The 71,347-nt window shown below is 41.7% G+C and overlaps 2 protein-coding genes and 1 long non-coding RNA gene across 16 annotated transcripts; 2 read left to right on the forward strand and 1 right to left on the reverse strand.

The window, feature by feature from the left end:
* The first annotated feature begins 5,707 nt into the window (after positions 1-5,707).
* Positions 5,708-32,333, forward strand: LOC125408266 (uncharacterized). 4 transcript variants are annotated; one of them, XM_085689872.2, is made up of 8 exons: positions 5,708-6,244; positions 6,478-6,577; positions 20,777-20,937; positions 23,004-23,092; positions 23,948-24,074; positions 25,409-25,492; positions 26,566-26,639; positions 27,055-32,333. In XM_085689872.2, the coding sequence occupies exons 5-8, from the start codon at positions 24,041-24,043 to the stop codon at positions 28,465-28,467; spliced, it is 1,605 nt and encodes a 534-aa protein (XP_085545998.1). In that variant the 5' UTR covers positions 5,708-6,244; positions 6,478-6,577; positions 20,777-20,937; positions 23,004-23,092; positions 23,948-24,040; the 3' UTR covers positions 28,468-32,333. The 4 variants fall into 4 exon arrangements, with proteins under 4 accessions (XP_085545998.1, XP_048302353.1, XP_048302352.1 ...); XM_048446396.3 differs by lacking the exon at positions 20,777-20,937 and having other exon boundaries at positions 5,708-6,286; XM_048446395.3 differs by lacking the exon at positions 20,777-20,937.
* LOC125408269 (uncharacterized) lies at positions 18,808-33,956 on the reverse strand. 2 transcript variants are annotated; one of them, XR_007234434.3, is made up of 4 exons: positions 33,653-33,956; positions 25,317-32,747; positions 24,956-25,164; positions 18,808-20,234 (listed from the first exon to the last, which is right to left on the reverse strand). It is a non-coding gene; the product is annotated as an uncharacterized LOC125408269 (long non-coding RNA). The 2 variants fall into 2 exon arrangements; XR_007234433.3 differs by lacking the exon at positions 18,808-20,234 and adding an exon at positions 22,320-22,443.
* A 65-nt stretch (positions 33,957-34,021) lies between these two features.
* LOC125408267 (zinc finger protein 426-like) lies at positions 34,022-58,186 on the forward strand. Of its 10 annotated transcripts, none has more exons than XM_087905832.1 (10): positions 34,022-34,107; positions 34,345-34,414; positions 38,946-39,026; positions 40,131-40,640; positions 49,529-49,652; positions 50,571-50,653; positions 52,289-52,415; positions 54,637-54,717; positions 56,153-56,235; positions 56,694-58,186. In XM_087905832.1, exons 5-10 carry the CDS (start codon positions 49,628-49,630, stop codon positions 57,927-57,929), a joined length of 1,635 nt encoding a protein of 544 aa, XP_087761958.1. In that variant the 5' UTR covers positions 34,022-34,107; positions 34,345-34,414; positions 38,946-39,026; positions 40,131-40,640; positions 49,529-49,627; the 3' UTR covers positions 57,930-58,186. The 10 variants fall into 10 exon arrangements, with proteins under 10 accessions (XP_087761958.1, XP_087761955.1, XP_087761956.1 ...); XM_087905829.1 differs by having other exon boundaries at positions 40,131-40,238; XM_087905830.1 differs by having other exon boundaries at positions 40,147-40,238.
* The last annotated feature ends 13,161 nt before the right edge of the window (positions 58,187-71,347 follow it).

The raw sequence follows: 71,347 nt of genomic DNA on the forward strand, positions 1-71,347 counted from the left end.
CTCTGAGATAAAAATGAGTTAATTGTGTGTAGTTTGTCTGAGACTGAGGAGAAATTTATTTGCTTGTGTTAGCCTGAGAAAAAGGAACAAAGCGGCTTTGAGTGTCTACAGTCCTCATGGGACAATGGAACTAGTTATAAATCATGTCCTAGCATATTTTCTGAATATTAAGGCTATAAACTTAATGAGAAGTCACCTTCCTAACCACTCATAGATATATGTGTGCCCAGTAGATGGAATATGTTCACAACATAAACACACAAGCAGTGGGAAAACACCCAAAGCTATCATTAGGGAACAAATGAAGTGACTCGAGAGAAATTCCAGACAGAGGCCAACAGTTGTCTACAGCCAGTGACTCCATGGCCATGCCACGTGGGCTCCCTATCAGAGAACCACTTATCTGGCAGATTGACCTGTTGAGCACTAGTTGTCACCTGCTGTATGCTCCCATGGCCTCCAACAGTTTTTGGTCATGTGTTTTATCAAAGCAACAAAAAAGTAACCAATCAACAACATTGATAGACTATAGTGATTCTTTGTTTGTAATCTAACAAATAAAGTTTGCCTGAAGATCAGAGTGCAGAGTTTAGCCAGTAGCTAACCATAGAGGCCAGGCAGTGGTGACTCACATTTTTAATCCCAGTGTTTGGGAGTCATACACCTTTAATCCCAGCACTAAGGAGGTGGAGACAGGAGTGACATGGCTGGGTGGAAAGAGGAATATAAGGTGGGAGGAGACAGACAGGAGCTCATTGCAGTATGAGCAGTCAGTCTGAGGATGCAGTCTAGGCAGCCAGTCTGAGGATGCAGTCTGAGAACAGGATTGCCCTTTGGGTCTGAGGATTTGGCAGAGGTAAAAGGTCTCTCTAGTGGTTGGCTGCACTGCTTCTCTGATCTCTCAGCTTTCACCCCATTACATCTGACTCCGAGTTTTTGTTAAGAACAATTAGAATTTGTGTTACAAGACGCCTTTATACACATGTATATTAATTTTTAAAATTATTTTATTATGTGTATGTGTGTTTTGCCTGCAGTTATAGCTGTGCAACTGTATCTTTCCTGGTGCCTGTGAAGGGTCCCCTGGAACTGGAGTATAGACAGCTGTGTTCAGTCATGTAGGTGCTGGAAATCAAACCTGGGTCCTCTGGAGGAGCAACCTGTGCTCTTAAACAATTGAGCCATCTCCCTAGCCAATATATAAATATCAAATATATAATATATTATGTAATATTAAATACATAATATACTATACAATTATCAAGTATATTATGTATAACAAATACATTATGTAGTATATTACATATACTATATAAGTATATAATATTAAGTAGATATTTAACAAAATTTTATTTTAAGTATATGGGTGTTTCATCTACATGTAAGTCTATGCACCATGTGTGTTCCCAGTGTCTGTGGAAATCAAAAGAGGGCTTTGGAGCCCTTGAATCTGTACTTCTAACAACTGTGAGCCACCATGTGAGTGCATTAGAAATTGAACCCTCTGTCCTCTGGAATAGCATTCAGTCCTTTTAAACTGCTGAGCCATCTCTCCAGTAGCCCTCATATATATATTTAGAGTTTATATGTGTGTGGGCATGGATGTACCATGATGGGTATGAGTGCATGTCAGAGAAAAATTTATGGGAGTTGATTTTCTCATTCTATTATTTGGGTTCTGGGAATTAAACTCAGGTTATCAGGCTTCAAGGCAAATTCCCTTACTCACAATAACATCCACACTTCACAAGTTCCATGGATTGCTTTCCAAATACACACACACACACACACACACACACACACACACACATATATATTTATTTATGAATCTACTGCTGGCTTATTTATGATCTTCTGAGACTTGTGTCTCTGCAGGAAAATCTGGTGGTTGTGGGAGCTGAAGCTCAGTGGTGAAATACTTGCCTCATATTTAATTTCCAACACTGGAAAAATGAATAAAAATAAGGGAAGTCTGATAACATGGCACACACGTGCCACTTAGCATATGTAGAATTTAAAGGGTAACCTCGTGAGGTGTCTTCTCTCTTCTACCTTTCTGGGGATCACTGGGGAGTGAGGTCAGCACAGGAAACATCCTTACCTGCTGAGCCACCTCACTGGACTTCCTTACTTCTCTCTTTCCTTGCTTATGAGTCCCTGCCCCACAAGTTCCCTTTTTCCATCAAGAAATGAAAAGTCAGTAACCCCAATATTTTGGAAGTGAAGAAGGAGGATCAGGAGTTCAAGGCCATCTGCCATCCTGGGTCACATGAGTCTCAGTCTAAAAAAACAAAGCGAAAATGGGGCTTAGGATGTAGCTCAGTGATAGAACCTTTGTGTAGCAAGCTTGAGAGTACTTGAAACATAGTATGTAAAGAACGTTTACAATTCAACATTTAACTGTCATCTATTGCAAAAAGAAGCTTCTCTGAAGAGAGTTGAGGGAGGTATAAATCTATGGTATAACAGCAAGTCATTAGGACTTGGTTTAACACTATGTCCACTTAGCAGAGTATTAGTAGTTCTCCCATAGGGCCTCTCCAGTCACAGGTGTGTTTGTGTCATTTGTAATGCCCGATGAGGTCAAACAATAAGTAAAGGGCTATAGAGGGAGGGGCTCAAGGGAAGGAGGACATAATGCATTTATATAAAGGGGAAAAGGAGAATAATGGAACAGAAAAGGTTTGAATAGGGTGGAATACGGGACGGCAAGGTAGAGAAGGGAATAAAAGAGAGATAACTAATGCTAAAGACCTTTTAAAAGAGTCTTATGAAAACATATATGTAAACAAAGTTTTAATGGAATTACCCTATGATGGGTTGACAATGCCCCTTCTAGATATTATAGGATAACAAAAAGTCCAATGTCAGGAATATACTGTACACTGCCACCAAAAAGTGATTTTTTTTTTTTTTTTTTGAGATAGGGTTTCTCTGTGTATCCCTGGCTGTCCTGAAACTAGCTCTGTAGACCAGGCTGTCCTCAAACTCACCCAAAAGATTTGTTTCTTATTTATGTGTATTCATATATTTGTGGGGTGGCTGCAGTTGCCAGACTGGCATCAGATCCCCTGGAGTTGCAGTTAGAGATGATTGGGAGCTGCCCAACATGGATCCTGGGTTCAAACTCATGTCCTTGGGAAGAACTGCAAATAATCTTAGCTGCAGAACCATCTCTGTAGCCCGTTTTATGCATTTTTTAGTCAGCAAAGTAAGGTTTCATTTTGGCATTTTTATACATACTTTGTTTCGGTTGACTGTCCGCCACTTATTTCTGCAATTCCCACCTCCCCAAAGTATATCCTACCACCCCCTTCTAATTTAATTCCTTTATTTCTACCTCTTAAGCTCTTTTTGGATAGATAGATAGATAGATAGATAGATAGATAGATGTTTTGTTCTGCATGCATGTCTGGGCATTAAATGCATGTCTGATGCCCTTGGAGGACAAAAGAGGATATCAGGTACCCCTGGAGCTAGCTGGAGTCACAGACAGTTGTGGGCCACCACGTGTGTACTAGGAATTAAATCAGGGTCCTTTGGAAGAGAAACAAGAGCTTTTCATCACTGGGCCATCTCTCCAGCTCAGCTCCTATTTCTTTAAAACCTTTCTTCTCCCCATTCATGATTCCCTTTCCATAACTTACACACACACACACACACACACACACACACACACACACACACACACACTAAAAGCTAGGATCCATATATGAAACAGTAGTTTTACTTTTTGTCTTGTTTTGAAATAGGATCTTATTCAGTATCCCTGGCTGGCCTTGAACTCAGAGATTCACCTGCCTTTGCCTCCTGAGTGATGGATTAAAGATGTGTATCACCATGTTTGGCCTAGTTTTACTTTGAACTACTCCAAAAATAGAAAATATACAAGTTGCTAAATTGCCTCTAAAAAAGTAAGCTATTTGGGCCAGCAAGCTGTCTCAGTGAGTGAAAGAGAAGCTGAAACCAATGGTAAGAGAATGGACTCCAGAAGTTGACCTCCATATGTTGCCAAGTACATGCTTGCTCTTCCTGTAACACACATGCACATGCACACCACCACCACCACTAAATATCAGAGAAAATATTAGGCCCTCATGTTATCTAAAATTTCAAGGAACCCAAATATTCTTTACAAATACAAATTTCCTCCTACAAACTGATCATTGTATACATAAAAGATGGGCGAGAACAGCAAAATAGTTACCAATTCAACATGTTTGTAAGTTGTATTTGGTAGCACATATATACAATTTTATTATTTATTTATATACAGGGATTCACTATGTAGCTTAGGCTGGCCTCCAAGAGCTCTGATTTAATACAACAGTTTCCAAGTACACAGCTTTCCTTGAGGCACTTCCTCAGAATTCGAGAGTAGTCCTTTTCTTTGTATTCTTTCATTTGTTTATTCATTCAAGGAATGAGGCGTTTATTGTGCTGAGTTGCTGGTGATACAAATTAGTGCAACCAGTTTGTATGTGTAGAAATACAATCCAGTAGTTCAGGCTGGTCTTGAACACACTATGAATCCCGGACTGGCCTACAACTCTTGATCCTCCTGCTTCAGCCTCTGGAGTGTGTTGGGATTGCAGAAATGTCTATGAAAAACTTTTTAAGATTTATTTTTTATTATTTGTGTGTATGTACATATGAGTGTGCGTATCTGCAGAGACCAGAAGATGATACCAAACCCCTGGAGTGCGAGTTACAGGCGATTTGAGGCATACCAAGTAGGTGCTAGGAACTGAACTCTGGTCCTCAGGAAGAGCAGCAAATGCTCTTAATGGGCCTCGTCAGCTCCCGAAAAACTTGAAAAAAAAAAAAGTGCAGTAGTGGAAAATGAACTTAAAGACTTGAGTGTTTTGGGCAAGTACTTGGCCACCAAACTGTATTCTCAGTCCTCATGAATAATTATTGAAAAAAAAACCATGCCAGTGAATCAGTGTTCATAACTTCCCAGAGGCCACCTCGTGAACACTCATTGTGATGCCGAGAGAAAAAAAGCCTTGCGGCACAACTTTAGAATGCATGTTACCAGCATTACTTTGTAAAGTAGGAAAGACTGGTTCATTTGATAAATTCCAAGAAATAAAAAAACTTTACACTTGGAGTGGCGGATGAATCTCTGTTGGCAGACTCCTTGAATACCATACACTAATACCCATATACCCTATAAATCCGGAGGCCGGAGACTTAGGGTTAGTCCTTGGCAGTCTACGTTTGAGGCTGGCCTGGGCTACAAAAGATCCTGCCTGAGCTACAAACTACCCTGACTCGATGGGGAACACTCACACACTCACACCGCCTACCCTCTCCCCCTCCCACCTCCCAGACGCGCGGCTACACCCCCCACGCCCCAGAGCCAAAATAAGCCACGTCGGATGGAAGGAAAAAAACAAAGGAAGTTCAAAAGACTCAGAATTTACAAAAAGATCACTTTTATTTATGATTTTGGAGACAAGGTTTTACGTCTTCTAGACTGACTTCGAATTTACTATGTAGCGAGGATTGCTTTGAATCTCTCGTCTCCGTCTTCCAAGTACTGGGATGACAGACGTGCACCATCTCACCGTGCTGGAGATGAATTTAAGGGCTTCCGGCACTTTAGGCAGGGGCTCCACAAATTGAGCCCGAGGTGGTGGTGGGGGTGGAGGTGGGGGAGGGCGTGTACTTTTATCCTGAAAACTCAACGGAAACAACGGCTGGGTGTAAGCACGGCGTCCAGAGGCACACAAAGACAGACCGACAGAAAGGTGTCTGGGAACAGCAGTGACTGAGTGGGCCAGACGGATCATTTTTCCTGGGTTGGCAGATTATGCAACATGGCTAAGGGCACCGCGAGCGTGAGGGAGAGGCCCGACAGAAAAGCTTTTGTCAGCAGCATCTCCATCGGGCGTCCCCACCCCCATCCTCGCCCCACCGGTCCGCCATCAACCGCGGCACACCCGGCCTGAGCCCGCCCCTCGGCACGCCCTCCGAGGCCTCGCTTCAGGCGGCTACTTCTCTGCTCTTTTTCAGTCGCTACTCCCCTTACGAGCCCACCCGAAAAAAGGTGCGACTGCCCAGACGTGAGAACAAACAAGCTTTTTTTTCCTCTGGCCTGAAGAGATCCAACGTGGCCGATAACTCCGAGCCGGAAGCGGAAGTGACGTCATGCCAACTGCCCCCCCCCTTTTCTCGGGGCTCCGAGACCTTCTCGGCGCTTGTCCGGGTGCTCTCCACTCTGCTCCGGGAGGATTCGGTGAGCGGGTGCGGGGTCCGGCACCGGGAGGGAGAAGACTAGGTAGGCCTCGGCGGGAAGGCGAGCCGAGCTGTGCTCGCGGGGCCGCGCGTCCTCCGGGTTCTGCAGCCCTTCCAGGTGCTGCGGCCCGAGTGCGCATCACGACTCAGCCCTGAGCTGTTTGCATCCACCTTTCTTCTAAAGCCTGTGTAAAGTAACCTTTGTGGAATTGCTTTCTCTCCCTCCCTCTCCAGAAAGAATAGACTTTCCGCCATTGGCATCACATTGAGACGCTGCATCTTCCGATCTCGGACGGGGCGATTCTGTCTGCTGCAGCCGAGCTCTGGCCAAAAGGTGGGTGAGGACAACCCTTTCCTCGGTTTTTTTTTTTTTTTTTCTTCTTTTTTTCTTTTGGTGTGTGTGCGTGTCTGTGGAAAGCAATGTTTTATCCAAAAATTTAGCTTTTGTGGAACATCTGTTTACCTGAAGCACATTGCATTCTGATTTTAAAAAAAGGTAACTTGCTGGATGCATTTATCAGTATGTAAATATAGACGTACATAGACCCTACACGGGTCTCTTTGTGTCGAAGAAAAGTAAGACTACCAAGTTACTCTGATTTGATGCTGGAGGTGGAACTCGGGACCTCATGATGCTAAGCTCTCTCCTGCTGAGCTACACCCCAGCCCAAATAGTTAGCTATTGTCTGACCGCTGTAGGCCTATGCCTCCTTGCAGACTTTAAAAAATGGAGGCTTTGTTAGGTTAGTACTGGTTGGCTTTTTCCAAGGAAAAAGAAAACGTTTTATGGTGAACTATTTGAAATAAGTTAAGAATTTCAGGCATGATACTTTGACAGAATGGTTAATGCATCTTCTAAAAAAAAAATGAAGCTATCTACCCAGTAAGACCTTAATAGTTAATGTTTCAACCAAGAGAATTAAAAACAATAATATCTTCTTTGTGTGAAATCAGAATTCTTTATTGTTATAAAATTGGGCGTCTTTGCATCTCAGATCTCTCCAAAGTTCTTTGTTTTTGTGATAGTGGCAATTGGATCTAGGACATTGTGTATGCTGGGTAAGCTCCCTAGCACCGAGCTATAAACCCAGGCATCTCTAAGGCATTTTTCTTGTTTATTTAGTATATTTAAGTTTTAGTTATTTTTTAAAAATTAGATATTTATATATGGGATGTGGGTTTATGCCTTCGAGTGCACTGTCTCCGTACGGCAGAAAAGGCATGGGTCCTTGGAGCTGGAGTTCCAGGAGGTTGTGAGACACCTGGTGTGGTGTTGGGAACCAGATCTCAGGTTCTGGAAGAACAGTGCTCTTAACCAATAAGCCATTTATCTCTTAAATTCCCCTCTTCAAGATTTTTACATTGAAAATTTCAAATGGCTTTTAGAATCTTTGAACCCAGAGCCAGTGATGTTGTTCACTATGCTAACTTTTCAGAAGGTGTGTATTCCCCCCATTTCTCTGTATATTTTGATGGTTTGTTTTTGTAGACATTTTTGTTCGTTTAAGAAATTTTCTAGCTGGCTGGTGGTGATGCACGCATGCCTTTAATCCCACCACTCGGGAGGCAGAGGAAGCCTGACCTCCAAGTTTGAGGCCAGCCTGGTCTACAGAGTGAGTTGCAGGACAGGCTCCAAAGCTACAGAGAAACCCTGTCTCGGGGAAACAACAACAACAACAAAAAACAAAAGACAAAAAGTTTTCTCCATTTAATTTTTTTTTATTTTTTGTAGACTAATTGATGCTTTGGCTGAGTGAGTGAAGTGGGAAAGCTCTTGCCTAGAATGTTTGAGGCCTTGGGCTTCGTCCTCAGCATTACGAAGGGGGAGGGGTAGTGAAAGAAATCCAGCCTAAGCTTGTTCTCAAAACCCAGAATAAATGGATTACAAATTGATCAGAGTTTTGAAAGTTAATATACTCTATTGAGTTAATACATCCTATTGGTATGTGAGAGTACATGAAAGAATTAAAAGTGAGTGAGTAAGTGAGTGTGTGTGTGTGTGTGTGTGTGTGTGTGTGCACGCCTTTGTGTGTGAGAGGAACAGACAAAAGCCTTGGGGTGGTGCTGAACCCTGAACCTTGGACTTGGTAAGTGCTCTATCACTGAACTGCACTCCCAGTCTTTTTAAGTTCTTAAACTACATTTCCTTTTGTCCACATAAGTGCATGTTTGTGCTGTGGTGTGTGTGAGGAGGTCAGAAGACAACCTACTGGTTGTCTTCCTTCCATTTTGTGGGTCTGGGAATTGAACTCAGGGAACTGTAGACCTTTGGGCTTGGTGGCAAATGCCTTCACACATTCAGCCATCTCTCTGGTCTCTGTGCTTCTCCTCTTACCCCCCCTCCTTCCCCGGGCAATGATAATGGTTCCATATACTTTTTTACTTGAATATATTCATTGAACAAAATAATGAGTTTTATTGTGACATTTTAATGCATTCATATAGCGTATTTGGATCATATTCATTCCCAAGACAAGTGAGTTTAAAGTTGAGACGAAATGATAGGGTGTAGGGCTCACTGTGTTGAAAGAGAAGGACGTAGGCGGTAGAGAGCATGGTAGGCAGTGACTAATTGTGTTTGTACACTGCAGGAGAAGAGCCTTAAGAGTTAGTCCCAGGCTTGACGATAATTCACTCGTTTTCTTTGGTGGTACACAAGTCTTATCCCAGCAGTTGAGTGGTAGAGACAGGCAGGAGGATTGCTGCAAGTCTGATGCCAGTCAAGGCTATATAGCAAGACCCTATCTAAGTGGACAAGGGGACTCTGGTTGAGAACCCTGGATGCTCTTGCAGAGGCCCCGGGTTCGATTTCTAGCACTCACATGCCAGCTCGCAACCATCTGTAACTCCAGTTCCAGGAGAATCTAGTGCCCTCTTCTGGCCTTAATGGGCACCAGGCATACAAGTGGTGCACAGATATGCATGCAGGCAAAACACTCATACCTACCTATAAAATAATCACAACAATGAAACAGAACAGGGTAGAAAGTTCACCTGTGTTAGTTAAAGGAAATGTTTTTGTTCCTAAACAGTCAAATCCTCTTTGAGAGGTTTTTAGGCTGTCTCAGATTTCTCCTATCCAAACTAGGACTCAATTTCCCTGGGGGAATGAATGTTCTAGTTCTACTTACAGGAGGAACCAGTCCTGTGTGACTGCTTACAGATACCGACGCGAGTTGGAACCCCTCCAGGGTAAATGACCAGAAGACTCCCCTGCCTGTGTGGTGTAGCTGGAAATATCAAGGGATATTTATACTTTGACTTGATAATATCCATGTTATTTTCTATATTTGCCATTTAAGGAACAGAATAAAAATTGATGGTGTCAACCGGGTGCTGGTGGCATACTCTTTTAATCCCAGTGCTTGGGAGGCAGAGGCAGGTGGATCTCTGTGAGCTTGAGGCCAGCCTGGACTACAGAGCGAGTTTCAGGATGAGCTTCAAAGCTATACACAGAAACCCTGTCTTGAAAAACAAGCAAAAAAAGTTCATAGTGTCAAAGGAGTCAAAAAAAAAAAAAAGAAAAGAAAAAACAAAGGGAAAACTAGGTATAGTAGTAAACACCTGTAATCAGAATATTTTGGAGGTGAAGCAGGAGGATCCCGAGTTCTAGGCCAGCCTGATTGACATCCTGAGTTCCAGGTAAACCTAGACTACATGAGCTCTTGTCTCTGAAAACCCAAACGAACAAATTAGTGACGAGTTACTACCATACAGCTGTAAGGTTGTATATATAATGCTGGGGACAGAATTTAGTGAAGTAATTCCAACTATTGGTAGTATCTGCTATATGTTTGAATATTCTGACCTTATAGTGTTAGTATAAAAGTAAAAACTATTATTTAAATATTACTTAAATGTGAATACTATTGAAAATATTCACAATTGTTATCTAAAATTGTATTCAGTTAGAAACAACTGTGGGGGCTGGGGATACGGTTCAGCTGACAGGTTGCTTGCCCTGGGTTCCATCTGTAGTTAGTTCTGTGTACACTTGACTATAGTATATATTCCTGAAATTCTGGGAGTCAGTAGGTGGAGACAGGAGACTCATCTTAAAATTAATTGGAGGAATAAATCAGTGGTAGATACCACACACAGATGAGTTTCTTTGACATCTCCTTTTCCTACCCTCGGAATTCAGAACCTTGTGAGTGCTAGTCAGGTACTGTATTACTAAGCTACATTTCTGTCTTCCACACAAGAACGCCTGCCTCTGTCAAGTCATGGACTTGACTTTATTAGAAAACACTTGTTTAAAAAATATAAAAAGAGGGTTGGAGAGATGGCTCAGTGGTTAAGAGCATTGCCTGCTCTTCCAAAGGTCCTGAGTTCAATTCCCAGCAACCACATGGTGGCTCACAACCATCTGTAATGGGATCTGGGGCCCTCTTCTGGCCTGCAGGCATACACACAGATAGAATACTGTATACATAATAAATAAGTAAATATTTAAAAAAAATAAAAAGAGAACATGTATACTTACTAATTAGTGTATTTAACACATTTACTGGCTTAAAATTTCATGTGTCTGAGTATGATGATGAACTCCTGTAATCATAACACCTGGAAGATAGGCAGGTACAACTCAGGGCCAGCCTGAGCTACATGGCAAGTAGCAAAGGTGGAAGGGGAGAGAACTAGTGTTGTATTAAAGCATGTGTTCAATGAAAACTTGAGGCATACTGCAACAGTCTGTAATGTTGTTCAGCTCTTTTGCATGTATTGGACATTTTTAATAGTAATCAAACAAGCTAATATTCTAGCTAAGAAAAAACAAAGGAAGTTGTAATTCTTCCCCAGAGTGAGGACATGTAGACATGATATCACTGTCACAAACTATATTCATTAATCCTCATGTTTAGACACATTCCGAGTGAGTAGTAGTAATATCCAGAGGTTAAATTAGAGCCAGGACTGGTGACTCAGTCCTGTAATCCCAGCTACTAGGAAGTAGGTTAAGAAGATTGAAACTTCAAGGCCATCAAGGGTTATAATGTGACTTCAATGCCAGCAGAGTCAACTTAGTGAGACTGTTTCAAAATAAGTAAAAAAGAGGGAGGCCTTAGGTTCCATCCCCAATATCAGAAACGGCAGTGAGAGCTGAATTAGGTGTACCTGGGAGTGGTAGGATTGTGAGCATAAGATCAATGCGGGCTATATAATGAGACTTTGTTTCAAAGGGAGAATAAAACATTTCATCTCCAGTGTTTGCAAAGAAAAATGGAAAAGAGATTGAATGTTTGGCCAGTTATTACAATCCAGTGGGAAAGGACTACAGCTCCTGTCATGTCGCTTAGGCTGGCCTTGAGTTCCTATCCTCCTGCCTCAGATTCCCAGTTGTTACGAGTACAGCTGTGTGCCACCCCATGGCTTTTATCCCCCTCCCCGCCGTGGTTGTTTTCAGTTGTTTCTATATTTCCTTTAACAAGAATATATTCATTCTCTTTCTCTTTTTATAGATTTTTAGGTGTGTGTGTGTGTGTCTCCAAAGGCCAGTGGAGTTGGGTCTCCCTGGAGTTGAAGTTATAGGCAATTGTGAGCTGCCAACACGGGTGCTGGAAATTGAACTCTGATTCTCTCTGAGAGCAGTGCACACTCCCTACCACTGAGCCATCTCTGCAGCCCCTTTCCTTTGTTTTATTTTTAGTTGTAATTTTCTGTTAACTTTATGTACTATGGGAGTATATTGAACTCCAGATTTCCTTTGTTAGTTGGTAACAATTGCTGTAGCCAGTGGGTTAGTGCCCCATTGCCTTTTGATTAGGTATTTGGTGCTAGACACAGCTCAAATGACCAGGTGACAGTCTTATTTCCAGTGTTATCTGAGGAATACCTTTCCTTGAATCTAAAAGGGAACTGAAGGCAAAAATTCTTTGCTTAAAGCCAATTTCATGTGTACTCATGTGTTCTCCCGCTCATTCTGTGGAGGAGATCATGCCATGTAAAGTCCTGATTCAGCCTTCGATGTCAGAAGAAAGTGTTACATTGTTTGATGTATGTGATGTAGGCATTTGTTGCATCTTTTTTTGAGAGGAAGCTCAGAATAGCCTCAAATTCACTGTCCTCTTCCTACATGCTGTCCTACATGCATACATCACCACATCTATTTGGTGTTTTTTGGGGTGGGGTGGGTGTGCAGGTATGTTGGGTGAAAATAGTCTCACCATGTAGCTGAGGCTGTCCTGGCACTCACCGTGTAGTCTAGGCTAGCCTTGAACTTGCACTCCTCCCTCCTCAGCCTCCTAAGTGCTGGTGTTATAGCTGCCTGCTATCTTTTCCTGACTCGGTGGTTGCATCAATATTGTATAAGTATAGACTTTTTATCACTATTTTCTTAATACAGCATAACAACCACATAGCATGTATATTATAGTAGGGCTTTTTATTTTGTTCTTTGAGTCAGGCTCTCATGTTGCTCAGGTTTGCCTTGAACTCCTGATCTTCTGTCTACACCTCCTAATGCTGAGATTACAGGCATATGCCAATACTGGCTATGCCTTGCTGTGCCAGTGATTGAACCAAAGGCTTCATGCATGGTAGGCAAGTACTTTGGCAATGGCGCTACATTCTAAAAGCTGTGTTAGATATTGTGAGTAATCTGGTGATGATATCATATCCAGAAGTACATAAGTAATACACAAATAACATTTTTTTTTTACATATCTTCTGCATATTTTGGGATCTGCAGCGTTCTTGGAGCCTATTGCCCAAGGACTCGAGGGACATCTACTGTATACTAGAACACGGAATCTTGGGCTGGGAAGCTGGGTCAGTAGTTCAAGCTCTTTCTGGGTTCTGGAGAATGGAGTTTGGATCTCTAGAGCCTACGTAAATGTTGGGTGGGTGTGGCAGCCAGTCTTTAATTTTAGTATTCAGGAGGCAGAGATAAAAGGATCTTTTGAGTAAGCTGGCTAGTTAGACTAGCTGAATCAGCAAGATGGAGAGCAACCGAGGAAGACTCTTTATAATCAAATTCAGGCCTCCTCATTAACATACACACTTGCACCTACATGCATGCCTGTGATGGCAGTTCTTGGTTATCAACTTAACTACATCTGGAATTCATGAAAACCCAAGCTGCTGGGTATACCTGTGAAGGAAGGATTCCTTCCTCCCTTCCTTCCTTCCTCCCTCTCTCCCTCCCTCCCTTCCTTCTTCCTCTCTTTCTCTCTCTCTCTTCCTTCCTTCCTTAAAAATATTTACTTAATTTTATTTTATGTACATTAGTGTTTTGCCTACGTGCATGTCTGTGTGAGGATTATCAGATCCCCTGGAACTGGAGTTATGGACAGTTGAGATCTGCCATGTGGTGCTGGGAATTGAATCCAGGTCCCCTAGAAGAGCAGTCAATGTTCTTAACGCTGAGCCATCTTTCCAGCCCCAAGGGATATGTTTCTTGTAGTAATGAGGAGTTTCTTGATTAAATCACTTGAAGTGTGAAGACCCACTTTTAATCTGGCTCTATTGAGGTGGGAAGAAACAGCTTTAATCCAGCTCTTGTGGGGAGGAAAGATCTCCCTTTAATCTGGGCCACACCTTCTCCTTATATTCATTCTGTAAGTTCTGTCCCTCCAGAGAACCCTGACTGATAACAGTGCCCCATGTGTGAACATAGCGACATGTATATGGAAAGCAAGAGACAAAAGTATGTGTGTCTGTCTGTTCATGTATATTCTTGTCCTATCTTTGACTGTTTCTGTTTACTGCGGAGAACCAGTGTTTTACCACAGAGCAGCAACTCATATTTGTTCGTTTTTTTCCGGTTTAGAACGTGGCAAGTTGTAGAGGTAGGAAAGGCATTTGCTTCCATTTTACGCACAGGAGCGTACCTTTTATAGTGTGGACACAGGAATCTCATGGATACTGCTGGGAGTTTTTGAAATTGTTTTTCCCATAACCTACTCAGTCAACAATATGTACATGCCTTGATTGACTTAGTATTAGGAACTCTTCAGTGTTTTAAAATTTGATTTTATTTTTGTATATCTAGAGGATGTGCCTCAGCTTACCTGCGGAGGTCAGAGGACAACTTTTAAGGAGTCATTTCTCCCTGTCCCAGAGAGGTCATTAGGCCTTGCACAAGCACCTTTGCCTGCTGATCTATCTTCCTGGCCCACAACTCTTTGAGCTTTGTCAGTATACCAGCTAGTTCCTTGGGATCCCCCCAAGTGAAATATGTGGAAGATGATAAGGACATTTTCAAGCTGCCTGGTCCTTTTAGGTTCATCTTGGCAGAGGAGATTTCTGGCTGTCACCCTTGGGTGTGTCAGTGTTCAAGAGTTCCAGGGGTTAAGTTACTCTGGATTCTCCTCCAGGGAGGTGAAGGGCTAGTTAGAGTAGGAGAAGGAATTCCAGGGTACATTGCAAACAACTCAGATAAGTCTGCTTTTCCCCTGTGCTGAGGCTGACCCAGGCCTTGAACTTGGGAGATGAGCACTCTGTGCCACTGAGTGCATTCCTGACCCAGTGATTGGGTTCTCTTAGATCATCTGTGATGGGTTTCAGGCAGGTCACAAGTATCTTGATACTTTGTATCCTTCCGGATAAGGCAGTCTGCTCTGTGTGTGTGTGTGTGTGTGTGTATGTATGAGAGAGAGAGAGACAGACAGACAGACAGACAGACAGACAGAGACAGTCTCACTGTGTTGCCCAGGCTGACCTGGAATTCCTTAGCTATCCAAGTCTTGTGGTTACAAGTGTGTGCCCCCATGCCTGTACAGATGTCCTTATCACCATTTTGGTCTTTGTACCCTTGATGAATGATTGGCAACTCCTCATGATGGGCCTTCTAATGTTCTTTACTGAGAGGATTTTTTAAAACTATATATTTTATCCATTCATTTAAAAAACTCTCCGGGTGTATATATCTATGTATATGGGTGTGTTGGTGCATGTGGGGTGTGAGTGTGTGTATATATATATCTATGTATATGGGTGAGTGCGTATATATGAATGTGTGATTGGCAAACTTAGCTGTTGGTCCTTGCCTTCTACCTTGTTTTGAGTCTGTTTTTCCACTATGTCCAGTGGGCTTTCTGGTGTTTCTGGGCTGCTTTTGTCTTTACTTTCCACCTTTCTGTAGGCACCCTGGATTACAGACATCCATGCTGCTGCTGCTTGTGGGTTTTGCATGATTTCTGGGGATTTGAACTGATGTTTTTGTGTTTGCATGGCACATGCTTTGCCTACTCCTCAGCCTTCAGCACTGGGATAATTTTCTGGTAATAGAGCTCTCCAGAGTTGGGACCATAGAACTTTATCTCTTTGCTCTCCTTCTAGGTGGTGCTGATATGTCATAGGTTCATTTGTGAAGTGGGTCTTGTCCGATGTTTGGGAACAATACGTCTGAAACAAGTATTAAGGTAGTCCATCACACAGTCTGCCACAAGGTCTCATAGTTTACTTGTGCTTTCTGGAGTTGACAGAATTGTGTAATTTTTCTTCCTTCCTTTTTGTGGGAGATTGGGTCTCATGTAGACCGGGCCAGCCTTGAACCCTAAGGATGACCTTTAGCCCCTGATCCTCCCGTCTCTACCTTCATAGTGTGGAGTCTATAGGCACATGTTTCTACCCCTGGTTTTATGTAATGCTAGGGAAGGGACACAAGGCTTCATGTATGCTAGGCAAGCATGCTGCCATTGAGTCACCACCAGCCCAGTTAGTGTCTTCTTTGTCTTGACGTAATCATCAGGCTGGCACCAATTCTTGTGCTTCAGCTTCCTGAGCGCTCGGATTATAGGTGTACACCACTACCACACTCAGCTTGTTTTCTGTACTGTTCCTGTTGATGACAGATTTTTATCACATGACCAAATATATGGCTTGGTGGGTCAGGTGCCTCAATAATTTTAGGAAATTTCAGCCATTTGGCATATTGATATCTTCTGGTTATTCAGCCTTTATCATATGATGTGGGTAAGATTTTCCTTTTGAGGATATCTTCATCTAGAAGGTGTCACAGATTGGGTCCGTGTTACCTGAAAACTGTCCATTGACTTTCCTCATGGTCCTTGTTACCAGTACCCTGTTTTCCTTGGTCTGCAAAGTCATCTAAGCTAAATGCCAGAGAAGCCTATAGTATAGCCTGAGCGCTTTCTTGCCTTGTTCTCATTTAAAGCTGGACCTCCCCACCCACATGGTTTTGTTGTGTAGTCCTGGCTCTCTCCTGGAACTCACTCTGAAGACCAGGCTGGCCTCAAACTCACTGAGATTCTCCTGCCTCTGCCTCCCAAATGCTAGGATTAAAGGCAAGTAGTCTTGAACTACGTAGCTGAGGATGACCTTGAATTTCTAATCTTCCTTCCTCTACTTTCTAAATACTGTGATTAGAGGTTTGTACGGCTATGCCTGGTTTATGTAGTGTTAGGAGTGTAATCCAGGCTTTTGTGATTCTCTGCAGGCACCACTGCTATATCCCTGGCCACTTAAAATTTTTTCTAAGACTTATTTTTAATTACATGTAGAGATGTACATGTCAGTGCAGATGTCTGCAGAGACCAGAAGAAAGTGTCGTGTTTCCTTTGATCTGCCTGATGTGGGTGCTGGGAATTGAACCTAGATCCTTAGGAAAAACAGCCAGTGCTCTTTACCACTGAGCCCTCTCTCCAGACCCCCCCCCCACACGTTGTACAATTTTGTTTTGTTTTATTTATTATTTTTTTTTCAAGGTAGATTTTCTCTGTAGCTTTGGAGCCTGGCCTGGAACTAGCTCTTATAAACCAGGCTGGCCTCAAACTCTCAGAGATCCACCTGCCTCTGCCTCTCAAGTGCTGGATTAAAGGCGTGCGCCCCCACTGCACAGCTTATACATTTGTTTTAAACCTTTATTTATTTTATGTGTACAAGTGTTTGCCCTCATATATGTCTGTACACTGCATACATGGTGCCCATGGAGACCAGAAGAGAACATTTCATCCCCTGGGACTAGAGTTACAGAGCTGGTAGTTAGCCACTGTGTGGGTGAGCATGCAGTGATGGAGGAGCAGCCAGTGCTTCTAACTGCTGAGCCATCTTTCCGAAGTTAAACCATCCTACTTTCTTGATGCCTCAGTATCCCTCAGCCAAGTCTCTCAGACGTACTAGTGTGATAAGGATGGTCTGTCCCTCAAGTTGTTTTCATTGCCACCACCAATAGGGACCTACTTACCAACTGAATCCCTCCACAACTTTTGTATATATGTTCTACCCAGACTCCCAGGAAAGACTCCTGTGTTTGTCAGTGACAGAAATGCTAGAGAAATGTGTAACATTGCTCTCATGGAAAGATGAATTTAGGCTCATTGTTTTAGACGTTTCAGTCCTTGATCTCGCTGCCCTGTGGATTTAGGCTTTAGGTGAGCATCAGGATGCAAGAACATGGTGAAGGAGGTTGTGTTTTACCTCTTGGCAGCCAGAACAGGAAAAACCACTGGATGGGGCCAAGGACAAGACACACCTGTCAAAGGGAGTCCCCAATGACCTACTTCCTCCAACTGGGTCTCCCGGAAATATCTACCATCTTTCAGTAAGGCTGCCTGTGATGGTTTCTACTGATTTTCTACCTGATAGTACCTAAAATTGTCCAGGAAATGAGCCTCTGGTTATACCTGGGAGAGATTGTCTAGATCAGGCAGATTTGGGCGGGGCCACCCTGAATAGACAGCATGGTTCTGTCTTGGACTGGGAGGAAAGAACTGAGCAACGGTATTCATCACCTGCTTCCTGACTGCAAACGCAGCGGGACCAGCTGCCTCATGCCTCAGGTCCTGCTGTTGTTCTCTAGAACTGTGAGCTGTCACACATTTTTCCTCAAGCTACTTCAGTGGGATGTTTCTTCACAGTGACAGAAACACTGAGCTCAGAGCCTTCTGGAGCCGTCAGTCTCAAACCTGCCTCTGAACATGCACTGTTGGACTCGTGCTTCTGACGTGAGCCTTTCTGTGCACTGTCTCTCAGCTGTCCACCAGTTTGCTACATGACAGAGTGATCCTCGAAGATCTCATGAAGACTTACTCTCCAGTTTACAATGTATTGATCAGTGCCCTAATTTTCTCTTGAGAAACATTTGATATTCAGCATGGTTGTCATTTGTCCTGTTAGATTTTGTGTTTGTACTAATAGCCTTGTAGTGTTTCCTCCTTCTAGATTTTTAAAAAATGCATTAATTTATTATTTATTTTGGGTCAGTCATGCTATGTAGCCAAGGCAGCCTGTGACTGTCCTGCCTCAGCCTCCTTTGTGCAGCAATTACAGGTGTTCATCATCCCACACGCCAGATCTTAGAGAGTGGATCTGAGTGTTATCTGAGGACTGGGGAGATAGCTTTGCAAGCAGGAAGTGTGGGTGGGTTTGAGTCCCTAGTACTCATGTTAAAAAAATAAGTTGGATGTGGTGATGTGGGCCTGTAACTCCAGTACTAGAGGGATGCAGAGACTGTTGGACTCCTGGAGCCCACTGCCCTGCCAGTCTAGAATACTGTCTGGTCCAAATTTAGTAAGAAATACTGTCTCAAAAAATAAGAGCCATAGAGGAAAATGCCAAATAGCAATCTCTGGCTTGCACATATGCCTGCGCAGGCAAGTACAGCCACATATATAAGTAAATAAAAGAGCTTTTTTAAAAAAAACTTTAAAGACTTACAAAATTAATTTTTCCATTTCTTTATTTTGTGGGTGTAGTGAGGTATGCTCATATTTGGACTATGGAATCAGATAATATCTCAACAAAATATACCGTCATGGTTGGGGATATTGTGGGAAAGTACTTAGCTACCACACATGAGCCCTTGCGTTCTATCCCAACAGTGACTGCTGGCAGCTAAAGCTTGTGTTCGGCCTCCCAAGACAGGAGCCATAGTTGACACTGCAGCTCAGTCACCCACACATGACATTGTGATTCATTTGATTTTTTCTGGGTGTCTTTCCCACTGTAAGGAGCGCTGCTGCTACTTTCTGTGTCTGAGAGGCCCCAGCATGTGTTAGCAAGGGACCAACAGTCAAGATTCTAGGGATAAATGTAGTGGGCTCTATTTGTCCTTGGAGTCTAAATGTGATTTTTTTTTTAGGACATTATTTAGTCCAGCATTTGGGATCATCAACTAGAGAGTAAGCTGCATAGAGGTTTTGTGAGGGTGAATTTTGTTGGTGGTTAATGGGCTATGGGACTTGTAGGGTTCATTGAAGCGCAGTGTACAGCACTAGGTAAGCATGTGTTCTGTTGGATGTATAACATCTATTTGTGGGGAGAGAACATATGCCAGTGTGCATGTGACGGTAAGGAGTCAGCTCCCTCAGTCTACCATGTGGGACACGGGGATGCATAGGACTCAAGGCATCAGATTCAGCAGTAAGAACCTTTGTCTGCCAAGCCATCTCATTGGCCCTTATTTATTTATGTGTGTGTGGGGTTGGATACTGGGAATTGAACCGAGGGTGCTGTGTCACTGAGCTACATCCTTAGCCCTCTTTTTCTTTTTGAGACAGGATCCCACTAACTTGCCAAGGCTGGCCTTGAACTCATTCTGTAGCCAAGCTAGCTTTGAGCTTTCTATCCTATCATTGATCCTGTCATTTTGCTTCAGCCGCCCTAGTAGCTGGGATTATAGGTCTGGGTTTGTTTTGTTTTACTATTGCTATTTAGCCCAGACTGGCTTTGAAGTCTTCTTACTTCTGTCTTGAAAGGTTTGCAAAGCCTCCCCCACCGTGCCTGATTTTCATGGGTTTTGTTTGTTTTTAAAGAGTTAATCTTTTAAAATACATATCGCAAGGTAACAATAAAAGAAAAAAACGAAGGAAATTGTTGAAGAATGGAAAAAAAACCCTTGAAAACAAAAACATCAACCTCTCTGGCTGGGGATTCAGCTTCATTGGTTTAGCATTTGCCTATTGTGCTCAAGGTTTTGGGTTCTCTCCCCAGCATCCTGAGAAGGACTTCGGTACGTGCCAGCACTTAGAAGGTAGAGGCAGGACTGTGAGTTCAAGGCCAACCACATCTTCCTGTTGGGCGGGAGTCTGGATAGAGAAGAAAAAGGCAAACTTAATACTTTAAATGGACTGCATACTAAAGAGCTGGGCGGAATCTGGCCAGCCCTTGACTCTGTGCCAGTATGAACAGGAAAGAGCATTTATGTATGATTCTAGTGTTTCCAACCAAGACCCTAGTGCTTGAAATGTGCTCTGAGTTTGTGTGTGTGTGTGTGTGTGTGTGTGTAGAGGTCAGAGGCAAATGTTGGGTGTGTTCTGCAGATAGTGTGGGCTGCCATGTGGGTGCTGGGAATTGAACCCAGGTCCTCTGGAAGAGCAGGCAATGCTCTTAACCACTGAACTATCTGTCTTGCCCTCAGTTCCTTTAAAAAACAAAATCTTGTCAATTCTTACTCTAATCTCTTGGTCAAAGGTGATGCAGCCAGTGTTAGTTTTCTTTTTGTGTTGCTATCTTGTCCCAAACCAGTTTGCAGTTTTGTGCTTCCTGTGTGTATATATATGCAGGACTTTCTCCTCCCCTGCTTGATTTTTCCCTGTAGCACTTATGTTATGATTATATTTCCCCATAGGACTTCTAGATCTTTACAGAACAGGATATTTTCTGTGTCCTTCCCTGCTCTGCTCATGCCTACCACAGGAATAGGACTTCCTAATAATTTGCTGAAAGAATTAAAGAATAAGCCAGACCTGAAATAAACTTCCAGTTCCTACAGTAAATGAAATAGAAGAGGTAAGATTATTTGTAATAATGTTTATTTTTAACCCATATATTGAAAATACCATTTTAGTACATAATAAAAAATTTAGATGCTTACTTTCTTTTCCAGACATTTGATTTATGTTTATGCTAAATGAGGTTAGTAGTTTTAAAAGATTTGGAACCTGGGGGTATAGATTAGTGGTAGAGTATGTGTTTAGGTTACATGAGGCCCTGGGTACAGTTTACAGTCACACACAAGACTGGGCATGTAGCCCCATGATAGAGTGTTTGACTAGCATACACAAGGCCCTGAGTTCCCTCCCAGTGCCACATAAACCAGACATGGTGAACACATCTGCAGTTCTAGGAGCTGTGAGTTAGAAGTAGAAGGATCAGAAGTTGTATGGTGAGTTCAAGGCCAGCCTTTATAGCATAGTATATGAGATACTTTCCTTAAAAAGAAAGAAAAGTAAGATAGATTCAAATAGACAAGGTTTTCCAAACTTCTTGTGTTTATTTTTTGAGACAGGGTTTCTCTGTGTAGTCCTTACTATCCAGGAAGGTCAGGCTGGCCTCAAATTCACAGAGAACTGCCTGCCTCTGCCTCTGCCTCCCAAGTGCATGCGCCACCCCCACTTCCCCCATTTTTTGTTTCTTAAGACTTGGTGTCTTTATGTGGTTGAGGCCCTAACTTACAGTCTTCCTGCCTTGGCCTCTTAAGTGCTAGTATCAAGCGTGTGGCATCGGGCCTTGCACCAGACATACTTAAGAGTTGTCAGATAGCAGTCATGTTAATTATTAAAAACATTTCAGTTTTTGTTTTTTAAAATTAAGTCATAATATGTAGCTATAAGTAGTCATTTACATATGGAATAGTGAGTCCTGAATAGTGCTATGGTGGGCCCATGTTTGGTCATGTTATGGATCAATAGTGGTCAGAGAAAATCAAACTTTCTGGACAAACTCAGCTTCATCAAGTCTCAGTTCATTTCCAAGCAGGGTACTACTGATTACTAGTGCTGCCTGGGTGTGGGTGTTTAGTGTGGGTAACATATCTACTGATCTACTGTGTAGGATGGTTATGATAACATGGGAGTTAGTAAAGGTGCTAGCACAACTTTTAACAAAGCTAATAAATGTAAATGAGTATGGCTTTTGTTAGTAAGTAGATGTTTGCCGGTGGGTTTCACATATATTATTTGCAGAGAGTGAGCACTATTGTGTGATGTTTGCTGACTGACGTTCGATGTTGTTGATTAATGATTGATGTGAACAGGACTCCATATAACCCTGTATTAAGAGGAATGGAGATTGCCTCTGTCCACTTAGATTCATAAGCTGTCCCGAAGTGATCTTGGCATCAGGGAAGGGAGTGTTCAGGCACATTTCACCATCAGCATCACGGGATGGCAGCCATTGATTTGTCCCATGGTAAGTCCTTGTTGAAGCTCTTTTTTAGACTGTTTTAGGTCTCTCCTGCACAGCAAAGTCCAGTGGGCAGGGCTTCAGTAGTCTTGTGTGTTCATTCACAAAGAGCTGAAATGGGTCACATAATAGTGCTCTGTGATTTAGGGTTCCGGTGTGTATGCTTTCCAAAGAAGTGCTATATAATTGTCATGAGTTCTGTCACCAGGGGCAATTTAGAGTCATGTTTTTCTTTTTACTTTTTGTTTTATTTAATTATTATTGTGTGTATGTATTTGTGTGAGTGAGGGAACATGTGGAAGTCAGAGGACTTTTTTGGGAGTTAATTTTCTCCTTCTGTTGTGGAATCCTGGATCAAACTCTGGGCATCAGGTCTGAGCACTCAGATTAACCTGATGGTGCCATCTCACCAGCCCCAGAGTCAGTGGGGTTTTTTTTTTTTGTTTCACACCTTAAGTTTCTCTATTAAGTGAGAACACTCCCTTCCTCAGCAGGCGGCACAGTTCCTAGCCTGCTTCCCTGACTGCAGAGGAGACGGAAGTGCTTTGGCATTTCTTGGTAGGAACATGTATTTATGTGATATGATGAGTGTGCAGATGGCAGGGGAATGTCATATTAGAGTGAAATAACTTCATGGCTCTGAATTTGATGCCGTCTTTCTTTCCTATCAGGCCTTCTTTCAAGAGAGCCTATCTACATCTATGAAGAAAACACAGAGGTAGAAGGGACAGTGACTGACAACCAGGCAAACTGTTACCAGGTAAAAAGAAAATATCTTTCTACCAAATAGAACTTTTCATCTGTGATCTAGATGCGCTTCTTTCTGGAGTCTAGAATCTAGACAGACTCAGCCTCCAGGACTTAAAGGAAATGCATTTTCTCTAGGGGGTGAAGAGTGTCTGGCAAATTTTCCTGGGGAGCAGAGCCTTAGATCGGTGATGTGTTACCTTGCAAACCATACTAGTATTTCTGTAATTGCTGCTCACTGTGTTTGCTTGGCTGGGGATTGAGCCAGGGCCTTTTTACCCATGTTAGGCACATGCTTTACCACTGAGCTATATCCCCAACTCCACCAGGTAATTTTTTTATTTCTTTGTTTTATTTAAGGTCTGGCTATATAGCCTAACCTTGAACTCAATAGTCCTGCTACTCTCAACCTTCCTCCCCCGTGTTGGGGGTTGCAGTCATAGACCTCTACTTACTAATCCTGAGCCTCATGTGATACCTGCATTTTTTTGTTTGTTTGTTTGTTTGTTTTCTTGAGTGCTCTGGCATATGATAAGACTGGCAAGAGCATCCTTTCCCAGATGATCTACTTATTAGATATCTACAGTTTGCTTAGGAATGTACTGCAATGAGACAATAGGACCAGAAGAGCATCTAGCTGGCTGTGCTGGTAGAAATCATGCTTATGAAATGCTGCTAAAATCATGTGACAGTAGAAGGTTAGCAGAGTGAGTTTAGAGGGAGGAGTTCCTGGGGCCATTGATTCCTGTAGCTGGATTGAGGCTGATCTGAGAACCATGGATAGGTATTAGGTCCACCTTCCTAATTTTCTATTGAGTACTAGCAAGACTGTTCATTGGCTCAAAGCAACATGTGTGTAATGGTTTAGGATTCAGTGACCTTCGATGATGTGGCTGTGGAATTTACCCAAGATGAGTGGACTTTACTGGACCTGACTCAGAGAAATCTATACAGAGAGGTGATGCTGGAGAACTACGAAAATTTGACCTCAGTAGGTAAGGCTGCCAGCATTCCTCGTTACCTTCTATGAAACAGATACATGCTACATGCTTCTTAATGTGTTGGAAATTGATCGTGTTAATTATGAGTATAGTGGAATGTCAGGTGCAATTTTTAGAATGAAACTGCTTCTGTGTGTTGGTGGTGTCGAGGGACTCACACCTTTAATTCCAGCACTTTGAGAGGAGGAGGCAGATGCAGGTAGATTTCTGAGTTCAAGATTTATATAACAAATTCCAGGCCAGGAACCAGGGCTATGTAATAAAAAGCCTGTACCAAAAAAAGAAAAAAGAAAAAAGAAAAAAGAAAGAAAGAACAAAGCAAAAACCAAACCCCAGACTGACTTTTTGTGAGTGTGCAGAAACCAGAGGGGGCATTTGTTGTATTCTTCTATCACTACCTTATTCTTTTGAGGCAGGCTTTCTCCCTGAACTTAAGAGTTCTTGTGTTTTCAGCTACTCAGCCCTAGCAATCCTGTCTACCCCGCACAGGGCTGTAGTTACAGGCATATTCAAGACCATGCTCTGCTTGTTATGTGGGTTTCTGAGATCAGAACTCAGGTCCCTGTAATTGTGCAGCAGACACTCTTAATCACGAGCCATGTTCTCAGCTCCAACAAATACAATTCTTACCCTAATACATAATAATCCACAGTGAAGTTCTTTTCTTTTCCCTTTCTTTCCTCTCTCCCTTTCCTCCATCCAGTAATATTCCCACTCTCTTCAAATTCACGGTCTCTTTTCATTAATTGTTGGTGTGTGTATGTGTATTCCTAAATATAAATTACAATCTATAAAGTCTTGATAGTTTTACTTGTATAGTTATCTTTTCAGGTTTACTGATTGCTGTGGTCTTTCTTCTTCCCCTCATAGCATACCTTAGTTGTCTGTAGTTCTTTATGTAGGGTTGAGCCCCTCCCACATGAGCGTGTCTGTTGCAGTTCTCTTTGTCCAGCTCATTTAGACAGCCATATTTTTGGTAATTTATGGGCGTAGCTTCTGACATTACATGCTAGTAAATGTGTTATCCTTGAGGTACGGCTTCTCTTGAAAGTGCACATTAACTTGCATTTGGCTTTCAGGGGTCCTTTTTGGGACACAGAAATAAGAACATTGTGTTTGCTTTTATGGTGCTAAAAATTGCTCTTAGAGCCTTAGGCATGTAAAGTAGGCATTTACCACTAAACTACATCCCACCCTCCCCTGCAATTGTATTTTTGCTCATTTTGAACGAATTACCTTGCTTTCATTTGAACTATGATTTCCTTAGCCATATGAAAGTTTGTCATCTTTTGTTTGAAGCTCTTCCATTCATGTTTCTGTATATACAGGATGTCAGTTCTTCATTCCTAGTCCGACCCCCTGGTTAAAACAAGAAGAAGAGTTGGAGACGGTGGAAATTACAGTTCCTCAACGTGAGTATGCATGTAAAAATCCATTTGAGTTCAGTATTGTTTTGCAACCATAGTCAAGTTTTCTTACAATGTATGCCTCAGAGATTAGAGCCATTTTTTTCAGAGTTTGAGATATCTTCCATTTTACACAATCTGTTGTTTCTATTCATGCGCATACCTGTGGTCTTACAACACTATGTGCTTCATTTCCTAAGTTTAGTCCTTCAATATTAACTGTTTTCCCAGACCTTTCTGACTTTCCTGTTGCTGTAATTGCTACAGGATCAGTTTGTAATAAATAAAATGTTGACTCTACTTTTTAAAAATTTTTTTTTTTTTTTATTGCAGCTTTTTTGTTGTTCTTATTTTGGAGGTGCTGGAAATTGAGCTCAGGATCCGGGCTTGTGAGGCAACCATTTACCCACTGAGCAGTTCTGTTGCTAAAGTTTTGTCATAACAAAATCCTTAAATCTGTGCCGTTATTTTCTTTCACATGTAGGGGAGGGAGAGAGAGCTAGAGAGAGAGAGTGTGTCTATGTGTGTGTCTGTCTGTCTGTCTGTCTGCCTGCGTGTCTCTGTGTGTGTGTGTGTGTCCACATCCCAGCACACCTATAGAGGTCATAGAATAACTTTGGAGTCAGTTTTCTCTGCTGTTCTAGTGCTGGGATTATTAGCATCTATCACTATTCCTGGTATTTCAAAGTGGGTTATATATAGGGTTCAAACTCGGGTCTTCTTGATTTAACGGCTAGTCATCCCCCCGACCCTCCCTTTTCCATGTTTTCTGTTACTAATTTTGAAACAGTGTCGTAATATAGCCCAGGCTGCTCTTGAACCTAAGATTCGCTGGCTTTTGCCTCTCAGACCGTAAGATCACAGTTGTGCACTATCTTGTCTGTCTCACTTTATTTTCTCATCTCTTTGGTTTTCAGCCTTAGCCATTAATGTCTGAGCCATCTTTCCAGCCTTCATTTTTATTTTTTTAATGTGCTTAATTTGAAAAGAAGGACAAACAACCCTTACCACTTTTGAATTTCTTGTACATACCTCTTGTTTTCTGAACTTTCTACATTTCTCTTTCTGTTTAACTTCAGAGTTGGAATTACAACCTGATGATTCAGAGCTTCCGAATTATTTTAAGATGCCAAGTTCCAGTGCAATAGAAATGGTGAGATCAGCAAAGGATTTTCTACTTCATATTCAAAAGAGGAGGGGGTTCCTTTGTAGAAAACTCTTTGAGATGAGAGATATTTGAGATGAATAGTCTATACCCAAGAGGAATTAATACTTCTGGAAAACTATTTGGAATATCATGAATTGGGAAATTCCCCAAATATACCATAAAGATTATGTCTCATTGTTTCCATTACTATGTATTTCTACATATATAATTAGACATGGAAGTTTTTAGCAATTTTATGAAAGTATATACCTTTTTAAGAAATGCATATAATTAGCCAGTCATCAAGATTTTGGCCAAGGGATTTTGTCATTCAGTTTGGAAAAAATAGAGGTCAGGAAATGAATGCATGGAGAAGAAACTGTAAAGCTCATAATGAACATAAAACTGTTTTTGTCTTCAGGTAGATGATTCATCCCTTCCTCAACAGTCAGGAAACCACAGTGAAGGGAACTTGTGTGACTCTAAGCCATGTGGAGAAGTGTTGGGTGAACAATTATGCCTTAACCCAGAGGTCAGCATGCAGAGCCAAGGATACAGTTCTGAGTGTAACTGGTATGGGAAAGACATTCTTTCTTTGCTCAAGGAAACCTCTACTGGACAGAACATTTCTGAGCTTAATCAGTGTGGAAAAATCTTCAGTCTGACGCCAAACATCATATACCCGAGCACTAGTACAAATGAGAAACCCTTTGAATGCGCAGACTATGAGACAGTCTTTTTTAATCAGTCATACTTTCAGGCAGATATGAGGCCTCAGAATGGAGGAGAACCATTTGACTGGAATAAATATGGGAATGGTTTTATTCATCCCACAAGCTTTGCTATGCATCTTCCAATTCTCAATGCAAGAACCCCCTACAAATTTGAGGAATGTGGAAAGGATTTTCAATATTTTGCATGCCTTAATAATCCCATGGGAATGTGCACTGGAGAAAAATTCTGTGACTGCAAGGAATGTTGGAAAGCCTTCACGGTTTCCTCACACCTAACTCAATATGTCTCAATACATACTGAAGAAAAATCCAAAGTGTGTAAGATATGTGGGAAGTCCTTTGCTAATTTTTCTCGACTTTCTGCACATGTAAAAACTCATAATGAAGAAAAGCCCTTTGTATGCAAGGAGTGTGGAAAGGCTTTTAAAAATATGTCATACCTTAATGATCACGTTAGAATTCACACTGGAATAAAATCATACAAATGTATGGAATGTGGGAAAGCCTTCCTTCGATGGTCAGGCCTTACTGAACACATAAGAGTTCACACTGGGGAAAAGCCTTACGAGTGTAAGGAGTGTGGAAAAACCTTTTCTAGATCTACTCAGCTTACTGAACATATACGAACACACACTGGAATCAAACCTTATGAATGTAAGGAGTGTGGGAAAGCCTTCACTCAGTACTCGGGCCTTGCCACACATGTACGAATTCATAGTGGAGAGAAGCCCTTTGAATGTAAGGAGTGTGGGAAGGCCTTTACCAGGACCTCTGGCCTGATTCATCATGTGAGAACTCACACAGGAGAGAAGCCTTTTGAATGTGTCCATTGTGGGAAAACCTTCATAACTTCCTCCCATCGCACAAAACATCTGAAAATTCACAGTGGCGAAAAGCCCTTTGTGTGTAATGTATGTGGGAAAGCGTTCATATATTCCACATCCCTTAACATTCACATGCGAACCCACACTGGAGAGAAGCCCTATATATGTAAGCAGTGTGGGAAAGCATTTGCTGTTTACTCACGTCTAAGGAAACATAGCAGAGTTCACACTGAAGAGAAGCCCTATCAGTGTGAGGGTGTGAGTGTTGCTATTTAGCCCATCTGTTGCCACCTTTAAATACTGACAGTGACACCAAAGATCATCAAGTTAGTCTTAGCTGCTTTGTGTGGGTTATAATGGCTCACACTGACCTTAGACACTATCCTATTTTTATGAAAATAGGATTATTTAGGTGCCCCCTCAAACTTTTCTTCTTTTGGGCAGTTTTGAGGATTGACCTAGAATATTACACATGCTAGGCAAGCACTCAATCACTGAGCTACATCCCTGGAACCTTTTCATGAATATCTGAATCTGAGTATTTGTGGGTCATAAATGAGGCCAGTATACAAGATGACCTCATTCTGATGCTTGACTCTTAGTGATTATAACATTTCTAAATGCTATGAAATAATGAAACAGATTTGATCCTTTTGTGGGTTAGTGGCTGTCAGTGTGTCTTTTTAATGTGAAAATTCACAAGCCAAGGTAATATTATAGGACAAGTGTGTAATGTGGAAAGACACAATCCAGGCAACTACCCTGACCCCACTGAGTCCAATAAGCATACCAAGAAATAGTCCTTATCCGTTCTTAGTAACCAGTCCATTTACAGATATTATTCCTGTGTTCCTTTATAAAATTCAGAAAGTACATTCTATCCCACCTTTTGGATCTATTTTTGATTGAAGTGGCAGTAACTTTGTTCTCAGTGTGGTTGTGATGATATGAGAGCTTTATGGATGCTAGGTAAGTACTCTGCTACTAAGCTGCATCCCTAGCTGGCTTTTAGTCTCTTTAGTACAGATTTCTCAGTTATTGTAATGTGGATTAGCTGAGAATGTTTCAAGGTACAGTTCTCTTTTAACAACTCCCTCTTAGCTTCCGTGTTCTCCCCTTTTACATTTTACCTAAAGTACTCAAGAGGAATTAAGTTCCTTTTGGATTACAGCTGTCACATAAATTTCCAATTTTATCACTCTCAATTTCTAACTTCACACAAATTGCAAGAATAACGGTTTTGCATTACATATGTAATGTTCATTCATTATCATTACACATCACTGATAAGTTTTTCTTCATGTTCCAGTAACATGGTCCTCCTTCCTAAGGGAGTCCTCCCCAGAATAGCCCGTACCTATCGCTCAGTTTTTAAGCTACTTGTATCTGTTTAAGTACGTTTTACTGCAATGCCTCAGTACCATAAGGCACCATAGCCAGCACTGGCAAAATGGCTCAGAAGGTAAATGTGTTTTACCTGGTTTAAATGAAATCAGGAACTGAGTTCAATCCCAGGACCCTATCTTGTGAAAGGAGAGAAAACTGCTACAAGTTATCCTGTACTTGTACATGCATGCCACAGCTTTCACACCACTTGATGTGTTGCCATAACATTACACAGAACAAAAGAAACCACGGTCTTTTCAAATTCACTTTAAAGGAAACAAAATTTTAGATTACCATAGTATTGGGTTCCGTATGACATTTCCATATATCTATGTATTACTGTATGTTCTCATTAGCTCACTACTTTTGGATAAAACTTTAGGACTGTGGATTTAGCTCAGTGGTAATAGTCCTTGCCTAGCATATGCAAAACTAGTTTTTATCTCCAGCCCTTGAAAGATAATGTACAGCAAATTATTTTCTCAGACAAGAAAAGAGCATGGGAGCTAGTGCAATGGTTCAGAGGGAGAAGCTCTTGCCATGCAAACACGAGGACCAGAATTTGGATCCTGTAATTCCAATGCTTGGAAACAAGATGGGAATCCTCAGGTGATTTAGGTAACTAGGTTACTTGAATCCATGAGCTTCAGTGCAGCAAGAGACCCTGCTTCAATAAATAAAATGGGAAGTGATTGGGGACACCTGATAGTATTTTTTGGCTTTCACATGCCACATGCTAATGTGTAAGCACACCAGCATGCACATACACACACATTAAAAAAATAACATGCTTGACTCTGGTGCAGACTCGTCCTAGCATGCGGTCACTTACACATGACAAAGCCTGAAATGAGGCTTTTTTCCTCTTCTGACAAGATTGCAGCCTTGTTGGGTGAGGTTTCCACTTATTATTCTCGACTATCAAATGAAATTCTAAAGACCCTACCTGGACAATCATGTGCGGTTTATATTTAACCAGAATTTGAGAGGGTCATCAGTACACATAGATTCTTTTGATTTACCAGATAGGTAGTCATATCTGTAGATAATAATGGTATTTTTTTTCTATTTTAGTTGTTTCTTTACAGAAATGAGTATGATGTCCAGGACACTAGTGAAAGTAGTAAAAGCATATTTTCCTTTAGAATTATAATGATATATGCTCTCCATCATACTGATTTTCTTATTAGATAGAAGGGTGTTTTTAATATCTTAATTTTGCATAATGATTTTATAGTATTTCTTTATTTGTGAAGTAAAATTCCTCTTGGATTCATGAATTGCTTTCCCCGTGTCCTCTGTGATGACCATACTCATTTGCTAAAGTACCTAGGATTTCCTTGGTTCATAATGCCTAATAAATCCTGGAATGAGTAGAAGGCCTCTAAAATAAAGGCAGTCATTTACTAATAGCGATGATATATTAGTTGTTTTATATTAACCTTAAATTCCTAGTTATATTCAACTTGGACATTAAGGATCATTTTTGTTTTGTTTGATTGCTGGGGACTCAAACCCAGGACTAGGCAAGCACTCTGCTACTGAGCTACAATTTAAGCCATTGTTTCACATAAAGATTATCATCGATATCCTTGAGTAACATTGTGTAGAAGTTCTCCTTGTGCAAGAAGAAATGGAGTAGGGAACAGGTAGAGCACAGTGTGCAAGACCCTCAGTCCTCAGCACCACCAAAACAAATTTTAAAATGAACTGACTGGTTTTTAGCTGTAGATCAGAACAGTGTCGTATACTACAGTGAGTGTGTTCTTCACTTTTCTAAATTCCTAATTTGTCGTTATCCTGAGCTAGAATAATCGATACTTTTGGGTACCTGTATTCTATCTTCTTCAATTGTTTGGAATCTTATGTTTATAGGACACCTAATATTTACAATATTATTTAAAATTTTTTGAGTATATTTTTCTTAGATATGCTTTCATTTTGACATATGAAACAAAAATTTATTTTTTCTTGTATTCCTAATATTTCCTGGTTGTATAACTAACTTTACTTTGAGTCTATCTTCATTCTACAGCGATTTCTTGTATTTACATTGAGTTAACCTTGAAAGTATCCAGTATTCTTTTGGAGTGTATCTGTCTCAAAAGCAGAGTGTGTTGCCACACACTGTAATCTTAGAGATTGGAAGCCAAGGCAGGAGGATCACAGATTTAAGGGTAACCTGAGCCTAGGCTACTTTGTGAAACACTGTTTTAAAAATACAAAAACCGAATTAAAACAGAAAAACAAAACCAAACCAAATGCACCCAGAGGTGGAGTTGGGGGCCTGATAAATAATTTGGGAGGGCAAAATTGTCTTGAAATATTAAAACTTTCTGATATAGTTTTTATTCCATTGACTCTGGTAGGTATTTACATGTCTATATATATAAGCTTTCTTTTTGTATCTTTAGTTAAGAAAATTTGGGGGGTGCTAAGATCAAACTTAGGGCTTTACACATGCTAACCACTGGCTTGTATCCCAGTTGTAGATGTCTTTTATACATACTTTAGTTGAAGTTTTAAAAATCTGAATACTTGAAAAATCCAGATTAACAATTCTTTTTAGACCATCATGTATAATGCAATTAGTAACAAATTGGATTTTTAGCAACTTGTTTTTTTCTGTATTTGTTGCATGTACCTTCTCTTTGTAATGATGCTTTTGTTGAAATTTTACCCAGTGCTTGAAATTTATGTACTCCATTTGCTTTTAGTTGCTATTCTAAAACATTAAATTCAGTTTTAAAATAAAATCTGTTAATATTGTTTCTTTCTAACTCAGTTTGCATACAGTCAACATTCTCTTCCTTAGCATCACAACCGCAGAGACCTAGAAGTGAATGTACCATTACACTGCCATAGAAGAAAAGTAACAGACTTGATGTGACATTACATTACACAAAGTGAATTTAGCTAAGGAAGTGCTGCTGCCCCCCTCCCTGAAATGCCCCAAGTATGTTACTCAAGCCTGCTAGATACATGCAAATCCACGTAATGCTTGGATGTAAATGTTTGTTCAGGACTGTCTGGGTCAGCCCTTAGTCCCATCCCCAAAGAACATACCTTTAACAGGCAGGTGCAGGGGGCAGCACAGGGTCACAACAGATAGTAGCTATAAGTTCTTTTCTTGAGAAAAGCATAATTCTGCCAGAAGGACAGGACATCATCTGAAAAGTACAATACTGGCATGCTTCAATAATTTTGGCAATATTTTTGCTGTGTGAGTCTTCCCACCTGCTCAGGTGACCAGACTTGCAGTCTCCGGTCTCTGTTTAAATGTTTGAAATGCAACCTGGGGCTGGGACCTAAAAGATTTAAGGATGACAGTGTATAAAATACCCTAAGGTGTACATAAATTAGTGAAATCGTCTACTTGATGCCAGCTCTTATTTGGGCGATAGCCCCATTTGGCAGTGTGATTTAGTAAAGAGCTTTTACTTCAGTTTTAAATGTGCGGTGGTTTCTTGTGAAATCATATTGGCATATTGTTTCTATGGCAACACAAGCCCCTGACTGAACAAATCCATGGCGGGAACGGGGGGGGGGGGTCACACAAAATGGGTCTCTTTACAAAAGGCCCATTACATTCTGTGAGAGATCACAACCATAAATCCTTTTAAGTTCATCAGAAGGTGGAATAATCTTTCTTTTTATGACTTACTTAAACCAATAGAAGTCAACAGAATTCGGTTCTAAGGGTTCCTCAATAGACTTCTAGTAACATTGCAGTTCTCAGCTACTGCACTGTGGGCTTGTAAAATAACCTGGCTCTTCATGTCTCAAGGGAGCGTCAGTATTCCACAGTGCAGAATCGCTTGGATGACTGGATATTCACTGAGATGACAAGGTTTGAGTTCATTTTAGGCACCCAGGGCATTTATCAGAACTGGGAATTAGGAAAACAGTTGCTGGGAAAGATACAGATAGGGTTAGGAGAATGCTAAAGACACCACCCAGGATTTCCACTCGAAAACCTCTAGCATTTCAAATTCCTCCCAGTGACTCCCGAGCCTGGTGGAATGGGATGAGGTTGGGTCAATTTGTTGAAGCAGCCTTTATGGTTGCAACCTACCAAAAGCAATTTCAACACATTGAGAGGTGCAGATAATGGCGGAAGCGACACTGTCTTCTGTTCCTACTCAAATGAGCTCTGGAAAGCAAGGGTTTTAACGCGAGGGAGGCAGGCAGAAAGTTACTGATGAGCTTTCTTTGGGTGGGGTCTCCACAGGAAACCCTACGGTGGTAGCGCTTACATAACAGGGCCCGGGTGCCACAGATGACTTCCGTTCACATCCTAGGTTCTAATTCTATCTCGTCCACGAGGCCACCGCTGGCCTCCAGCTCCCGCTGTGAAGCCACTACAGCACCTCCGCCCTAACTGCAAAGAAACCAGAATTCTTACAGCAAAGTAGGATCCGAGCTCCGCCTCTGCATCAAATGATGCGCGAGCGGAAGTGACGTAGGACCGTGACCGTCTCTTCCGGTGGCTCTCTGCCCTGAGTACTTCACTGGAGAACTGTGGCCTTTGTGAGTTTCGCGGGATAGGGACTCCCTGCAGGTTGATCGAGGGTGCTGAGCTCTGCTCTACGCGCCTCGGCGCCTCCGGACGTGGCCAAGTCTGGGTCTCTCAGGCTGTCAGTCACCGGGGTGGGAAAGACCGCAGAGGCGCGTCCTGGCTGTGTCCGCAGCTCCCGCTCTTCAAAAGCCGCCAGAGGAACTTTTATGGAAAAAAGCTGGTTGTTTGGTTTTTGTTTGTTTTTTCAGAAGGGAACGAATTTTCGCTGGAGTAGTTGGAGTGACGACCGTCATAAACCTTGTGATTTCAGCGCCTTTGGTGAGCACTTTAGTGACAGATGCCTTCTGGAAAAGGCCGTATTCCTTAAAAAAAAAAAAAATTAGAAACGAATGTCTCGGGTGAGAACTTGACTCCTATTGTTGAGCGCGCGCTCTCTCTCTCTCTCTCTCTCTCTTCTCTCTCTCTTCTCTCTCTCTTCTCTCTCTCTCTCTCTCTCTCTCTCTCTCTCTCTCTCTCTCTCTCCTGTGTGTGTGTGTGTGTTTGTGTGTTTTATTTTGCCCATTAGCTTCAGATACAAAGACATACTTTTTAGTTATTTAGAATGTATTTCTTTATTTTGCGAGTATAAACGTTGGTAGACCTCAAGTCCACTTAAGAAAACCCAGCCCGGTGTCTGTGCATGTCTTAAATCTAAGGATGCAAGAGGGGTTCTATGGATTCCACGCTAGCCTGTTGTATATAGAGTACAAGTCTAACTTGTGCTACATAGTGAAACATTGGTTTAAAACAAGCAAAAATCCAACAAGCAACAATAATGAGCTGTTCTGCACATCTAAAGTTCCTAGAACTGTGTTTGTTTCTCCATCCCTTTTACATCTTTGCGCTGGTGATCAGATCCAGGGCCTTGTGCATGCTACACATTTTTTTTTTCTTAGTTCTTAGGTCTGTTCAGCACCAAACTGCTTAAAAATGTGAACCTCACAGAAGAAAGCTTTATGAAAAGTTGTAGAATTAACTGTTAAGACTGATAAATTAGTGTTTTCTCTCCTACAACACGTCTCCCCCTCCCCCCCATTTCTCTTTTAAAGAAAAATCTTAAATGTACTTGCATGTTTGATGATCCAGATCTGTTGTGGTGCATCCACCTCTTTGCAGAAGTTTGTTTTCACTTTCTTCTAATAGATAAATATATTGTATGATGATTTGTTTGCTAAGATGTAAACTGAAAATAAAGGGGGATGTGGCAGGGTTGTGGAGACACACGCCTTTAATCCCAGCTCTTGGGAGGCAGAGGATCTCTGTGAGTTCCAGAACCGCTTGGGCTACACAGAGAAACCCTATCTTGTAAAACAAAACAAAATTACTAGATTTTGATCAAGAAAAGCTGAAGAACAGTTGGGTATGCAGCTCAGTTGATAGAGTGTTTGCTCATTATGCACAAATCCCTAGGTTGAATCTCTAATACCACACATAAACTGTGTGTAGTAGCCCACTTTCCTGTAATTCCAGCACTTAATCCATAGAAGCAGGAGGATTAGGAGTTCAAGGTCATTCTTGGTCATATTGTAAGTTGTAAGCCAACCCGAATCACGTAAAATCTTGTCTCTAAAAAAGAAAAGAAGAAAGTTAAAAACTGCTTGGGAATATAGCTCAGAGGTAGAACACTTGTCTAGCATGTGTAGCCCTAGGTTCAGTTCCCAGCACCGCAAAAAAAAATAACTGAAAATTAACAATGATGCCATGTGCTATCTGATCTATAAACATTCAAAATTCTCCACATTGTTTAAACAACAACAACAACAGCAAGAAGCTTCTGGGTGTTTGGAGGTGTATGATCTCTTCAAGATTTCTATGTTGTGCTGGACTTTGTGGCAGACACCTGCAGTCCCAACAATTGAGAGGTAGAGGCAAGAGTGTCACTGCGAGTTTGAGGTCCCACTGGGCTACATACCAAGACCTTGTGTCAAAAAATAAAACCAAAAGATGTCTATATTGTGCTTGTTTATAAGCCATAGCGATTTCCTACTACTGTCTACAGTAGTAGGCAAGCTGCCGTACTTGGTGAGCAGCTAGGCACTGCATTCTGCTTTTCTATTTATCATTTATTTATTTATTTATTTATTATGTATACAATATTCTGTCTGTGTGTGTCTGCAGGCCAGAAGAGGGCACCAGACCTCATTACAGATGGTTGTGAGCCACCATGTGGTTGCTGGGAATTGAACTCAGGACCTTTGGAAAAGCAGGCAATGCTCTTAACCTCTGAGCCATCTCTCCAGCCCTCTGCTTTTCTTTTTTGAGGCATGGAGTTCAGGCTAAGTCTCGAGCTTATTAATGGCTTTGGTTGGCTTTGAGTTTATACTCCTACCACTCACCGTCTCCCAAGCACTGGGTCAACAGTCACACCTTGCTTCCAATAAGTTCGGGTACCACAGCTTTCCATTGCCAACTCCAAGGTTTCAAAAGGTGTGTGGAAGATAATTTGTAGATGTTCCATACTTGGACTATATTTTATTAGGGAGGCATCCATTTCTTGTGGTCCTAGCTTTGGTGCTTGCTAAAGACACTGTCCGTCACAGCACTTTGCTTGTCGGCAGTGCTGGCAGTTGGAGCCAGGAGCTTGGGTTTGCTAGGCAAGCACTCTGCACCAAGCCACAGCCCCAACACTTGGTTTTACAGATGTTTTTCCTTATAAATAAACAACACAAAAATTGTAGGCTGACAGTTTAACAAGAAGAATGTCTTGTGTCCCAGCTCTCATCCCACTTAAGTTTTTTAACATCTTTGTTAACTGCAGTAAATACATGTACCTGCCCTTTTTCTTTTAATTTTAGAAACGTACTGTTTTATTAGTATGTGTGCATACTAATACCCCAATGATGGTGACATGGTTGTGGTCAGAGGACAACTTTGGAGTTGATTCTTTCATGTGGGTTCTGGTGACTCAATTCAGATAGACAGGCTTATGCTGAAAGTGCCTTTAGCCAGTTTGCCAGCCTTCTTATTCCCCCTTTCCTGTATTTATGGAGGTATATTGTCACAGTAAGCTTTCAAAAGGTTGTGTGTTCTAGGTCAGAAGACATGTACATTTTATTTTGACATACATTAATTTTTTTTTTCTTTTTTCCAGGTCTTTTACCTATATAGCAGTTTCTGAATCAATCTGTCTTAAACTTCATTTAAAACTTATTCTGGGAAAATAAGAAACAGAATTTTAGTTTAAGTACAAGGCATTTGTTTTGACAAGGGAAGTCCCTTGGCCTTTTCAAGTGATTAAGAGCACTGGGCTGTACTCTGAGAAGCTGCATTTGCATGGGTGGCCAGTTCTTCCAGTGCTTGGGGAACTGAGGCAAACAAACAAACAAAGCCATTGAGTGTTATATATCTGCACTACTAGGACTTGGGAAACTGAGGCATTACATAGTGAGAGTCTATGTTGAATCTCTGTTGTTTGTGTCATTTAATGTTTGCTTTGTAGTCTTGTTCTGGTGAATCATCTTTCTCTGCCCCCTTCTATCTCCTTCCCCAAGCAGCAGTTTTGCTGGCTAGGAACTCAAATGAATAAAATAAAGGGCTTTTTAAAAATCAAGTTTTAGTTGTTTTTTTTTTTAATTTTTCTTATTATTTGATCTTGCTGTGTTGTGTAGGCCAACCTTATACTCCTTCCTCCCACCTCAGGCTCCTGAGCATTGTAAGTATAGGTATGTCCACCTTGAGTTAATGATTTCAAAGTGAGTCCCATTCAAGAGTAATTTAGTAGATTATGTGACTACATCAGTCTTTACATTTTTATTTCTGGTCTTTGAGGTAGATTCCTGCTGTGTAGCCCTAGATGGCCTTGAACTCACTATGTAATCCATGTTTCCTTTTGTTCCTGCCTCATGACTACTGAGATTTATATAATCCTATATATTTTAATATGAGTAATATCAAGTGAATATGTGATAAATTTTATCATGTGTAAATAATAAAAGTTTCTATATTGTGATCTAATTTAAAATTCAAAATTTATATAATTTATTTTCATAAGTCAGATAGATATATAGATAGTACCTTGTAGTGGATTGCTGCAACCTCAGTTACGGTTCTATAATCAAAGGAATTGATATTGAATATTGCTCTAATTTTATCCGATCAACAACTTGTAAACATTTTTTACTTATATATTGGCTAATGTTTTCCTTTTAGTGACTATTTTTTAAAATTTATTTTTGTGTGTGACATGGGTGTGTGGACAGAGGTCAGAGGACAGCTGTGTAAGGTTGGTTCTCTCCCTGTCCTTCCCCTTGATGTGGTTCTGGGGATGGCATGGCAAGCCCTGTACTCACTGAACCATCCCACCAGCCCCTCTGTGTCTATTTCAAGAGCTTGTTAGCGGTAGTGTGCCTCACTCTTCCAGTGTGAACACAGTATACCTTGACGGCACCTTTGAGGCTCCGCAGCAACTTTGTCAGCACACATAGTCCATTCAGATAACATCTTAACTGCATACACTTTCCTAGGTCAGTATCTTTCAGGATTTCATTTGGCACGCTTGGCTTTTGCATTTGTTTTATTTGTGTGTGTGTGTGTGTGTGTGTGTATGTGTGTGTAGGGGCGCTTGTGCTCATACAGAAGTGCCACAGCATTTATGGAAATTGACTGTTAAAATCCTCTGGGTTACAGGGTTAGAACTCAGCTTTTCAGGCGTGGCAGCAAGCACCTTTCCTCACAGAGCCATTCACTGGCCCTGGCACACTGTTTATTAGTTACACACACACACACACACACACTGGCCCTGGCACACTGTTAGTTACACACACATACAATGCAGCGTCTTTTACTCATCCTCTTATTTCTTTAAATACAGTTATTGGAGGGGTGTGGATATCAGGGTGGCTTGTGACAGTTGGTTCTCTCCTTCACCCTGTGGGGCCTCTGAGGATTGACGGTGAGCACCCTTTTCTACTGATTCACCTTGCTGGCCATGCTGTTTTAGTTTTGGTGGGAATACATCCTTTATTTTAAAATTTTGTTGACAAATTGAAACCAACAGCAAATCCTGTTAGTACCCTCAGCACTCCTTCACTATAGAGGTTTTATCAGTATTTCTCCTGCCTTGTGGCTTATCTGTCCCAGATAATCTTTTGTTGCCTTTCTCTTCTGATAGAAGAAATTGCCTTTCTCAGCTTTGGGCCATACATTAAGACAACAAATGACATACCTACTAGGCTATCTGAGAACAGGTTATCACAAATGCTGAGTCTTTGACTTTCCATGCCCAGCTATCCAGGTTGTGGATATTAAGGCTCAAGCTTGTAAAAGGATTGGCGGTGTCCTGCCACCTGACTCCCGGCTAGCTTTATCTGAAATAATTACACGGAAACTGTATTCTTTTAAACACTGCTTGGCCCATTAGTTTCAGCCTCTTATTGGCTAACTCTCACATCTTTATTAACCTATTTCTAATGATCTGTGTAGCACCACAAGGTGGTGGCTTACCAGAAGGATTATAACCTGCGGCTGTCTCAGAGAGGCGAGTCATGGCGTCTGCCTCACTGCCTTCTTCCTCCCAGCATTCTGTTCTGTCTACTCCACCTACCTATGTTCTGACCTATCAGGCCAAGCAGTTTCTTTATTAATTGACCAATGAAAGCAACACATAGAAACAAGGCTCACCTACATCACAAGCTGGTGTTGAATCAGATCTGGGTTCTCTTGTAAATTGTAGCTGTAGGAACAATGGCTCCCTGTACCCAGGTGGAGGTCTCTCATACTCCAAGACTTTATAAGGAGCAGCTGGGGTGTGATGTGTGAATAGCAATGAGAGTTTGTGTGCTCTAAGGAGCATACTTGTGCATTATGATGTCATGCAGCTCAGTATGATGCTGTTGCTTAATGAAGGCCAAGTGCAGGAACTAGCCACCTGTTCAAACTGTAGATTGTTGACCTTAGCATTAAATGCTGTGGTCATCCAGCTATCCTATTCTCACATGTAAACTGTGGAGCAATTGTTAAGCATATTCCCCTTTGTTAACTATAATTTCATACTCAGTTTTGTTTTGAGACAGAACTCAGGCTGGCCTTGAACTCCCTGTGTAGCTGAAGATGACCCTATACTCATGGACTTCCTATTTCTACCTTCTGAGTGCTGGAGTTCCAGGTCTGTATCACTATACTTTACGCACATTACCACATCTTGTGAGTACATTTCCCCCTTTACAATAACATCTTTGGTCTCAACTGGGGCCCCCAGAAAGCAGCACATGTATTTCTCTTTGCTCATTTCCCCATGTTTTCCATAATGTAACCAAAACCCAGTGTATAGTAGTCTTGTGAGTTCTTTTCTCAATGGGTACCTCCCTCCGTCATCTGTAGGTTACTGAGTAAAATGAACAATACAGTGGTTCCCTTATCTATAGGAGAGACTTTCTTTTTCAATAAATGTGTTTTAAAATCATTTAATTATTTGTGTATTTTGTGAATATATACATGTATATTTTTATGTGTTTAGCTGCACACATGGAACTCAGAGGTCAACATTTGTGTCTTCTGCTTTCTTGAGGTAGGGCTTCTCATTAAAAGTGTCGCACATCATTTTGGCTAGACTATCTGACTAACAAGTCTCTGTTCCTATACGCCTCAGCACTGGGGTTGCAGACGTGTGCCAACCTCTTGGGTTTCACATGGGTGCCAGGGTTCACACTCAGTGTCCTCATGCTTACACAGCAAGTGTTTTGCTCACTGAGCCTTTCCCCAGGTCCCATGATTGATACTTCCTAAGAATGTCAGGAGCAACCTCAAACTGTAAAGGGTATAGAACTCTATAATATATGTATCTGTGATTAATTTATAAATTCAGTACAATAATAGATGAACAGAAATAACTAAGAAATCGAATAATTTCAACAATATACTATAATAAAAGTTAAATAAATATGGGTTTCTCAATATTTTATTGTCCCATGGTCATATTTTTTTTTCAGGCTGATTGATTATGAATAGCATACTGGCATGTAAATTTGGAAGCAATTAATATATTTAGTTCTGTGTTATAGAATGTGTCATAAATAAAAGCCTCAAGTATTTACACCAATTCAACATCTTTTGTCAAAATCAAGTCATAGATTCCAGCTAACACCTTATAATAATGCTTGGAAATCCCTCAATGGCAGCATGAAGTATGTCCTGTCGTACAATGTGCCTGTGCTGCTGCTTTAATTTCTTTCCTTTTGAGAGTTTAATATGGTGTCTGTTGATCTTATTTGCTCCTCCCCAGCTTCTCCAGGTCAGTTCCCATCTCCCTTCCCACCCAGCTTTTCTGTTTCTGCTTCTTCCTTCTCTTCATCTCTCGTCTTGTCCAATTTGTATAGCCCAAATACTCCATCCACTGAATTGTGCACAACCTACAAGAGGTCACACTTGTATACTCACAGCTAATTCCTCCTGTAAGTTGCCATTCATCCTCTGCTTTCCCCTCTGTACTGGGATTTTGTCTGGCTTGAGTTTGCAGAGGTCTTGTTCATGTTACACAACTACTGTGAGTTCATTTGTGCAAGTGCCCTGGTGTGTCTGGGAAACACTTTCATTATAGTCATTTGTGGCCTCTAGTCCTTTCTTCTCTCTCGATTCCTGAGCCTTGAGGGGAAGGGTGTGATAGAGATGTCTCACCAAGGGCTGAGCACTCCACAGCTTCTTATTCTCTGCAACATGACCAGTTGTAGACCTCTGTGCTGATTGCCACCTACTGCAAGAAGCTTCTCTGATGCAGATTTAGAGATCATTAGCCTGTGGGTATAGTGATAAGTCATGGTTTATTCCTTTATGTCTATTTAGTGCAATGATAGTGGTAGGTTTCCTCCTAGGGTCCGAGGCCTGTTAACCACAGGTTCTTGACTCTGATAAGGGGTATGGGTTCCATCTTGTGAAGATGGTCTTAAACCAATCAGAAAGTGTTTGGTTACTCCCATACATTTGTACCACTAGTGGCTGCATCAGTGGACATATCGTGCCAGGATGGTCATTATTGTAGCTTTGCAGATTTCACAGCTGGATAAGGTTGGTCATTCTGGGACTGGAGAGATGACTCAGCAGTTAAAAGCACTGGCTCCTCTTCCAGATCACCCAGGTTCAATTCCTAGCACCCACATGGCAGGTTACACCTATCCAGTTCCAGGCCTTTTGACATGATACCCTCACACACACAGACATACAGGCAAAACACTAATGAACATAATATAAAAATAAATTATATATTTTTTAAAAAAATTGGCAATTCCTCCTTTTCCCCAGTAGCAAACCTAGCACGCAGCAGTATAAAAACTAGTCAGTAGGGATGAAGTTTCCAGGTTAGTAGAATTTTGATTTCTTCATGTTCTGTGACTCAAGTATGTGGTGTTTTCTGCAATAGGGTCTTATTCTCAAGTTCTGAAGGGTAACCAAGAGCAGTGGCAAAAGTCTGTAATGTTTGGAGGTCTGTGCAGCATCATCCGAAGAGGTTATCCATTCTCGGAACTGAATTTTTTGTTAGGCTGTGATATATCCGATAGGGCCATTGTTGCCTGGTTACAGGGTAATTCTATTTAAACTCTTTTTATATAAGTATATATTTTAGGAAGGTAGGTGTCTATATAATGCTTTCAAAAGACTTTTAATGTCTTTCTCCTTACTCCCTTTTCTATTCTGCCATCCTGTCCCTACCTCATTTAACCCATCCTGTTGAATTATTCATTTTTCTCCTTTGTGATGTGACAGTTAACTTTTAATTGTAAACTTGTCCACCTGAAATCACTTGGAAAGAGAGTCTCAGTAAGAAACTGTGTAAATCAGATTGGTGTGGGGGCATTGTCTTGATTGTTAATTCCTGTAGGGAGTTCTAGCCTATTGAGGGTGCTGCCGGTCCCTGGTTTGGAGCTCTGAACTGAATAAGACAGAAGAGCAAGCCAACAAGGATTCATTCATTTTTCTGCTCTTGATTGTCAGTGTGAAGTGAATAGCTGCTTGAATGCATGCCTATATTCCCCCTTGGTGATAGACTATAGTCTCTGATTGTAAGCCAGATAAACCCATCATCCTAAACATTGCTTTTGATAAGATTGTTTAGTCCAGGACCTTTAAAATATTCGTTACTGTGTGTGCTTGTATAGGCATGCACATGTGGGGGTCAGAGGACAACTTTCAGGAGCGAGTTCTCTCCTCCCCACAGGCCCACTTCACACTGATGAATTTATATTGTGTTGAGAAAACACACACACACACACACACACACACACACACACACAAATTGAGTTACCAGGAGTAAAGGTGCATCTATAATCCTGGCACTTGGGATGTTCAAAAAAAGAAGACCAGTAAGGTGGCTCAATGCTAAAGGTGCTTGGTGCCAAACCTGACCTCCTGAGCTCAATCCTTGGGACCCACATGGTGGAAGGAGAGAACCAACTCCCCAAAATTGTTCTCTGATCTCTACATGGGTGCCATGGACCATGGGCATACCCACACCCCCACACACAAACAGTAATAGTAATAACTTTAAAAAGGGTAGTGAGATGGCTCAGTGGGTAAGACTTATGGGTAAAAATTGCTGTGTGAACTTGATATGAATTTAATCCCTGGAACCCACAGTTGGAAGAGAACCAGCTTCCCAAATTTGCTTACCTTCTGTGTACCATGGAACATGTACCTGCACACAGGCATGTGTGAGTGAGAGTGTACACACACACACACAATAGTAATAATGTAGTATATAAAGGACCAGTGAGATGACTCAGCAGCTGAAGGTGCCTGCTCCCAAGTCTTGACAGACTGAGTTCAGTCCCTAGAGCTCAGAGTGAGAGAGCCTGTTTCTGAATGTCGCCCTCTACTTCCACACATGTTCAGTCATAGCCAATTCCCACAACACACAATAATAAATAATAATATTATTATTGCACTTTTAGACCAAAAGCACTAACAGTTCATGTTGTGGGGGCCCTAGAGTGGTGGCTCAGCAGTTAAGAGCACTTATTGCTCTTGCAGAGGACCAGTGTTTGGTTCCCAGCACCCACCATCTATAACTCCAGTTCAAGGGGAAGCCAATTCTTGGATTTTTCTAACTTGGGTACCAGCCATACACATAGTGCACATACATACATGCAAACGACCCTCAAAATACATTTGGAGAAAAAACTTATTAAAAAAGAATTCATAGCTGGGTGGTGGCCCTCAGGAACAGAGGCAGGTGATCTCTGAGTTTGAGGCCAGCCTGGTCTACAGAGCAAGTTCTAGGACAACCAGGGCTGCACAGAGAAACCCTGTCTTGAAAAAAACAAACAGCAAAGTAAAACTCACATTGGACGCTGGTGTGTGCAGTCAAGCTGTGCTCTGGGTGAGTGCACAAACAAGGTATTGTTCTCACCCTCCCATTCTTAATATATTTCCGGGAAACTTAAATTTATATTGTGTTGTGAGAATCATTTAATTAAATCTAGTTAATACTCAGTTGTATAATTTCAATAGGATCTCTAATTGCCCTGATGGGAATAAAGGTATTCTAAAGAGAAACTGGTGACCACCCCCCCTTTTTTAAAAAAAAAAACAAAAAATAAACTTTCAAAAGCATATATTCACTTCAGTTGGTATTTCTGAAAGATTTTTATGTTGGGAGAAGGAATAGGCTAGGAGCCAGTGTGTATGGATGGGGTTAGGCTAGAGAGGGGGTTGTCCCCTGGAAACAGGTCAGATCGTATTGCAGAAGGGACTGGAGCCTGAGCTATCGTGATGAGGGGAACTGCACACTTAGCAGGACTGCTTGGCTATGCCTGTCTCTGGCCCTCGGTTTAAATCTGAAGTTCATGTTAGGATCTCAGACCTAGGCTTGGAGGTACAAAGCACTGGAGCCTTTTGTTTTGTTGAAGGTACAGGTCACCTTTTTGGTATTATAAAAATTGTTTTTGAGACAAGGTTTCTAACCACTGTGTAGCTCAGGCTGACATGAAACTTACTATGCAGACCAGCCTGGCTTGTAACTCACAGAGATCTACCTGCCTCTGCCTCATGAGTACTGAAATTAAGGGTGTACACAACTATACCCAGCTTATAAGCATTTTTTAGAGGTGGTATGAGGTTTTGCTTTTCATGAAATACTAAGGTTTAAAATGTGTGCCTAGCCCATAATCATGCAAAATGTATATAGCACATATTTCAAGACAAGTCCTTAATTCCAGAAGATGATATTAATATATTTTCCCAGGTATTTTTTTTAAAGATTTATTCATTTTTATGTGCATTGTTTTGCCTGCTTGTATGTCTGTGTGAGGGTACCAGATCCCCTGGAACTGGAGTTAGACAGTGTGAACTGCCATGTGGGTGCTGGGAATTGAACCTGGGTCCTGTATGAGAACCATCTCTCCAGCCCCTGGGTGTTTTCTTAAATAGAAGATAGTTTAAATATGATGGAAGCAGGGAGCTCTAGGCATGGGAGCAAAAGTATTTGCCAGGTGAAAATTGATACAAAGTTTTAATGAAGAATGTATGTTATGGGGCCAGAGAGATGACTCAGCAGGGTGGTAACCTGAATGTGGTCCTATAACATAATGGTGGAAGGTGAGAACAACCCCAGAAAATTGGCCTCTGACCTTTACATACATACACGCACTTGCACATTGGCACATCGGTGCACATGCACACACAAATACACACTACTACTACCACCACTACTACTATGCATTGTTGACAAACACGGCATAGAAATTCTCATGCACTTGCTGCCTTTGAGAGAGAATGGGTACCTTCTGTAGCAGCTAAGAGACATTAACCTAACTTGTATCCTGGGCCATTTGTTTCGGGTCATTAAGATAAAAGGTGACAATTCAGTGTCCTGCTAGATAGTAAACTTCATAAACCCCATTTGTCCTTTCTAAGATTGGGGCAAGAAAACCCATTTTTAATAAAAAGGAGAGAAAAGATTGGCCATTTGGGATGAGATGCCACAGTTAAGCTAAGAGTTAAACTTTTATTAGATAACAGGGCATCACAAGGCACTGGAGCAAGAGAAAGAGGAATTTTATTATTCATTTTGACTTTTTTGCCTCCACAGTCAACATTTGGAAAAGATGAACTGGTGCGGGAGAATTATCTGTATTCTGTCAATCATGTATTTTAATAAAACACTGATTGGCCAGGCAGGAAGTATAGGTGGGACAACCAGACAGGAAGTAGAGGCGGGGCAATAAGAATAGGATAAGGCTAGGGAGGAGAAAGCTCCTTTAGCCACTCCTGCGCAGACCACCGAAGAGGCAACAACATGTGAGCTGACAGCTGAAAGAGGTACCAAGCCATATGGTTAACACAGAGTAGAATTATGGGTTACCATAAGATGTAAGAATTAGTTAATAAGAAGACTGAGCTAATGGGCCAATCAGTTTATAACCTTATGGAGTCTTGTGCGTGATTTTTCTTTGTGGCTTGCCGGTTGTGGGGTACTGGGTGGGACAGATACCCCAACAAGCCAGCCCTCATGTTACAATGAACAACTTGTCCTGTTTTCACTTACATATTATTATATCTGGTAGATAAACAAACAAACAAACAAAAAACAGAAATGCTTGTCTGGGAGACAGGCATTGTGGTACATACCTGTAATCCAAGTACAAGACTGAAGCAAGAAATCATAAATTCAAGAAGGAACTGGAAAGGGAGGACTGTGGGCTTTCTGTAGGGATGCTTTTATCTTGTTAGGAATGTGGTAGGACATAAACCTTTATCAGAACCCCAGTGCATATTTAAGATGTGTGCATTTGAACTGAAGAGTTGGCTCAGTGAGTGAGAACACTTGTGTACAGCGTGAGAAACAGTTCGAATCCCCAATATCCCTGGCATAGTCATTTGTGTACCTGTAGGCCCAATAGTATGGCAGGCAAAAGATTGCTGGAGCTTGCTGGCTACCAGTCTAGCTGAGGGTCTAGTGAGAGATGCTGTCTTGGTGGAATGTGTGGAAAGGGGTAGGGCCGGACGTCCCATGTCCCCTAGGCTTTATGCACATGACATAATGCTTCCCCTCTTCCCACAAAGATGTGCTTGAGTTTTAATTATATCTTAGAGTCATTATTTTAGTCTGATCTATGGAATAGGGCCTGTGTAAGGTTTCTGTGAGTGTACAATTTGATTTATAGATAATGAACTGTGTAACTTGTACTATATAATTTGGACTGCTGTTCAGGGTTTGATGATTGCCATTAAATTTTAGCAAAAATGCTTTTTATATTTTTGATTGTGAACCTAGGATTTAACAGCTGAGCCATCTCTCCAGTCTACAGAATTATTTTTAAGATACATAATGCTTAATGATGAACCAAAAGGAGGGCTGGGGATATAAATCAGTTGGTATAGTGCTTGCCTAGCATGCACAAAACTCTGGGTTTGATCAGCATCGCCACATCCACTGGGCATGGTGGCACGAGGATTAGAAGAAATGGTGGCAAGAGGATTAGAAGTGCAAGACCAACCGTGGCTACATAGTGAGTTTGAGGCCAGCCTAGGATATGAGACCTTGTTTTATTTTTTGCTTCTTTGTTTTGTTTTGTTTTTTAAAAACAACTTGGGAGGCAGAGACAGGTGATCCCTGAGTTCAAGGCCAGCCTGGTCTATAGAACGAGTTCCAAGTTAACCAGGGCTATACAGAAAACTGTCTCAGGAAAAAAAAAGAAGAAGACGAAGAAGAAGAGGAAGAAGAAGGAAAAAAAGTATGAGAAGGAAATTAAAGCAAACTGGTGAATAATAATAATAATAACTAATAATAATTTTGTTTCAGACAGGCAAACAGGAACCCTAAAACAAAAACTGAAAAGATGGTTCTCTGAAAAGACCTGTAAAAAGGGTGTTGAACAGATCTAATTTTGCTCTAGCCATCCCTGTGTTTGGGGGAGAAGGCTTGCGTTTCCTACCAAGACCTTGCTGAGGTTGCTTTCTGCTTAAATTATGATTTGAGATTCTCCCTGCGCAAATACCTTTACATTTAAGATGGAGATATAGCTCAGTTGTAGAACTCTTGTCTATCCTGCATGAATCTTGAATTCCATCCTCCACAGCTGTCAAACAGGATCAAATACCACCAAGAAAATTCTACCCGAAAACAAAAAGATTATTTTGGGACCATCAAGATGACTCAGTTTTCAAGTATATTTGCTGTAGATCTGAGCACTTATGTATCAAACTATGTGTCCAATTAACATCCTAAGGAGTATGGAGACAGGAGGACCGCTGAAGCTTTCTGACTTTCAGTGAAAATGTGAGCCCCTGGTTCAGGGAAACACCCCACCTTAAATGAATGGGTTTAGAAAGATAGGGAAGGGCATAGCCGCCTTCTGACCTCTGCATGTGCACATTTACAGAAGACTTACACACAAATAAATAAGAAAATAGCGATCTGCTTGTTGTACATATAATTTTACCACTTGTTGAAGATGAGAGCAAGTTTGCATAGTCATAAAAAACCTTTACCTGCCTTTAAGTCCGGCATCATCGTTTCTGAATGAGATGAAAAATGAGCAATTGCTAGTGCTCTCTGAATATAGATCCTTTCCTGTTTTATTATGTTTTAAATTTTCTGATTGTTTTCTTTGTGTTTATGATGTATGATGCAGAGAGAAGGGTGCTTTCCACCTTTACATGGGTCTTGGAGATCAAACTCAAGCTATGAAACTCATTGTCTGGACACAAGTGCCTTACCTGCTTAGCTCCCTGTTTTTTTGAGGCAAAGTCTATATCCTGGCTAGCTTTGAACTCACAGCAATTTCCCTGGTACAGCCTCTCAAGGGCTGGCATGTTTGCAGGGTTTTCTGTTCCACCAGCCAGCTCTCAACCACACAGAGACTTGTTATTAATTGTAAATGCTCAGCTGATAGCTTAGACTTGTTACTAACCAGCTTTATCTATGCTCTATCACATGGTAGTACCTTTCTTTAGCATGGCATGTTCATCTCCTGGTTCCTCCGCATCTCGCTGGTGACTCTGCCCTTCTTCATCCCCGTTCTCTCTTTTTGTCCACAAGTCCTGCCTAACCTATGCCTGACTAGCTATTGGCCATTTAGTTCTTTGTTGAATCAGTGAGAGTCCTTTATCAAACCAGTGAGAGCAACAAATACCCAGAGTGAAAAGCACTGGCGTTACAGGTGTTCATCACCTACTTGGCTTTGAATATAGATCTTTTAAGGGCAGTTGTGTTTACTGGGAAGGGTGATTATAATGATTAATTGAACACATGGACACACACACTCCTTGCACAGTTGCTACATAGCATTCCTCAGTAAATTGCAGCTAGTATCACTAGACCTCATGTTTCAGAGAGTACTGTGTTTAATGATCTTCCTATGTACTTCCTGCATATAGTTAATGTATAATTGATAGGTATTATCTAAGTAATTGATGTTAATTAGTGATTGATACTGCAGAAGTGCTCATGGTTGTGTACAACAGGCAGTGGAGAGTGCCACCGTCCACTGAAACTCACCGGCTGCACTGAAGTGATGACAGCTCCGGTGAAAGGAATATTCGGACCCACTTCTGCGTTACAGGATGGCAGCCACTGACCCGTCCCATGGTAAGGCCTTAGGAATTGAAGGCAGGTTGAAACCCACTTGCTGGCCCACAGGAATATTTGTAGCGCCTCTGGGGTGTGTTACAAGGGTAAAGGTGCAGTCTTCATTATATGTTTTATAGTCACAATAAAGTACCATTTTTGTTTTAGATTTCGTTTATTTTTATATGTATGAGTGTTTGTGTGTGTGTGTGTGTGTGTGTGTAGTGCCTGTTGAGGCCTGAAGAGGGTGTCAGATCTAGGTTGTGAGCTGCCATGTGGGTGCTGGGAATTGAACCTGGGTCCTTAGCCACTGAACCATCTCTCTATCCCCCAACACTTCTCTTTTTTGAGACGGCGCCCCATGTAGCCCATAGTGGCCTTGAATTTGCTAGGTAACTGATGATGGCCTTGAATTCTTGATCCTTTTGCTTCCACCTCTTGACCTGGGATGACAGGTGTGCACCATTTATGCCCATTGATTCTAAATGGAGCCTGGGGCTTCATGCTCTCCAGGCAGGTACTGCACTGACTGAGCTACAGCTCCAACCCTGATAAAGTGGCATTTTCAGGGCATAAAGCTTCCTTACGTATGGAATGAAGATGTTATTAATAGAGTTGCCCTAATAAGAAGCATTCCTTACCATCCTTCTTTCAAGTTGTAGATGACACAGCACTGTTCTAGCATTCTTTGGCATGTAGGGGTGGGAATGAGCTCTCAAATGTGTGTGTGTGAGAGAGAGGTGGGGAACAAATGAGGGAGAGAGAGAACTATATTGAGAGGCACAGAACAAGAAAGGTGGAGACTAGGAGGGAGGGAAGAGGAGACGTCTATAGTTAGATTGATGACCTGAGGCTTTTGTACTAGGGTGGAATGTCTCCTGTGCCTTTGGATGAGATTCTGAACAACTGAGTATTCATACCTGCTTCCTTTCCCTTAAGATCTTTCAGGGGACTCAGTCTGCCTTCAAGAAGAGAAGGTATCAGCACAAAGGATGCTGATTGACTGCCTGGCAAATTATCAGGTAAAAAGATAACACACATGCACACACATTCAAAACATTCCACCTATAGACAATTTCCTCCGAACAAACTTATCTCTAGAGCTGTTTAAATCAAATAGAGCTTCATTCACCTAAGGCTCTGGTTCCCTGGAATATAGAACCTGTCATAGTTTGCCTTCTGTTGCCATGATAAAAAAACCAGGATCAAAAGCAATGTGAAAGGAACAATTCTCAGATCACAATTCAGCCCTGAGAGATGTCAAGGCCAGCACTTGAGGCAGGACCTGAAGCAGAGAGCAGTGATGGAATCTGTTTACTGGCTCATGCCCCTGACTTGCTCAGCTACCTTTCTTAAACACCCACACCCACCTGCTGGGGAATGGTACTGCCCACAATGGACAGAGCCTTTCTTCATCAACCAGAAATCAAGAAAATGCCCATAGGCCAATATGAGGAAGGCAGAGTTCCTCAGTTAACACTCCCTATTCTCAGATGTGTCTAGTTTGTATCAAGTTGCCAGTGATTATGACAAAATCTTTCCTATTAAGTGAGTTGGAAATCTACAGTTAATCTTGATCTTTCAGTAATAATCTGGCTTTACCTTCATGGTGTCAGATCATTTTTCTTTTATTATTACATTTGTGTGTGTGTGTGTGTGTGTGTGTGTGTATGTGTTTTCACATGAGTGTGCATGTATAGAGCACATGCGACAGTGTGTGTAGATTCAGAGGACAACTGCGAAAGTCAGTACTCTGCTTGCATCATGTGTGTCTGAGGTCCCCACTTAGGGCATCAGTCTTGGCAGCAAGTAACATTACCCACTGAGCCATCTTGCTAGTCCCTGATCAACTGAATGTTTCTTCCTTTTTTGAGTTTCCTGGCAGGTGATAAGGTAGATGATATAGCCTCCCTTTCTAAGATGTTTATTCATGTATGCACAATCACCACGTCTTTAGGAGGTGCTGGCTACTGTGCCTAATACAGAGAAATACCTTGATGTTTTCTTGTGTACCGTTGGTACCAGTTCCTAGTCAGCAGTGACATTTAACTTGAGGGAATAAGAGAGTGAGAATAAGACTGAAGATGGAGCTCAGTGGTAGAGTTCTTGCCGAGCATGCTCAGTCAGGGTTCTGGGTTCTATCTCCAGCAAGGTAAAAAGGTGGCTGGAGTCCTCGAAGCCTCAGTGGGTAAAGGGCTTCGTACAAATAGAGGGACCTGAGTTTTGAGACCCAGTACCCATGTAAAACTTGGCATGGCTGCTTATGTCTGTAATTTCAGGGTCGGGGTGGAGACAAGTAGATTCCAGGACTCACTGATCAGCCAGCCTAGCTGAAACAGCAATTTCCAGGTTCAATTAAAAGCCCTGTCTCAGAAAATAAGGTGAAGAATTAATTGAGGAAGTCATCCCAACGTGAACTTTTGGCCACCACGTGAACTTGCACAGGCAAGTGTTCCTATCAGTTCACATGTATATACACCATGCACACATACACGTGAGTTTAAAGAGGAGTTTGTAAAGCCACTGGACCTTGGTGTTAGAGAATTGGAGACCAGGGAATTTTTTTAGATGTTGGGTTCCACTTCCTCATCCTCCCATGTTCATTAATAAAGATCTTAATTGGCTAAAACCAGCATGGCATGTGTTCAATATTTCAGGAGTTAGTTAACTTTGAGGATGTGACTGTGGACTTTACCCAAGAGGAATGGACCTCACTGAACCCATCCCAGAGAAGGCTCTACAGAGATGTGATGCTGGAGAACTACCAGAACCTGGCCACAGTAGGTGAGACTGCTGTTGCTCCCTGCAGCCTCTCATGGACTGACTGTGTTTCAGGAATGGTGATGGTAGCTCTGAATAAGACACGGCCCTGTAGAAGGGACCACCGTTACTCAACACGGCCCCATCCCTAAATGCATATTTTGTGTTTTGTTGTATTTTGAGACAGAGGTTCTCATTGTAGCCCTTGCTGGCCTGGAATTGAGGCATAAAACAGGATCACCTCAAACTCACAAATACTACCCTTGCCTCTATCTTTTGAATGCTAGAATTAAAGGTGTATACCACCTTAAATATGTTTTAATGTACTGGAGTGGTTCTCAAAAAAAAAACAAAACAAAACACCAAGATCTCTATATATTTTTGCTGGGTGGTGGTGGCTCATGTCCTTAGTCCTAGCACTCAGGAGGCAGAGGCCAGCAAATTTCTAAGTTTGAGGCCATCTTGGTCTGCAGAGTGAATTCCAGGATATCCATGCTACTCAGCGAAACCCTGCCCTCCACCCCAAAAAGAAAGTATATATTTTCCCTCTCTACGTTGATAGGCTAAATTAGAAACCTCAGTGTATAATCTTGTATCATTTGTGTGTCAATAAATTCTCTTGGAGTTCAAGAGATGGCTCGGTAGTTAAGGGAACTTGCTTGAGGACCTGGGGTGGGGATCCCAGGACTTATCTAACAAGCTGATTGTGGTCTTGCATGCACCTGTAACCCTGGTGTGAAACTGAGGAGAGGTTGGAAATGAGGATCACTGAGGCTTGCTGGCTGCCAGTCTCACTGGGAAAACAAGGTTCCAGGAGAGACTGCCCTAGAGTAAAGCACCCAGCACCCCACTTTGTCCTTTGCATGTGGGCACAGGCATTCATACCTGCACACACACGTGCATATACCACATAACATATACCACACACATACATATCCACAAACACGTGCAGTTAATTAAAAAGGGGTTGGGGAGATGACTCAGTAAGTAAGATGGTTACTGCTCTAGCAAGAGGACCTGAGTTAGGGTCACAGCTCTCCTGTAAAGGCTAGGTGTGATATTAGCCACAATATATACAGAAGCACACCTGCATACACGAACACTTGTACAGACATACAAAATAATAAGTAAATTAGAAAGTTTATTTATCTTGATGACTGTGATTAATAATACTATATATGAGCCACTTGCAGTTAAGTTTTCTAGAGGAACAAAGATCTCTTTGTTGCAGATCTCTCTCTCTCCTCTCTGTTTTGTTTTTTTTTCAAGACAAGGTCTCACTGTGTAGCCCCGGCTGTCCTAGAACTCACACTGTAGACCAGACTGGCCTTGAACTCAGAGATCCACCTGTAAATGGAGACTGTACTTTCCCAGCCACCCAGACCCGAATAACCACACAGAAACTATATTAAGTGCAACATCATTTTCCAGTGTCTTGGACTTCTTACTGGCTAGCTCTGAGTATTAAACCCATTTCTATTCATCTGTATATTGCCACAAGGCTGTGACTTACCAGTGCAGCATGTTACTTCTTCGGCAGCTATATGGTGTCTCCTTGACTCTGTCTACTCTCTCTATAGATCTCTGTTCAGATTTCCTGCCTGTTTTTACTCTATTAAGTCATTGGCCCAAACAGCTTTATTCATCAACCAATAATACATAGAGAAGACATCCCACATCATCCACCTGCTTCTGTCTCCTGAGTGCTGGGATTAAAGGCATGCACCACCACCACCCAGCAAAAAAAATATATGGAGACCCTGGACTTTTTGAGAACCACCCCAGTACATTAAAACATATTTTCCCAGCTGTTGCAGTTCTTACTTCCTGTTTGAGTAAAAGTAAAGTGCTGGGCTGAGATGTGACTCAGTGGTTGAGCACCTATCACTTGCGGGGTTTGGATGCAACCCCCAGTACTATAGAAAGAAAACTCTAGTACTTTGTAAAAGTATATATGACTAAATTAACTGGGGTCTAGAGAGTATATATTACTTGTATAATTAGCGCCTTAAAAATAATTTCTCTTTATTTATCATTACAACTCTAGTTCCTGGCAGTTTGTTGGCACACTTCTGGAATTCAAGCATGTGGGAGGCAATAAGAATAATATTACTGTGAGCTTGAGGCCAGCACTTGTCTCCAAACACTGGAGAAAAAGCAAAAATTCTTAATTCTTGAACCCTGGGAGTTCTGTCATTTTTTTTTCCCCTGAGCCTTCTCATCGCGTGTCTTACCTTGTGCACAGGATATCAGCTCATCAAACCCAGTCTGGTCTCTTGGTTGGAACAAGAAGAATTTAGTACATGTCAGAACATAGTTTTCTCAGGTCAGTATTCATGGAAATTTTATTTTATTTTTTTTCTTATTCTTCTGAGATAGGGTTTCTCTGTGTAGTCCTGGCTATCCTGATACTCACTCTGTAGATCAGGCTGGCCTTGAACTCACAGAGATCCACTTGCCTCTGCTTCAAGTGCTGGGATTAAAGGCATGTACCACCATCACTGGGCTTGGAAGTTCTATTTAGCGAAAGTTTAGTATGTTTGTAATGAAATAAACTTAAAATAAAAACAAAACCCTTGTGTTGGTCTGAAGAGATGGCTCAGTAGGTAAAGGCATGTGCGGCCAAGCCTGACAACCCGAGTTCAATCCCTGTAATCTGCACAGTAGAAAGAGAGAACCAACTCCCAAAGTTCCCTGACCTCTACATGCGTACTGTGATGCTTGCGTAGCTCTGCACATATATACTCAGTAAGCGAATGAAGGGGTGAATGAATATTTTAAAGAAGCCTTAAAATTCTTGTGTATGGGGGGCATGTATGTGTTCCCACAGTATGTATTTTGGAGTCATAGGGAACCTTTGGTGACTATCCTCACTTTCCACTTCATTTGACAGAGTCTTTGTTTGCCTCTGCATGTGCCAGGCCGGCAAGCTTTGGGGGATTTTTCTGTCTGCATCTACCATCTTGTCATAGATATACTGGAATTACAGACACCTACTATCATGCTCAGCCTTATGTGAGTTCTGGGGATCTGAACTTAGGTCCTCACACTTGTATAATAAACACTTTATCCATTGAAACAATCAAGGTCCTATAATGAAGTTCTTCAAGATAAAATTTGTCTCAGAACTCTGAGGCGAGAAGAAAAATCTTCAACTTCCGATATTCTTTTAGTTTACTTAAACTTAGTGCTTTGAGAGATGTTCTTTTTCTAGAAGTTTTCTACTCTATTCCCCTGATAATTTCTTTCTGCTTACCATCGTTTTTAATTTTTATAGAATCAACTTTTGATATGATCTGAAAGTTCAATCCAGTGTCTTTATCTTTGCCTGACATGATGGCACAGTCCCATAATCCTTCTACTCAGGAATCTGAGGCAGAATGGTTATGAAGTCAGCATAGTGTGGGCTGTGTAGTGAGTTCAAGGCTAGGCTGCTTAGTCTCAAAAATAAAACAGAAAAAAATCCTCATCTATTTTTACTTTTTCTACCTTTTAAAATTCAAAATAAAATAAATGAGCCTTATTTTTTAAAATAATTTATTTTTATTTTATTTGCATTGGTATTTTGCCTGCACTGATATCTGTGAGGATGTGAGATGTTGGGGTCAGAGACAGTTGTGAGCTGCCAGGTGGGTGCTTCTGGAAGAGCAGTCAGTGCTCTCAACCACTGAGCCATCTCTCCAGCCCAAACCTTAGTTTTTAATTCCTATTTTCTACTTCCTTCTCCATACTCCTACCTTTATTTTTCTGTTTTACTTCAGAATGGAAAATGCAACCTGAAACCAAATGTTCACTATCCCAACAGGAATTTGTGAGGGGTAACATGTCCAGTGGGTTGCAAATGGTAAGAATAAAAATTTTATCTTATTTTTATTCTCAAAGGAAATTAGAGGCTAAAGATGTGTCTCTTGTAGAGTACCTATTTGGCATGTTTGAAGCTCTTCGAGGGAGAAAACTAGGAATTACATTAAAGAAGGTTTGAGAGAAGTAGATAATACACAAGAACAAATGTCTGAAGAAATAATATGAAATTGTGTCCCTAATGTGTGGTGAAACTCACTGCTTCAGAACTCATATAGATTACATCTTTTTCTTGGACTGGTGCAGAAAGCTTTTAAAAATTACACCAGATGACCCAGCATTCTGGAGTAAGTGTTTAATCACACCATTTGAGAGCAACTAACAGTATGAACTGTATGCAGGTAGTGGAAATAATCATAACTACAATGTTTTGTTATCAAATGCTTATAACCTTAACAATTGGCTGCAAAAAAAAAAAAAGTTGTTCTTCCTTCTTACCAGCAAACAGGAAGCCAGAGTGAAAGGGAGCTCCATAACTGGACAAAATCTGGAGCCTTCTGCAGTGACCTCTCATCCCTTCAGACACACCTGAAAACTCAAGCGACACAGGATGACTATGACTGTGGTCAGTACAGAAGAGACTTTCTGATGTTTCCCAGGAAAAGCTGCGCTGGTGAGGCACTTTCTGAACTCAGTGAGAGTGAGGAAGCCTGTACGACCCCAATTAATGTTAATGGAAAGACCGCCACACAGGAGAAGTCTTTTATCAGTCAGCCACAGCTTCACACACGTAGAAGAACTCACAGTGGAGACAGACTTTATGACTGGAATGAATATCGGAGAAGTTTTATAAACTCGAGACTTGCTGTGCTCATAGAAACTCTCAATGCAAAGAAGCCTTACAAGTGTAAGGAATGTGGGAAAGGCTACAGATACCCTGCATATCTAAACATTCACATGCGAACGCACACTGGTGAGAAGCCCTATGAATGTAAGGAATGTGGGAAAGCTTTCAATTATTCCAATTCATTTCAGATCCATGGAAGAACTCACACTGGAGAGAAACCCTATGTATGCAGTCAGTGTGGGAAAGCCTTCACTCAGTACTCAGGACTTAGTATACATGTAAGATCTCACAATGGTGATAAACCTTATGAATGTAAGGAATGTGGGAAAGCCTTCCTTACATCCTCACGACTTATTCAACATATAAGAACACACACAGGAGAAAAGCCTTTTGTGTGTGTCAAATGTGGGAAAGCCTTTGCTATTTCTTCAAATCTTAATGGACATTTGAAAATGCATGCTGAAGAGAAGACATGTGAGTGCAAGATTTGTGGGAAAGCATTTGGATACCCTTCATGTCTTAATAGTCACATGAGAACTCATAGTGCCACAAAGTCATACACATGTAAGGAATGTGGGAAGGCCTTTAACTATTCCACTCACCTTAAAACTCACATGCGAATCCACACTGGGGAAAAACCCTATGAGTGCAAACAGTGTGGAAAAGCCTTCAGTCATTCCACTTCATTTCAGATACACGAAAGAACCCACACTGGGGAGAAGCCCTATGAATGTAAGGAGTGTGGGAAAGCCTTCATCTGCCCCAGTTCCTTCAGAATTCATGAAATAAGTCACACTCACACTGAAGAAAAACCATATAAGTGTCAGCAGTGTGGAAGAGCCTACAGCCACCCTCGTTCCCTTCGAAGACATGAAAGAACTCACCAGTGAGCAGCCTGGCTGACGGAAGCTACGAGAGAAAGCCATTATTTGCTCTAGTGTACTTTGAAGACATGATGGTACTCCCAGTGGAGAGACATTATGAAAATTATATACATAGCTTGGAGCAGTACTGTACGGTGGCTGTTCAGGAGGCTGAAGATGGGGGTAAATTTAAAACCAAACTGGGCAACGCAAATGCTCCATGTCCAAAAAATTAAAACGATTGCTGACAAGATGGCTCAGTGGATAAAATCACTTGTTGTGAATGTCTGATATCTTGAATTTGGTCTGTATCCATGTGAAATAGACAGATATAGTGGAATTAATCTGTATTCCCAACAATCCGACAAGATAGGAGTCAGAGGCAGGAGAATCACCTGGAAGCTTGCAGGCCAGGTATCTTTCGAGAGACCTTGTTATGCTTCAGCAAGGTAAAAGAACCAATGCCTTAAAGTTGTCCTCTGACCTTTATATGTTTGCTTACTTCCCACATATGCCACAGTCATAAATTAAATTTCAAAGAATTTAATTGAGGGCTGTTGAGATGACTCAGCAGATGAAAGCATTCTGCATACAATCCTGACAATTTGCGTCCTTTCCCTGGTTCCCCACAGTGTAAGGAGGGAATTGGCTCTTAAAAGCTGTCCTCTGACCTCCACGTGAATGCTGTGGCACCCAAGCCTACTTGCCAGCCCCCAGTAATAATACATTTTAAAAATTAAAGTGAGGGACTGTAGAGATGGCTTAAACAGTTTCAAGCACCTGCTGCTCTTGCAGAGGACATGGGTTCAGATCTCAGCACTCACATGGCAACTCACAGCTAATCCATAACTCTAGTTCCAGGGGATTTGGCACCCTCTTCTGGCCTCTGTAAACACGCAGCAAACATAGACTTCACTTACATGTGCAGGCAAAATACTTATACACATAAAGACAATAAAAAGAAAAGGATGTTGTAATGAGTCTCTTAGGGCAGAGTGGCTGGTGTCCTCAGAAGGTTAAGGTGCAGCAGGATGCACACAGAGAAGATGGTAGGAAGTCTTCAGCCTTCTGCAAATAGAGAAGATCGTTACCATGGGTGTTTCCTCTTGTGGCCTCCAGAGGAAACTACCTGAGCTGTGCTCATCTTTGATCTCTAGCCTCCAAATTGTAGGAAATGAATAACCATGTTTAAGCTACTGGTGAGTTACTTTGTTGCATTAGCTCTAACAAATAGATGTAATAAATCATTATGAATAAAGCTTTAGACTACTCAATGCTTTAGTTGCATACAGGTCTGATTGCAGTGGCCCCTGTTTATATAATCCTACAATTTGAGTGGTAGGAGTAGGATTGAGTTTAAGACCTGTGCTATACAGCAAGATCTTGTCTTTCTTCTTTTTTTAAACATTTTTCTTTAATATCCTATCTTTAAAAATCAAGGGGTGGGGCTAAAATGATGACTTAGCAGGTAAGAGCACTTGCTGCTCTTCTAGAGGACCTAGTATTTGGTTCCCAGTACCCATATGATTGCTCACAATCATGCCTGTAACTCCAATTTCAGCTCATCTGATGTCCTTTTCTGGCTCCTGAGAACATCATACAGTCATATGCTACACATAAATACATGTAAGTAAAACACTCATGCACACAAGATTATAAAAAAAATCTTTTTTGGTTTTTTTTTTGAAATAAGTTTATCTGTGTAGCCCTGATTGTCCTGGAACTTGAGCTGTAGACTAAGTTGGCAATGAACTCTCAGAGATCTGCCTGCCTCTGCCTCCTAAGTGATGGGATTAAAGGCATGTTCCACCACCACCCTGCTGAAAAAAAATCTTAAAAAGACAAATAGCTTGAAAATAATGGCACACTAATATAATCCTAACACTTGAGGAAGTGAGGCCAGACTGATCAGGTTCAAGGCCAGTATTGCCTGCATATTGAGTTTGAAGCCATTTTGGGTGTTATGAGATCCCCTCTCAAAACAAAACTAAAACTGAGTGTTGTAGTAGACCCCCTGTCTTCCCAGGACTCAGGAGGTGGAAGCAGCGGAACTAGGACTCCAAGATCACCCTTGGCGTGGTCAGTCTGAGGCTAACCAGGGCTACCTGAGTTCCTGTTCGTGGTGGTTTGAATACTTGGTCCTCAGTTAGTATAACGGTTTGAGAAGGATTAGGAGGTATGGCCTTGGAGGAGGTGTGTCACTTGAGGTAGGTTTCAAAAGCCCATGCCAGTCCCAGTATATCTCTCTGCCTGCTGCCTGCAGATCGGAATGTAAACCTCTCAACTATTGCTCCAGTGATATACATGTCTGCTTCCTACCGAAATAAATGATCATGGACTGGCCCTCTACAACTGTAAGCAAGCCTCCAGTAAATACTGCTGCTGCTTTTGAAATAAGAATTGCCTTGGTCATGGTGTCACAGCAATAGAATAGTGACTAAGGCATAAATACCTGGCAGGAGAGAGACTCTGATCATAAAGGTGGTTTTCACAGAGCATGGCCTATTCATTGTACTCTAAATGTTTTGACCCGTGCATTTCCCCCAAATATGGGAAACTTGACTATAATTTGTGGTAATGGGGAGCTGCATAATGGCCAAGCCACCTCTGACCCCACAGATGCACTTTGTAACATATACAGATATGGTTGTTTGTTGTTGTTGTTGTTTTCCAGACAGGATTTCTCTGTAGCTTTGGAGGCTGTCCTGGAATTCACTCTGTAGACCTCTGCCAAGTACTGAGATTAAATGCGTGTGCCAGCGCCGCCTGGCTGGTCATTGGTTATTTTAATGACTTTCCAGGACTTGTGAGAGAACTCTGAAAGTAAAGGCTTCTTAGTGCCAATCCAGAGGACTCGCGTCCATTGTCCAGAATGCATATGGTGAGAGGAGAGGACTCACTGGCACCGCTGTCCTCTGGCTTCCATGAATACTCCTTGCTGTATGCACACACAGAGACACACGAGGAAAAAAGTTAAAAAAAAAAAACCTTTTAAAAATGTAGACTTTTGAATTCTTTGTCAAGCATTTCAGCCATTCCAGCTCTTCTGGTTTTACTCGGAGGTCTTAGGGAGCAGCCTTCTCCTTAGGGGCGCCCCAGTACTGCTCAGGAGAGAACAAACTCTTATAACAGTCCTAGATTCAAAGGGACCCAGATGCAGAAAAACAAGTAGAATTACCTGTACCACCAATGACCATACAAAAGAAAATGTCTAATACTGTTATCTGTTAAATCAAAATTAAGATATGGTGTCCTAGGCCTTTAATGCCAACAATTGAGAGGCAGAGGCAGGTAGATCCATGTAGTGAGTTCCATCTTGCTGCCTTGTATACTAGTTTTTAAAATTAATTTTTAAAAGTCAAATAAAAAGTTTGAGCCCAGCCTGAGACACACACATATCCTCATACAAAACCTGTGAATTCAAGAGTAACAATAAAACTCAAATATATGAAAGGCATACAAATGAGCAGGAAGTACAACAAAAGATGGTTAAATCACCAAACATGGAAAATAAATCCAAACCACAACAAGAGAGCTGTAGTGTATCTCATGTATTTAGTATGTGTAACAAGAGGGCTGTAGTGGATCTTATGTGTTTAGCATGTGTAACAAGAGGGCTGTAGTGGATCTTATGTGTTTAGCATGTGTAACAAGAGGGCTGTAGTGGATCTTATGTGTTTAGCATGTGTAACAAGAGGGCTGTAGTGGATCTTATGTATTTAGCATGTGCAAAGGTATAGATTCCCTGCAGAGTACAAATGAGATCTCATTTACCACACTGATGCTGGTTATCATCAACAGCAGTTGGAGGGGGGATTTTAAAAAGCAAAACAGGGTTGGCAGGATGGCTCAGTGGGTAAAGGCACTTGCTGCCAGGGATGATGACCTGAGTTTGACCCCTGGAGCTCACGGGGTGAGCTAGTAGCTAAGACTCTAGTAGTTGTCCTCTGAAATCCATGCATGTGCCCACCCCCACATAATACAAAATGAAAAGTAAGAAACAAAAAGTAAAAAGAAGGAAATGTGTGTTATGTAGTAAAATGGCAAAGCGGGTCTGGAGAGCTGTGTGGTGGTTTCACTATTAAAACCCATTGTTATATGATTCAGTGGTACTTTTTTCCTATAAATCGAAAATACTGAGAGCTGGAAACCAAAGATATGTTTGCACTTCAATGTGGATAGAACGATTACTGACAATAGTGATTGTTTCAACTTCAAGCAAGAATCTTTTTCATCCTGCTTTTTATAGTCATTGAAATTGTGCCCCAGACCTGTTAGCCATGGCTAGGATAACCCTGTGACTGTGAAGAGCCCAATCACTTAATGCTTTCAGATCTGACCCAGAAACTCCTGGGTAGATAGTCATGCAAGCCACCTCCCTGACTGCCTTCTCTGCTGGCAGTGCTAGTCTACCCACTTAAGCGCTTTGACTACCAAAGTGGAGGAAGTCTGCACCATCTGCTCCAACTGCCCAAATTATGCTTTGGGCTACTGCCACCTAGTGGTCATACTTGAACACTGCCCAGTGTAGGTTTTTTTGGTTTTGTTTTTTAAAATTTAGATTCCTGATCCATTTGTAGTTTACTGTTGTATATGATATGAGGTGTAGATTTTTTTTAACTTTACATTTATTTATTTGTTAGGGACGTGAACATGACAAAGCACTTGTATGGAGGTTGGAGGACAACTTGGGAGTGGGACCTCCTGTCATGTAGGTTTCAGGGATCAAACTTAGGTCCTCAGGCTTGGCAGACAGCCCTAAGGTTTAGATTTGTGTGTGCCATTGATACAAACTACTTTTTTAAAAAAAGAATTTATTTCGTGTGTGTGTGTGTGTGTGTGTGTGTGTGTGTGTGTCTACGCATACCCATGACCACATTCAGAGGCCAGAGGAGGACGTTGACTGTCCTACTCTATCAAATTCTTCCTTATCCCCTTGAGACAGGGACTTTCAGCGTTGCTGTGTTTAGGCTAAGCCAGCAAACCCCACCAATCCTCCTGGTTTCCTTCCCCTACCATTTCTGGGGTTGCAGGAAGATGTGATCATTGCCAGCTTGTACATGGGTTCTAGGGATCCAAACTCAGGTCTCATGCTTATGTAGTAATAGCTCCTGTCCACTGAATAGCTCCCCATCCTCTCTTTTAGTATTCTTGGGGGTTGCCTGGTCAGATCAGCACTTTCACAGGGCACAGATGACCTCAGGCCACATGATGAGACTGAACCATAACACAGAAATATGTAGAAGAAAGCATCATCAGGTTGCACAGTGTGTTGGCAGCTGTTGTCAGTGGGATACAAATTAAAGTCGTCTGGGAAGAGGGATTGTCCACCATCAGATTGACCCGTAAGCTTGTCTGTGGGGGACATTATCTTGATTAATGGCTGATGTGGGAAGGCCCAGGTCACTGTAGGTAGTGCCACCTCTGAGTAGCCGATCCTGGAAGATATAAAAAAGCAAGTTGAGAAGCCAGTTTACAGCATTTCTCCATGATCTCTTGCCTCAGTTCCTGACCTCAGGTTCCTGCTTCTGAGTTCCTGCCTTGACTTCCTTCAATGTTGAACTGTGACTAAGATATAAATTAAATCTTTCCACAACAGGAAACCAAACTAACACACCTAAACATGTTGTTTTTCGGGGAGCATAGTGAAAGATTTTGGATCTTTTTTTAAAGGTATTTATTTATTTATTATGTATACAATATTCTGTCTGTGTGTATGTCTGCAGGCCAGAAGAAGGCACCAGACCTCATTACAGGTAGTTGTGAGCCACCATGTGGTTGCTGGGAATTGAACTCAGGACCTTTGGAAGAGCAGGCAATGCTCTTAACCGCTGAGCCATCTCTCCAGCACCCAGATTTTGGATCTTTGGGCTAGAAAAAAACCTATTGAATCCTCTGAGCTTACTGAGATGTTATGGGATCTTGGGAGATAGAAGTGTTGAGAGAGGTGCTGGTGGTGGAGGCCTGAATTACAAAGTTTTAGTGGAAAGCAAAGGACTCTTCATGGGATAGTCTGAATTGAGAATGTGTGGTTTCTCGTCAGCTGGAGATGAAGACCATCTGACTTGTTAAAATGAAGGGTCATCTTAACAAGAGACCAGCGCCTCTGAAGTGATCTTCACTGGGACAATTGATGCTAATTAGCTGGAGCCCAAATATCAACTGTGATTAAGGACACCAGCATCTTTGAGGTGAAACCTGGGAGTAATACCTCAGGGGTCAGCACACAGAAGCTGTAGTCCAGAGCGAGTCAAGGCTACCTACATCTTAAGCTGGCAGCTGTACTTGTTAATGTGTAAGAGTTTCCCATGTAGTAATGGTTTGGGTGACAAAGAAGACTGCAGGATGGAAGGGGCCATGGAGAGTAACCAAGGGTTGCATTGCATGGCAGAGAGTCAGTCCCTGAAGAAAAGCCACTGGTGAAGGTACAGCCTTGTTATAGTAGAGACCCCCAGTCTAGCAACTGAAGGGAGCAGAGATGTGACAGGTTGGTAGAGTCAGGCCAGATTTATTCCACAAGTTGGGTGTCTTGTGGATGGCAGACCTGAAAAAGTGAAGCTGCCTAGGCTCTTTGGAGCCCAGAAGGTCGAGACTGGTTCCTAGATGTGGGACACTGAGCTGTTTACACTGGTGAACCTTGGTTTTGCTAGACTTCTCTCAATGACAGACTATATCCAAGTCCAATAAACTCTTTTCTCCCCAAATTAGCTTTTATCATCATTTATTGTTAGTGTTTATTCCATCAATAAAAAGTGAACTAGGATATACCACAAATACAAGTAATTGAAAATGCAAAGTAATCAAGGACTATAATAATTCATTACAATGTTCACACAGATAAAGGATCATAAAGACCTGTGGAACAGAGGTCCTTCTATGCATGGGCAGACTCTGCACTATGAAAGAAAGAATCAAGGAGGAGGATCTAAGAATACTGATGGGAGTCAGAAAAACTTTCTAGAAGCTGAGAATGTAGCTCACTTGGTAGAATGCTTTCTTAATATGTATAAAGCCTTGGGTTCACTCCCAGCACTGCATAAAATGGGGCATAGCGGCTCATGCCTATAATCTCAGCACTCAGGAAATGGAGGCAGGAGGAACAGATATTTAAGGTCATCCTTAGCTATGTAGAGTTCCATACCTGAGTACTTTCTGGGTATCATTTAGTGTGCAGAAATGGTACCTGGTCCTGCCTTCAGTCCTAACTTGGGGCGTGGGTACTACCCATATGCCTGGCTCTAACCTCAACCTTGGGTGTTTCTTCCTCTACATGATTAACAAATTGCAGCCCAATCCTCAAAGGAGAAAATTATAATTTTTGTGTCTGACCCAGTTAAACATAGCTAATTTTGCAGATACGATCTGTGGTAACTGCAGTCATATGAGGTCTGGCTTTAAACATGGATTCCTTTTTTTAAAACCGGTACAGTTCTTATGTATTTTTAGGGGTTTATACATGAGCTTTTCCCAACTCAATAATTCCTGTAGATACTAACCAGGGATAAACACAGTGTACTGGGTCTAATGTCCTACAGAAGCATAAGTCAAACCTGAGCTCTGACGCCAATTCCCTTATGTGGGTGGCATCACGTGGAAACTGCCTGGCCCAATCACTGGAAGCCCATGCTTTCTGGTGCTTTTTTTCCAGCACCAGAAAGGTAAAGGCAGGAAGATCTCTGAGTTCCAAGGCCTCAAGGGCAGACTAATAGAGAGACCTTATCTTAAAAACAACCAGTTAAATTGGAAGGCAGAGGAAGGTATATTTTTGTGAGCTTGGGGTCAGCTTTGTCTACATAGTTCCAGGACAGCCAGAGCTACATAATACCTTGTCTCAACAGCCTCCCCAAAAGAATACAAGACTTTTAAGTATGTTTAGTAAGGGGACCGGCAAGATAGACCAATAGGCTAGGGAGCTTGCTGCCATGCTTAATGATCTGATTTGGATTCCTGAGCCCCACCTAGTGAAAGGAGAGAATCAATGCCTGTAAATTGTTCTCTGACCCCCATATCACACCAAGACACATGTCTGCATGCACACAAAAAACAGAAAAACAGAAATACAATAAAAGAAAAAGTGTTTAGCAAGGTTTTTAGTAAAATTCATTAAACAAGATCAACTACATTTTGTATGTTTACTACCTGAAATCTGGAGTGGGTAGGCTCTGGGCTGTGAGAATGTGGTGTTACTTGTGAGTATTACATAGATTTCTTCCTTACTTTTTTGTTGTTTTTCAATACAGGGGTTTTCTGTGTGGCTTAGAGTCTATCCTGGAACTTGCCCTTTAGACCAGGCTAGCCTTGAACTCACAGAGATCCACCTGCCTTTGCCTCTGTGTGCACTGCCATTACCTGGCTGACATATAGATTTCTTTTCTTTTTTTTAAATTTATTTATTTATTACATATACAATGTTCTACCTGCATGTATGCCTGCATGCCAGAAGAGGGCATCAGATCTCATTACAGAGCCATCTCTCCAGCCCCCTGACATATAAATTTCAACCATGACTCACAAATGTTCCAAACTTGGCACCTGTGAGCAAATCCTGTAAGGGTTCACTGGTCTTATTTCAGACCATCAGGACAGTATCCAAGGCTAGCTCATAATCACAACTCACACAAGATATTCAAAACTAATTTCATGACATCTCGTTGCCAACAATTAAAGGTGGTGACAGGCTAAATCACAGCACACACACAGGAAAGGAAAACTGTATGGCCACTTTCATTCCAGGAGCAAGCATGATATGAAGGTGTAAAGCTCTTCTACAGTGCCAAAGGATGCACATGCACGTGCACACTTACACACACACACACACACACACACACACACACACACACACACACACTTTTTTGCTTAAATAAAATTAAAAATATTTTAAATGGATATTTGGATTGGCATTGTTACACTGCTTTAATTTGAACTTCCTCTTTTTTATTTTAAAAGTGTGATGTATATGGGTATTTTGCCTGGATGTATGCCTGTGTACCACTTGTGTGCACAGTGCCTTCAGAGGGCAAAAGACAGTGTTGGGAACTGGAGTTCCAGACAGTTGGGAGTCGCAGGTAGTAATAAAGACTGCAGAATTATTCAGTGAGAGCTCAGTGATTACTTCTGGGCTCAACCCATCAGAGATGCAAATCACATGGAGATAGACTTTATTTAGCAGGGCGAGAATGTATACTGCCTTCTGAATGTGTTAGCTGTCCTCACTGCAGATTTCTTGTGTGAAGAGCTCTTTCCTCACATTTCAGCCTGGGGATTCTTCCCACAGCACTACAATGTGTTAACTGTTAACTGGGCACAATTTCCCAACAATATGTGATTTTGGCAAGAAAGAAATTATAGTCAATACCCCTATTCTATCTGTGGGACAATAGTCTGTACCCTGTCACTTGTACTTTAAATAAACACTGATTGGCCAGTAGACAGGCAGGAAGTAGAGGTGGGCGACGAGAATTCTGGGAAGAGGGAAGTTTCAGTCTGCAATTGTCACTCAGACACAGAGGAAGCCAGACACAGAGCAAGCAAGATGTGACTGCCTCGCCCAAAAAGGTACCAAGCCACATGGCTAGCACAGACAAGAATTATGGGCTAATATAAGTTATAAGAGTTAATAAGTAGCCTGAGTTAATAGGCTAATTAGTTTATAATTAATGTAGATCTCTATGTGATTCTTTGGGACTGAATGACTGCAGAACTGTGCAGGACAGAAACCTCGGCCAACATCTCTCAAACAGGTCTTTGTATAAACTATAAAGTCTGCTCTCCTTCAATTATCTTCCGTGACAGACAGCTGGTCAGTGGTGGTGTCCAGGCAAAGAGACCTCTACTGAAGCATTCACAGATGTTCAAGGAAAGAATTATGACATGTCTAAAGTTCTCAGAGAGACAGAGAACAAGAGTGTCCTGCATTCCCTCCGCCAACAGATAGGAAATTACTGATCCAAGCTAACCTCATGTTAACCTTAAAGCATGTCAGCTCTTTACTTGCCAGTCTACTACATGGGTTTGTGTTTTAAAGTTGTCGTTTGTCCCTGTGCCCCCTTGTCTGGTTGTGGCTTTACTCCTACGGCTTTGGGACCTTATGTTGCCGTGGCAATGGCTTTGCCTAGAAATGTGCTTCTGACCGATGAAAAGCTAACACTGTAACTAGTACCTATTGCTTAAAGCCTCTGGAGAAAGAGAGAGTTTGGGAGACTAGACTAAAAGAAGTAGTAGCTGGAGGGGAGAAACTAGCAAAAATTAGCAGAAATGTAAAAGGATAAAAGTGTAGGAAAAATAAGAATGTGGGAAAATGAAGAAGAAAATATCTGGAAGAAGCTAGGAGGAATTAGGAATAGGACAAGATTATTGCAGAACAATAGAGAGCAGTGAAGAACAGAACAATAAAGAACATGACCCTTAGAATGCATGTGAAGTTATTATAGAAATATTTTACCCCCTCCTTCACTCCTGAGAAGTATTTCACCTTTGGCACCCCAGGCAGGGGCTGAAACCAGACTCAGCCCTTACAATATAAATGTTAGGAAATGAACTCAAGTCCTCTGGAAGAGCAGCCAGTGCTCTTAACTGCCAGGCCACCTCTTCAGCGTTACTTATTTTTTTAATTAGGAATTTTTATTACATTTATTAATTTATGGGGTGGAGGATGGCTTGAGTGCCACATCACACGCATGAGGTGGGGAGAGAACAATTTTAGGGAGTTGGTTTTCCTTCCACCATATGAGTCTTAGTGATTAACTCAGGTCATCAGTGCTGGTGACAAGTACCTTTACCTGATGAGAAGTCTGAGTTTCCTTTTCTTATAATTGGATGGAGGTCACCCATGAAAAGGTGAAAAGGGCTCATTTTTCCTTCCATTCAAAGCTCCTACAAAATTATATGAATCAAAAGACTCAGATCTGGGGCTCAGTGGTTAAGAGCACTGGCTGCTCTTGCAAAGGATCTAGGTTGTTTCCAGCACATACATGGTAGCTCAAAAACATCTGAAACCCCAGTTCCATTGGATTTGACATCCTCTTCTGGCCTATGTGTATTCTAGGCATGCATGTGGTGCACATGTGTCCATACAGGCAGAACATTTATACACATAAAAATAAGAATAAATATTCAATAAAAGTGATAATTTTATTTTTATTTTGTTTATGTGTGTGTCACATGGGTGCAAGTGCCTGCAGCAGCCAGAAGATGGCATTAGATTCTCTAGATCTATAGTTACAGGCAGTTATGAGCTGTCAGAGAACCAAACTTAAATAATCTGTACAGGGAACCAAACTTAAACAATCTTCAAGAATAGTATATGTTCTTTCTTAACCTCTGAGCCATTTCTCCAGCTCTTCTTTCCTTGAATTGCTGCTTCTCATTGTAGTGGTTTTTTTCTTCTTTCCTCAAAATTTCAACCCTCTAGGCTTGCCTTTGGGACTTGTATTTGGGTCAGATTTACATCCCTGAGAGATTCATCCCAAGGTCAGTTCCTCTTACTCTCTCCAGTTCATGCTGCATGTTTTCAGGATTGTGTCTTCCTAGCTGAGCAAATGAGGGTCCCTCAAACCCAAGAATGAGGCATGTTCTTGTGAGCTCTCTGAGGTGTTTCTCTCACACCTGGGGACCTCTCCCTCACCCTCCACCCCATTTGCTGGAGAGAATATACCTGTCACTTTATGATCAGGTACTCATACAATTTCTAAATTAAAGTGGACCAGGGGCCATCCGGAGCCAATGAATGGCTCAGCAAGTAAGGGCACTTCCTGCCAACCTTGATGACTCATATTCAAGTCAGCCCTGTCTAAAGAGAAAGTTTCTGGCCAGCTAGAGCTACATCATAATATCCTGTCTCAAAAGAGCCAAGTAGAGGACCAGAAAGATGGCTCAGGTGTTAAAAGCACTCGCTGTCCTTCCAGAGGACTCTGGTTTAATTCCCAGCACCCACAGGACTTCTTACAACCTTTTGTAATTCTAGGAGATCCAAAACCTTCTGGTTTCCACATGTACCAGGCATGCACATGGTACACAAACACACACAGGCAAAACACCCATATACACAGAAAATAATTTTTTAATTAAAAAAACCCTAAATGAGTAAAAAAGCATTGGGCCAATCAGTGTTGTGCAACAGTCTCTTCTGGGATAAAATCTTCCATCTTGGAGGTTAAGAGCTATTAAGACACAGAGATATTCTAAAGGGAGATCAAATAATTCCTTCCTGGAGAAAAACTTGTTAAGCTTAGGAAAGAAACAATTTAAAGGTTTCAGGAAGTCCCTGAAACTGATCAGCCTTATTAGGTTCCCACCCTTTTTAAGCATATGTAGCAATAAGGACTGGCAAGACACACTCTCAGACAATTCCAGCTGCTTGGAAAGAAGCAAAGGCCAGCCAAGCTGCCAAAAGAAAAAGAGACCTCTAACCCAGTGGTCCTCAACTTGTGGGTCATGACCCCCTTGGGGAGCAAATGACCTTTTCACAGGGGTTGCCTAAGACCAGTCTGCATATCAGATATTTATGATTCATAACAGTAGCAAAATTACAGTTATGAAGTATCAGTGAAAATAATTTTATGGTTGGGGGTCAGCACAACATGAGGAACTGTAGTAAAGGACCATAGCATTAGGAAGATGAGAACCAGTGCTCTAACTTATTGAGCTGCCTTCAAATCGTGCAGTGTGTTCCAGGTTTCTAGCTGGGGTGGGCTTTTAATGATGCAGTTGTCTCAGAGTTATTACTGTTCCTATAAGTAACCCCCATCCATATTCATGTAAATAAAGCCAATAAAACTTATGGGTTCGTCAGGTTGGATTTGGGTAAGATCTCTACTCGGGCCTATTGTTGATTCCCTCTCTGGGTGAGTAGATGCTTGTTTATAGCTTCCCAGGAACAGTCACACAACTGAGTCAGTGAGATGGCTCAGTGGTAAAGGCCCTCCCCACCAAGCCTGATGACCTGAGTTCCATGGCCGAAACCCATATGGTGGAAGGAGAGGACCAGCTTCCACACATGGACTTACCACCGTCTAATTTTCATGTGCATGTGGAAATGCACGTGTGCAACACACACACACACACACACACACACATGCCTAAAAATGAATAAAAATGGCAATAAAAGTTTTAAAGGGTAGTACAACTGCAAAAATCAGAACACGGGCAACAGAAAAGACTCGGAACTGTAGCAGTGGCAGGAGAAGGGTTTAATTGTAGCAAACCAATGCTCTGAGCATCTTGATAACCAGCCCAGAACAAACGAATAAATGAATGACTGAAAGCAAAGGGCAGCTCAGGTCACAAGAGAACAACATCTACTCAAGGAAGCAGCACAGATGGCTGGTGTGAGAGACTTATTTGAGGGTGATATAACATACACGCCTCTTCACCCTAGAAAGGGAAGAGTAGAGTAGAGCAGAGCAGAGTAGCCAGTGCACCAATGTCCAGTTTGGTGAACCAAAATG

The sequence above is a fragment of the Myodes glareolus genome, chromosome 4 (assembly GCF_982192425.1).
Source record: "Myodes glareolus chromosome 4, mMyoGla1.1, whole genome shotgun sequence".
Taxonomy (NCBI): domain Eukaryota; kingdom Metazoa; phylum Chordata; class Mammalia; order Rodentia; family Cricetidae; genus Myodes; species Myodes glareolus.

What these genes read in the sequence shown, in the direction of transcription:
- LOC125408266 (XM_048446394.3), top strand. Translation starts at nt 22,314, where the DNA reads ATGGCAGCCATTGATTTGTCCCATG. An exon ending in AGCCATTGATTTGTCCCATG is followed by an intron (nt 22,339 to 23,003) that starts GTAAGTCCTTGT and finishes CTTTCCTATCAG; the next exon opens with GCCTTCTTTCAAGAGAGCCT. An exon ending in GTTCCAGTGCAATAGAAATG is followed by an intron (nt 26,640 to 27,054) that starts GTGAGATCAGCA and finishes TTTTGTCTTCAG; the next exon opens with GTAGATGATTCATCCCTTCC.
- LOC125408267 (XM_087905828.1), top strand. Translation starts at nt 49,628, where the DNA reads ATGGCAGCCACTGACCCGTCCCATG. An exon ending in AGCCACTGACCCGTCCCATG is followed by an intron (nt 49,653 to 50,570) that starts GTAAGGCCTTAG and finishes CTTTCCCTTAAG; the next exon opens with ATCTTTCAGGGGACTCAGTC. An exon ending in TGTCCAGTGGGTTGCAAATG is followed by an intron (nt 56,236 to 56,693) that starts GTAAGAATAAAA and finishes CCTTCTTACCAG; the next exon opens with CAAACAGGAAGCCAGAGTGA.